Below are 60,948 nucleotides of genomic sequence, written 5' to 3'. Positions count from 1 at the left end.
ACCTACAAATGTGAAACAAACTTTACAGAATTCTGATAAAGAGGTAGAGTTGGTTCTGAACAGAAAACTGTCACCAGAGGACCACTAAAAACAGTGAGGAATGTATGCTAAACTTTCCAGCTTTAGATTCACTTTTAAAATACACTCTACATGGATTGTGAAATTCTAAATAAATTGTCCATGACGTTTGCGAGACAAAAATTGGAATAAGCCGTGGTTGTATGATGCCCATATCTCTAGAAACACATCAATGAACTGGAAAAGGTGTAAAGAAATACAACTTAATGGCTTCCGAAACTTAAAGACAAGAGCTACGAAGAGAGGTTAGAGGTGCTAGATACTGTATACTAAAGCTAGAAGGCCCCCCCCAAAAAAGGTGATATAATCATTACTGTACATGCAAAATAGTAACAGGAATCTTTAAAATTGACCAAAGAATTTTTGAAAATCCACTTCAAGAACAAGAGGACACAGATTCAAACCAAGAAAACAAAGCTGCCAAAATGCATTAGAAAGTTCATTTTTGCAAACGTGGTAGATGGTTGGAAGAAGTGAGGTGGTGGTCAGAATTGTCAGTCCACTACAGTACAGTAGTTTCTACTTGTTCAATGACAGTACTGGGATGATGGGACACCACGAGCATAGCTCTCATCCTGCAACTACACTACACTACAGTAGTTTATGTGTCCTATGGCAGTACTGGGATGATGGGACACCACGAGCATAGCTCTCATCCTGTAACTACACTACACTACACTACAGTAGTTTCTAAGTGTCCTATGGCAGTACTGGGATGATGGGACACCACGAGCATAGCTCTCATCCTGTAACTACACTACAGTAGTTTATAAGTGTCCTATGGCAGTACTGGGATGATGGGACACCACGAGCATAGCTCTCATCCTGTAACTACACTACACTACAGTAGTTTCTAAGTGTCCTATGGCAGTACTGGGATGATGGGACACCACGAGCCTAGCTCTCATCCTGTAACTACACTACACTACAGTAGTTTCTAAGTGTCCTATGGCAGTACTGGGATGATGGGACACCATGAGCATAGCTCTCATCCTGTAACTACACTACACTACAGTAGTTTCTAAGTGTCCTATGGCAGTACTGGGATGATGGGACACCACGAGCCTAGCTCTCATCCTGTAACTACACTACACTACAGTAGTTTCCAAGTGTCCTATGGCAGTACTGGGATGATGGGACACCATGAGCATAGCTCTCATCCTGTAACTACACTTGTATAATTACCTGCATTTTGTGTATTGACGCAAGAAGTTTTCTTGCGTCAATAAGACGCACTTTCTCTCTGCACTTTCTTCTTTCTCTCTGCATCATTTACCTTGACTTGAATGTACAGTACTGTATTTAAAAAAAACAAAAAAAAACATACAGTACCCAGTATCTGGATATAATTAATGCCAATATGTATAAATAAAAAAAAATATTAAGGAAATAAGGGCTGTTAGGCATAAATTATCCACAAATTTTGTCTTAATATTTTTAATCATCCGGAAGTTGTTTGAGAATCCACTCTTTTAACATGACCAATTCTTCTTTGCTTATATTATGGTACAAATTGGAGAATGAATGAAATTCTCCTTTTACTCCTCGCTTCCGTAGTTCTTCGAAGGTGCGTTCACCCCAAGTGTAAGGCACAACATCATCCTTTTCTCCATGACACATGAACAACGGGGGATGATCACTATCTAACGAAGAATCCAGGACCTATGTAAAGAGAAAATGAATTTCAGAAAACACATTAATATATAGGTGACAAAGCATTTCCCAATTAAATGCACAATTCAGCCTAACAATTTTCCACAATCACTTATCTCCAAATTTAACTGCTACAAAGAAGATTTAAGCAAAAGAGCTTAAAATGACACACACATATAAAGCCGTGATGAAACAAAGATTGTGTGCATGGTAGGGAAGGGAACTATCAGGGAGAAAGTGCCCAGCCATTATGACTACTGTATACAGCACTGGGAAGGGGTCAGGATAAGGATTTGGGATGGGACGGGGGAAAGGAATGGTGCCCAACCACTTGGATGGTCGGGGATGGAACGTCGACCTGCATGAGACCGTCATTCTACCATTCAGCCCAAGTGGTTGGGTTGTGTGCATGGTAGCGTCAAGGAAGAAGGCACTGCCAATAAATAAGTGATTACCGGTAGATAATTGTGTCTAACCAAGGTCCATAAAAATAATAAAAGCAAGCAGCTATATGAAAATTAGCTGTGAAATGGAGTATTGTCCTCTCTGAATATTTCTCAATCAACAGAATCTGTTGATTGAATGTTGAGGATGTGAAAATTTACGGTATGAAGTCATTGAATGATTAGTTTATATTAGTCATTTAAATTTTATTCTCATTGTCAGATGTTCAAGTCATACAGACATTCAGACCATTATCAAGTTGCACACAAGACTTGATAATGGTCCACGATGGACCAAAATGTTGTTTTTCTCATCTTCTGATGTGTGACTTGATCATCACCTTGAGATGGTTATCTTGAGATGATTTTGGGGCTTAGCGTCCCCGCAGCCCGGTCCTCGACCAGGCCTCCTTTTTTCATCATATCTTCATCCACATTATTGTGACTCATTGGCTGAATCAGACATTCACATTATGTTGTGTTTAGGACGTTCTCTTAAGTTTACAGTGAATTAACGGTCTCCGTGGTGTAGTGGTAAGACACTCGCCTGGCGTTCCGCGAGCGCTATGTCATGGGTTCGTATCCTGGCCGGGGAGGATTTACTGGGCGCAAATCCTTAACTGTAGCCTCTGTTTAACGCAACAGTAAAATGTGTACTTGGATGAAAAAACGATTCTTCGCGGCAGGGGATCGTATTCCAGGGACCTGCCCGAAACGCTACGCGTACTAGTGGCTGTACAAGTATGTAACAACTCTTGTATATATCTCAAAAAAAAAAAAAAAAAAATTATTTACCTCCGTAAACTAACCAAACTACTGTATGTACTAGACAGACATGTATAAAATTTTTGTATTTGTCAGTCTGCTGTATTGTGGAATGTCAACAATTGTGACAAGTCATCTGGTTTAAAGTTTCATTATATACCGTCTGTAAAGCAGCAGAACTGGCAGTCACTTCATGTTGTCATGCAAGTTATGATCCATGTATTCGTCTGAGCACAGGCAATTAACACTGTATACAGTACATAATAATAGGAATTGACCAAATTGATGAAGAGTTCCTGAAACCAGCAACTTCAAGAACAAGAAAACATAGGCAGGCGATGAGTCACAATAACGTGGCTAAAGTATATTGACCAGACCACACACTAGAAGGTGAAGGGACGACGACATTTCGGTCCGTCCTGGACCATTCTCAAGTCGATTGTGACTTAAGTCACAATAAGTCAAGTCACAATCGACTTGAGAATGGTCCAGGACGGACCGAAACGTTGTCGTCCCTTCACCTTCTAGTGTGGTCTGGTCATCATCAAGAAAACAGATTCAAGCCTAGGAAACAAAGGTGCCAAAAATAATATTAGATAGTTATCTTTTGCAAACAGAGTGGTAGATGGTTGGAACAAGCTAAGTGAGAAGGCAATAGAGGCCAAAACTGTCAGTAGTTTCAAAGCGTTATATGACAAAGAGGACTGAGAAGACGGGACACCACAAGCGTAGCTCTCATCCTGTAACTACACTTGGGTAATTACACAAATTTATACATTGCATTATCACAAGAGATGCAATGAACCTGTTGTAGAATGATTTTATCATACAATAAAAAACAGCAAAAAATCAAGTAGTCTGCAGCAATTTGAAGAGACATAACATCTATAAAACTAGCGTTGAATCTAATGAAACATTTCCTCCTGGTCGAGTCTTGGCGGTTCCCTGAAGCTATCTTACCGAGATGGCTTCCCCACTACTGGGTCAAGTCATAGTATTCTTATCTGGCCCTACCAGAGACCAGAGGCAGAACCTGCACACCCCTTTCCCCTCACAGAGGCACAGAGTAGGCAACTGTTACCATCACTCTTCCTGGGAAAGCATTCAGAAAGTCAGCGAAGCTTCCCAGACAACTGCAAGCTCACAGAAAACGATGCATCGAAATGACTCCAAGCAATTCAGTCAGAAAAGGTGGTTCACTCAAAACTACTTTGAACTTGTTAATACCAAAAGCCACCAGTTAGCACAGAGCCATTGTTCGTGGTGTGGGTAAAGTGGTCTCCTGTGTCCCTTTGCACACTGGCATTGTCAGGAAAGCCAAGATAGTGATTGGTTGTCGACCACTTTAGTTACGTTTTGTCCACAAGGGACTAAGATCAATTACCGAGATGTCCCAGGTCTCTCTAATGAGATAACAGCCTTGCTGACATCAATCTAGAGTAAATCAAGCATCCATTGTATTAATGGTTAAGCTGTATAAAAAAAACTACTGTTAAGCTTTATGCTGCATTTCGTTAAACCACTTCTAAATACTACCACTGCTCACACTCGAGCCTTCAGCCCTGGTGTCTTCATCACCAAACAGCATATTAGTCACAACAAATGTGATGGACCCAAGGAGTCCATTAAAAATGTTTCACTTGCATTGAGAAGATTCCCACAATCAATGTGAATCAGGACCCGGGTGAACTAAGCCAGAGGAGACCAACCTCAGGACTCTTACTCGACTGTGCACCCAGGCCCTGCATACTTGCTCTCATATTTTGCTGGATTCCAATAATTTTGTGAAGAATCTGCCATATGTACAATGGTGACATTGCATGCAATTACATTCAGGTAAAAACAATATTACCACAGGTGTAAAATGGGTGATTTAGTGTATATTGTTGCTGAAAGACATAGTGCAGATTTACTCTATCCAATGATTCATGAGTCACCGATATCTCCCACCAATTGAGAGCTGCCAACGTGTTAAGAGCTGCCAAATGAGTACAGAACAAGTGCTGTACTGTGTATATATATATATATTCATATATAGAATAATTACTCTATATAACACAAGATGTTCTAGTGCACGTGGACCACATGAGCTGTCTGGGGCAGTCAGCCCAATAGAGAAACAGGATAAGTAGGCATCCATCAGTCATTGGAGACTTTGGAGTTGCGCTCTGGTTGTCGGTCTGGAGTGACCTCTCCAGGGCACAAAGCCAGGAAGGAAACAGGATAAAAGGCATAATATACTATATGTATGGTACATATGGATGGATATACGGAGATAACCATCATAAGGTCATTATGGGCACCTGACAGCTGGGTGGACAGCGCTTCGGATTCGTAGTCCTGAGGTTCCGGGTTCGATTCCCGATGGAGGCGAAGACAAATAGGCAAAAATGTTTCTTTCACCCTGATGCCCCTGTTACCTAGCAATAAATAGGTACCTGGGAGTTAGACAGCTGCTACGGGCTGCTTCCTGGGGGTGTGTAACAAAAAGGAGGCCTGGTCAAGGACAGGGCCGCGGGGACGCTAAGCCCCGAAATCATCTTAAGATAACCTCAAGATAAAGTCATTTTATGCAGCAACGCGTTACCACATTTTATGAATATTTTTCTTAAAACATGTTTTACTGTATTTCAGGGTTTTCAATATTTTTCACCGATGGCAATGATTCAGGTCCCCTTAAAGCTACACAAGGTTACACCACACTATGTTCTAGCTAGGTAAGCAACAATTTACTGAACTACAGTATAGTATGGTCTTGAAATATTTAATTTGTAATTGTATACTGTACTTCATCTCAATAGCACAGGCCATAGTTATCATATATAAGATTTAAGTTTGGAAATATGTCCTAACCTCATACACCTTGGAATACTGGTTCAAAAATGACGACAACACAAACACGCCTCCAATATCTCTGCGGAACCGATATCCCATCTGCATTGCCAAACTTGACCCCATAGAAAATCCTCCTGCATGTGAAAGATTTATGAAATTATAGAAATTACATTACAGAATACCTGCAAGGAACAACAGAACATGCCATTACTGGTAATCTTACTTAAGGTTTCTTCTCAATGAACTAAAACTGATGTTGCAATATATTCCAATGCTATTTTTGTAGCTCTACGTTTTAAATAAAATGCCTTCTGCTCGGAAACATTGTATAAAATTATTTAATTATTTCCAGTGATGGTAATATATGTACTCTACTGTATACCTTTCTTAAAGTACATATACTGTACAGTAATTCAACCATAGTTGCCCAACCAGTTGAAACTAAATCATGTAGAAACAGAGTATATCACAACCAGAAGTTGATACTACGGACCAAAACACTTACGTCTTGAGATAATGAAAAGAAATATACAATAATTGTATATTTTACCAAGAACTTAAACCGTTTTAACTTGTATATCAAATCACTAAAAAATACTCACCCAAAATAATTCTCTTGACATCAATTCCTTCTTTAACTTCTTTGTCAATGAGTTTGTTAATTTCCTCAGCAATTGGTTCAATAGTTGTTAGGTCTTCTGGAGCAGCAAGTGATATACTGTGTCTGCCAATTAAATAAAAATAATTTTTTAGATTTAAACTTTGATTATGATTGTATTTATTCCATACCTTCAAACCAAAGTAAAAAGCAAAACAAAATTAGTGTCAAGTGAAACAAATCCCACACCTCTACTTATGACACTACGTCAACATCCCGTGATCATCGCCGTCCATCATTCCATAATGACTTAACTCATAGGAGAAGGGAAGACATCGGAAGTGACCAACCCATTACAAATGTAAGCTACTGTACCTGTAAAAATGAAAGGATATCACAAAACACTCAAATTTGCTCTGAGCAATTTTTGGAAATCACCCAAATGCCACACTCCAACCAGGTAAAGACTGGCCAAACCTCATCACACTCTAGCACATGTAATAAACCATACAGGAGGAAGAATGGAAAGACAGGGAAGGAACGGGGAGCAACAGATATGCCTCAAAGATAGTGATGCTTCATTACATTAGGAAATACTGTATATTGGGGGCGGCTCCAATAGCTTCCTGGAGGGCTTCCTCCCTTTGGTGCCTTGACGAGGAAAACTACAATTTTCTATAGAAAAATGATGCATTTCTCACAAGGAAATGAAAACGTGGAAAAATACAGAATATACAAGGGGGGTCTTGCATATATCGGCTGATGCCATGATGCCTGGATCTGGACAAGGTGACAACCTTCTGGACAGGAAGCCAGCAACTTGTCGAAGGTCCCCCCACCCATTTACTTTGATCTTTGCTAAGTACAGTACTGTATATTTTAAAATAACACAGTTTTGGCAGTTACAGCTTCGGCGGGTAGGCAATTCCATGGGTTAACAATCTTATGGGTGAAAAAGCATCTCCTGTTCTCTCTCTCTCTCTCTCTCTCTCTTTTTTTTTTTTTTGTTTGTTTGTTTTGAGATATATATAAGAGTTGTTACATTCTTGCACAGCCACTAGTACGCGTAGCGTTTTGGGCAGGTCCCTGGAATACAATCCCCGCCATGAAGAATCGTTTTTACAACCAAGTACCCATTTTACTGTTCAGTTAAACAGAGGCTACAGTTAAGGATTTGCGCTCAGTAAATCCTTCCCGGCCAGGATATGAACCCATGACAAAGCGCTCACGGAACGTCAGGCGAGTGTCTTACCACTACACCATGGAGACTGGTTCTTAGTCCTACCTTGTGGCTTGCCGAGCTTGAAACCATTGCTCCTTATTTGTGTTACATCTGACCTGAAGAAAATATCCAGATCAACATCCTGTAACTTGTTCAGTATTTAAAAGTTTCAATGAGATCCGCCCTGTCATGCCTGGTTTGCAGTGATGTTAGCCATGTGGCCTCAAGCGTTCCTAATATGGGAGATTACTCGACTCTAGAATGACTTTTGTTGCCCGGTATTGAACTTTCTCCAAAGCAGCTATGTCCTTCTGAAGATGAGGTTTCCATGCCTGCATATAGTAATCCAAATGGAGGCGCACCAGAGATTAATATATCTGAACCATCACCTTCCGTTATAGTCAAAAGTACGCTTGATTATCCAAAGAGTTTGGTTAGCTTTTCTGACTGCTGCATCCACCTGTTGAACAACTTTTAATGAGTGGTGGATTTTGACTCCTAGGTCCCTTTTTTTCATCAATCTGCTGTAATGTAATGCTATTAATTTGGTAGTCGTGGCATGGGTTGTTACGTCCCACATGCATGGTCTTGCATTTGGCGATATTAAAAAGCATTTGCCAGTCTTCTGACCATTTGTGGAGTTCACGTAGGTCTCTTTGTAAGGCTTCAATATCATTATCACTTCCCACTTTACCATAAATCTTTGTGTTGTCTACAAATTTGATGATGTGGGTTGAAAATATTCTCATCTGTATCATGGATGGATGGATGGATGGATGTATATGTATATGTATGTATATATATATATATATATATATATATATATATATATATATATATATATATATATATATATATATATATATATATATATATATATATACATATATATACAGTATATATATATATATATATATATATATATATATATATATATATATATATATATATATATATATATATATATTAGTATATTTTGGTAGCAGTCTTTCCTGTAGACATATATTATTAAATATGACCGAAAAAGTAAGATTAATAATTCTAACACGAATTTTCTCAATCTTTCGTACATTACGCTTCACTGTTGGAGGTAAATCAAAAATCACTTCTCCAAAATTCATTTTTATTTCTAGTCTGACGCGACACGGGCGCGTTTCGTAAAACTTATTACATTTTCAAAGACTTCACAAATACACAACTGATTAGAACTTACGTATCTCTGAGTTTATATCTACATTTGAGTGAGGTGGGAAGGGTGATGTGGCATTAGAACAAGATGGGATATTAATAGGGTATTAAAAGTATCAACACAAGACAGAACAGAAACAATGGGTATTGAATAGAAGTGTTTGTAGAAAGCCTATTGGTCCATATTTCTTGATGCTTCTATATTGGAGTGGAGTCTTGAGGTGGGTAGAATATAGTTGTGCAATAATTGGCTGTTGATTGCTGGTGTTGACTTCTTGATGTGTAGTGCCTCGCAAACGTCAAGCCGCCTGCTATTGCTGTATCTATCGATGATTTCTGTGTTGTTTACTAGGATTTCTCTGGCGATGGTTTGGTTATGGGAAGAGATTATATGTTCCTTAATGGAGCCCTGTTGCTTATGCATCGTTAAACGCCTAGAAAGAGATGTTGTTGTCTTGCCTATATACTGGGTTTTTTGGAGCTTACAGTCCCCAAGTGGGCATTTGAAGGCATAGACGACGTTAGTCTCTTTTAAAGCGTTCTGTTTTGTGTCTGGAGAGTTTCTCATGAGTAGGCTGGCCGTTTTTCTGGTTTTATAGTAAATCGTCAGTTGTATCCTCTGATTTTTGTCTGTAGGGATAACGTTTCTATTAACAATATCTTTCAGGACCCTTTCCTCCGTTTTATGAGCTGTGGAAAAGAAGTTCCTGTAAAATAGTCTAATAGGGGGTATAGGTGTTGTGTTAGTTGTCTCTTCAGAGGTTGCATGACTTTTCACTTTCCTTCTTATGATGTCTTCGATGAAACCATTGGAGAAGCCGTTATTGACTAGGACCTGCCTTACCCTACAGAGTTCTTCGTCGACTTGCTTCCATTCTGAGCTGTGGCTGAGAGCACGGTCGACGTATGCGTTAACAACACTCCTCTTGTACCTGTCAGGGCAGTCGCTGTTGGCATTTAGGCACATTCCTATGTTTGTTTCCTTAGTGTAGACTGCAGTGTGGAAACCTCCGCCCTTTTCCATGATTGTTACATCTAGACAAATCAGAGGATACAACTGACGATTTACTATAAAACCAGAAAAACGGCCAGCCTACTCATGAGAAACTCTCCAGACACAAAACAGAACGCTTTAAAAGAGACTAACGTCGTCTATGCCTTCAAATGCCCACTTGGGGACTGTAAGCTCCAAAAAACCCAGTATATAGGCAAGACAACAACATCTCTTTCTAGGCGTTTAACGATGCATAAGCAACAGGGCTCCATTAAGGAACATATAATCTCTTCCCATAACCAAACCATCGCCAGAGAAATCCTAGTAAACAACACAGAAATCATCGATAGATACAGCGATAGCAGGCGGCTTGACGTTTGCGAGGCACTACACATCAAGAAGTCAACACCAGCAATCAACAGCCAATTATTGCACAACTATATTCTACCCACCTCAAGACTCCACTCCAATATAGAAGCATCAAGAAATATGGACCAATAGGCTTTCTACAAACACTTCTATTCAATACCCATTGTTTCTGTTCTGTCTTGTGTTGATACTTTTAATACCCTATTAATATCCCATCTTGTTCTAATGCCACATCACCCTTCCCACCTCACTCAAATGTAGATATAAACTCAGAGATACGTAAGTTCTAATCAGTTGTGTATTTGTGAAGTCTTTGAAAATGTAATAAGTTTTACGAAACGCGCCCGTGTCGCGTCAGACTAGAAATAAAAATGAATTTTGGAGAAGTGATTTTTGATTTACCTCCAACAGTGAAGCGTAATGTACGAAAGATTGAGAAAATTCGTGTTAGAATTATTAATCTTACTTTTTCGGTCATATTTAATAATATATATATATATATATATATATATATATATATATATATATATATATATATATATATATATATATATATATATATATATATTATATATTGATCACTAAGAACTCTTTGACCCGGCCAGGATTCGAACCCATGCCGTCCAGGATCACCCCTAAACGTTCACAGTACCGTGACCACCACACCAATGATCGTCTTGGATTGTCAATGATAGACGATCATTGTTGCGGTGGTCACGGTACTGTGTACGTTTAGGGGTGATCCTGGACGGCATGGGTTCGAATCCTGGCCGGGTCAAAGAGTTCTTTGTGATATATGGCTTGTGCGTTCATGCAGCTTTCTCACATATATATTGATGTATATGACAAAAAAGGTTGGCCCCAAAATGAACCCTTGTGGCACCCCACTTATCATATTTCTCCATTCAGATTCATTTCTGTTTAGCACGACACTTTGTTTTCTTTCCTTCAACCATTGTTTTATCCATCTTAATATTTTACCATTTATTCCATGGGCCTGTAATTCATGTGGTACCTTATCAAATGCTTTAGCAAAATCCTATGTACTGTACTGACTATTGTAAAGAGTTTTTAAAGAGTAACTATAACAAACCACACTATTAACTGTTCTGTCTTACTCTAAGTGCTCCATACACATGGACTATACAGTACAGTACTGTAATTTTACTACAAATGCAGAAAACAAAATTCAATTGTATCTAACAATTTTCATTAGTCTCACTATATATAGAAACTTCTCAAAATAACAAACAAACCAAAATGAACTACCTATTAAACCAAACGTGCCGTAGGCAACCAGCCGATGGGGTATAGGGTATCAGCGGAGCAGTTGGGTACAAGATGCGGATATGCGGAAAAATGAAGTTTTTGCCATATATCATCTTTATTCCTTCTTTTGCCATAGGACCAGTGCCACCTGTACAAAGAAGAATATGAGGCGAGTGATTTATAGTTAGTTACACATTAACAGAGCAAGTCAGCATTTACAGATACTGTATGATCAAAGACAAAATGTTCAATATAAGTATTGATAAAATGCCGCTTTCTGTGTAGGTTTTTCAGTAGCTGCTCAGAGCCTTTAGAACATACAAATTTCCCAAGATTATGCACCATAAAAAGAAAAAAATAAGAATTGGTTTCCAAGACAAGGAAAGCAAGTGGAACAAATGTTCTAAAACTATGGAAATTGCACAGAAAGTTGGAAGTGAAAAAAAACCCACTGCTCTGGAGGTAGATATGAAAGTAGGAAAACAAGACAAACCATAGCTCACAATGGCTCAACAACCCTTGTCCCAATTTGCCTGACCAAAGCCCGATGGTAGACCAGGATATCCAGGGTCTCGACCCTCACTCTCACACCACCCGTATTGTCCTAAACCCCACAAGGATGGAGGGACCACCAGGGTGGGAATGCTATTGTGGAATCGCAGGAGGAGAGGCATTTCATTACACTCTATAGTCTTTCTGTACTAGCCATCTCAGTAGCTACCCAGTACATGCTTATAATGGTGCCACAGAGAACAGCATTGCTAAAAGGGAATACAAAATCATAAGGTCAGACAGGTAAAAAATGGCTTACCCATGGGAAAGGGGCAGAAAGCAAAGACTTAGGGAAGAGAAGTGGCACCATGTTGATTTCCCAGACATGGGCAATTGTCCATGGAGCCCAGACATAACCATGTCACCTGCCCAGGCTGGGGAAACCTAATTGCAGCCACAAGACATAGGGAATCACGTACACCGAGATGGACATCAAAGGAATCCGTCTGGGAGGTGGATGACTGTCCCAAACTAAAAATGACAGGGAAGGTTGTAGCTGAAAAAAACAGCCAAAACCATAGAAATGAAATCCTGGGTTCCGGCAAGGTGTGTGAAGTGCATTAATGCAACTGCCACTGACACCTTGTGTTGATTTTGGGGATCAACATTCCCACGGCCTGATCTCTGACCAGGCCTCCTGGTTGATGGTCTGGTCAACAAGGCTGTTGGACGCAGCTGCCCACAGGCTCACATATTAATCACAGCCTGGTTGAACAGGTATCCTTTGGGTGTGTTTATCGAGTTCTCTCTCTCTTGAACACTGAGGGGTTGGCCAGTTATGTCCCTTATGTGTAGTGGAAGCGTGTTGAACAGTCTCGGGCCTCTGATGTTGATAGTTCTCTCTTGAACACTGTGAGGGGTCGGCCAGTTATGTCCCTTATGTGTAGTGGAAGCGTGTTGAACAGTCTCGGGCCTCTGATGTTGATAGTTCTCTCTTGAACACTGTGAGGGGTCTGCCAGTTATGTCCCTTATGTGTAGTGGAAGCGTGTTGAACAGTCTCGGGCCTCTGATGTTGATAGTTCTCTCTTGAACACTGTGAGGGGTCGGCCAGTTATGTCCCTTATGTGTAGTGGAAGCGTGTTGAACAGTCTCGGGCCTCTGATGTTGATAGTGTTCTCTCTCAGAGTACCTGTTGCACCTCTGCTCTTCAATGGGGGTATTCTGCACATCCTGCCATGTCTTCTGGTCTCATGTGGTGTTATTTCTGTGTGCAGGTTTGGGACCAGCCCCTCTAATATTTTCCACGTGTAAATTATCTCTCCTGCCTGCACTCTTGAGAATACAGATTTAAGAATTTTAATTGGTCCTAATAATCTAGATGTTTTATCGAGTGGATTCTAGCAGTAAAGCAACAGGAAAGAAAAAAGCTGGAAGGAAAAGCAAATGTGCAGGAATGTGCCATAAGAAAACTGGACAAGACAACAATGCCAAAACCCCATCCAATGAGGATGTATAGTGCCATCAACACTTTGTGGACACTGTGAGTAATGACTTAGGGGTAGGAACAGTAAGCCATATACTGTGTGTATGTTCTATGTAAAGAGTAATTACACCATACCGGCCCACGCAGGTATCAAGCAGCCCCTTTTCTCGATTCACCACAACATACAAAATAAGCAGTACTAAAATTTACAAACTCGCCTTACCTAACAACACAGAAAACATGGATATCTGAGAGCTGCTACGTTTCCTTAGTACAACTTAACAAGACAACCTCAAGATAGGCCAGAAATGGTTGAACACATTGCCTATCACCTAATGCATCTGTTCACCTAACAGTCAATAGGCACCCAGGAGTTAGTCAGCTTGTTGTGGAGCTACATCCTGGGGGGGGGGGTCAGTAGTTTGACCCTTGGAACAGGGGGGGGGAACCACAATATAAGCCTAACATATATAGATATACACTCTGGCTGCCTGTCACCTCGACACACTCAATCACTAATAATAACATTCATCAGGTAGCTTAAGGAGCTGCAGGAATCTACAAGAACATAAGAACACCAATATTATGTCACAACATAATGTACCGTCTTGTATATAAATAAAAGAACATAAACACAAAATAAGGCAGCATTAAGATGATAGTGAGACTACAGTGAAGATAATTGTGACTGATGGTGAGAGGAGAGACGTCTCAAGAATGTATATTAAGACAAGGAAATACATCTTAAAGGGCTGGAGGAGAGACATCTCAAGAATGTATATTAAGACAAGGAAATACATCTTAAAGGGCTGGAGGAGAGACATCTCAAGTATGTATATTAAGACAAGGAAATACATCTTAAAGGGCTGGAGGAGAGACATCTCAAGTATGTATATTAAGACAAGGAAATACATCTTAAAGGGCTGGAGGAGAGACGTCTCAAGTATGTATATTAACACTTTCGCGCTTTCGGCGCTCAAAAAAAAACAATACCCCAGATGCTTTCGGCACTTCGCGCGCCTACGCGGTAAGACCGAAAAAGTGTACACTCTTTTGACTGTCCTGACAATAATTGAAGGCGCACGTATTTAAATTTGGTATCACTGTGTTCGCAATGGAATTGTCTATAAGAGCATACCTATAAAATGCCGCCCAAGCATAAGGAGTATCAACACCAAATAAAAAACTATGCAGATCACTCGCCGAGAGCGCCAAACAGCAACAAAATGTTTCCACTCTCTTAATGGTTGCGAAGCCTACAGTTGTCCTACATCGCTAATTTTGGTATCATTGGAATCACAATAAAATTCTCTACACGGACATATGCATATGAATGTTTAATATAGGTAATTGCCCACCCGCAAGAGTGTGTGAAGTGGAGAGTAGTTAGCCGCGAGCGCACTGGCGAAAACACAGGGGGGAAATCATGCTTGGAAAGTGTATACGTTTCCTGACCCTACTTTTCTATGTACGTATTTCTTTTTTATACCAATGTGTTCGCAATAAAATTTTCTATAAGATGAACTGTATAACATTTGTACAAAGCATGTGTAAGAGAAGCGCCAAATATAGAACCACGTCGCTCAGTATGCGTTCGTGGCAGAAACGAACGCATTGTTTTCGTTCGTTTGATGTTTGTCATGTTTATACTTGTTGAAACATTTTATAATTTGTATGACAGTGATCACAGTAAAATTCCCTACACAGACATATACATAACACATACAAATATTTCCCACGTGTTGGATATATCAACGGCTAAAGGGAACTCACTGCCACACGCTCGCCACACCCCCAAACATACTTTGTGTATTTTTTTTTTTACTCATAGAAGTTTATGTGATATAATATTCATTCTGGTACCAAAAAATTCGCAAATAAATTCTCTACAAAACAAAAGTATCCCCATCCATTTCAGTTAAAAAATGGAATTTATAGAAATATTTTTTCGATGGACGAGAAAAGTAGGCTGTTATGCGGAATCGTAAGAAAAACCGGCGACGAGTTATCTCTAATCTAAAGCGCGAAAGTCTTAAGACAAGGAAATACATCTTAAAGGGTTGGAGGAGAGACGTCTCAAGTATGTATATTAAGACAAGGAAATACATCTTAAAGGGCTGGAGGAGAGACGTCTCAAGAATGTATATTAAGACAAGGATATACATCTTAAAGGGCTGGAGGAGAGACGTCTCAAGTATGTATATTAAGACAAGGATATACATCTCAGAGGGCTGGAGCAGGCGAGACGCCTCACCTGAGCCGTGCAGGAATATAAGAGAGGCAGTGTGGCTGGGTCTGCTCCCACTCACTACACTCATCTGCAACATTGTACAAAAAAAAAAAAAAATTGTACTCATTCTGGTGAGTAATCTCACTCAGTGTACTCCACGACCTTCCTTTAACTCTACGTGTGTCAGTATTCCTATTTTGGTCTCAAAATGCTACTTGTAGGAAGGTTTAATTTGATTTAAAGCTGCAGTTCACTAAAGTATTGTGCTTCCTGTTCTTCACGATGACTTGGAAGACGTTGATGGAATATTTCTTCCTGTTTAATGTGGTCCAGCGAGAGAGGTTTCCCTGAAGAGGAGCAACACCTCACCCTTCCACGACTTGTGCACTACTGAGGCCACCCGGCTCGGGGACCTGGTAATGTAAACACTGCTAGGGCTGCCAACCCTGCCCGGGGACCTGGTAATGTACACACTGCCAGGGCTGCCAACCCTGCCCGGGGACCTGGTAATGTACACACTGCCAGGGCTGCCAACCCTGCCCGGGGACCTGGTAATGTACACACTGCCAGGGCTGCCAACCCTGCCCGGGGACCTGGTAATGTACACACTGCCAGGGCTGCCAACCCTGCCCGGGGACCTGGTAATGTACACACTGCCAGGGCTGCCAACCCGGCCCGGGGACCTGGTAATGTACACACTGCCAGGGCTGCCAACCCTGCCCGGGGACCTGGTAATGTACACACTGCCAGGGCTGCCAACCCTGCCCGGGGACCTGGTAATGTACACACTGCCAGGGCTGCCAACCCTGCCCGGGGACCTGGCAATGTACACACTGCCAGGGCTGCCAACCCTGCCCGGGGACCTGGTAATGTACACACTGCCAGGGCTGCCAACCCTGCCCGGGGACCTGGTTATGTACACACTGCCAGGGGTGCCAACCCTGCCCAGGGACCTGGTTATGTCCACACTGCCAGGGCTACCAACCCTGCCCGGGGACCTGGTTATGTACACACTGCCAGGGGTGCCAACCCTGCCCGGGTACCTGGTAATGTACACACTGCCAGGGCTGCCAACCCTGCCCGGGGACCTGGTAATGTACACACTGCCAGGGCTGCCAACCCTGCCCGGGGACCTGGTTATGTACACACTGCCAGGGCTGCCAACCCGGCCCGGGGACCTGGTAATGTACACACTGCCAGGGCTGCCAACCCGGCCTGGGGACCTGGTTATGTACACACTGCCAGCGGTGCCAACCCTGCCCGGGGACCTTTTAATGTACACACTGCCAGGGGTGCCAACCCTGCCCGGGGACCTGGTAATGTACACACTGCCAGGGGTGCCAACCTGCCCGGGGACCTGGTAATGTACACACTGCCAGGGCTGCCAACCCTGCCTGGGGACCTGGTAATGTACACACTGCCAGGGCTGCCAACCCTGCCTGGGGACCTGGTAATGTACACACTGCCAGGGCTGCCAACCCTGCCTGGGGACCTGGTAATGTACACACTGCCAGGGGTGCCAACCCTGCCTGGGGACCTGGTAATGTACACACTGCCAGGGCTGTCAAGTGCTGTGTGGATTATATCAAGCAGGTTAATAATGACATCATTGGTACTCTTTTTGTGAACAAAAGCCAAACTGGAAGGGACTTAATATGTTGAATTTTACAAGGTAGGAGTCGAGCTGTTTGTAAATAATTTGTTCAAATATTTTTCATATCTGTAGGTTTAATATTGGTCTGTAATTGTTTGTCAGCTGTCTCGCCTCCTTTATGAACTGGAGTTACTTTTGCTTTTTTTAAGGATATCGCTAAAAGTATTACACACTAGAGATTCGTTGAATAGCAGAGCTATGGGTGGTGCCAGAGCCTGAGTGGCACCTTTATATACCATAGTTGGTATTTCACTAATATTTCCAGCTTTGGTTTTAAGTGAGTGAATTCTGTTGGGCTGATATCATTTTATCCAGCTGGATTTTGAATTACAGCAATGTTTTAGCATTTGCGGCTTCAATGGGTAAGCAGTTCCATGAGTTTATAACCTGTGAGTAAAAAAAGCATCTCCTGTTTTCTGTCCTACATTGTGGCTTGTTGAACTCGAAGCTGTTGCATCTTGTATGAGTTACATCTGACCTTTTAAAGAAATTGTCTGGGTCATTATTTTACAAATTGTTCATTATTTCCTTAATTTTTATGTTCTTAATGAAGTGTGGTATGGGACAGTGGATGACGTCTTGTATAAGGTGCTTATGTAATTAAGTTAAAGCTTGAAAGGGTAAAGGTGGCATTTGATTACAAATGTTCCATTTGAGGACATAAAAATGTGAAAAACAAAAGTGAGGGGGGAAATATAGAATGAGATCAATATGATACCCATTTTACATCACAAGTCTAATAGATGATTTAAATTATTAATTTAAGTATGGATAGGTCCCGAGAATGTGATGGGTATAAATAGACTCAGGCATAAATGCCAATGGTTGCAGAAAATTCAACCTGTCCTCGTACAAAGAACGTCGCATTTTGATCGTATGCATTACATAAGGCCAACAATTGTTGTACTAGAAAATGGAAACGGCTCGCGAAACTGACGTATTGTTCCGTTTTCTGTTTTTGGTCCTCTGGTAGGTTAGGGGAGGACACTATGAGGACCTGACAGGAAAAACTGTCCTCTGCTTAGGGGAGGACACTTTAAATTGACTGTTTTCTTGACATTGGGAAACCTTAGGAGGATGGGTTTGATTTTAAGATTTATGCAATAAATAAAAGTTATGTATTACTAATAAATTTTGAGATGACAGGGATATGCATAAGTTCCCCCTCTTCAATTATTTCTGAAAATGTATTAACAAATTAACTTTGTGTTGTATCATCAGTATTTTCAGCTTCCCTACTCTGTTCAGTGTTGTGTGAGTTAGCCCCTAAGTATTAAACCTGTTGAACTTCCTACAACTTGCCACACATACATCATCATTGAAATTGAAATTGAAATAAGTTTATTGAGGTAAAATATACACAAAGGGATGAGGTAGCTCAAGCTATTCTCACCCCGTTCAGTACATCATGTTAATACATACATAGACAGACATCACAAGCAATAAACATATTACCCAACATTCTGAGAGATAAACATATACATTTCCTCCTTCACAAGTAGTATGGTATCAGACGTACACACAAATACTTTTATGACCTAGGTACAGTATACTGTATAGACGATTTGCAAGAGACATGCAGATAATTCAACAAAAGATTACAGTCTTGGTGCAAAATTCTTGTATCTCTCAAGAATATCATCAACCTTTCCGTTGTGACACATCCAGGCTATTTGTTCAGGAACAGTCCTTATCTCAGTGTTTCTATATACATTAATCAACGGACAATCAAGAACATAATGGGAAAGGGTGTGAGACCTTAACATACCACATAGTTTACACTTCGTGTCATTATCATGAACACCTATCCCATATTCCCAGTAATATTTGTACCCAAGCCTGAGCCACATGTACACAGAGTCACTCCAAGCATTTCTCCTTTTACCATAAGTGAAATGGGTGTTTTGACTCACAAACATGTAGTGTTGCATGGTTTGACTTCTCTCATACATTATACCTCTCCTCTCCACTCCTGCCTGTGCCTGAATATTTCTGATTTTGCTTCTTATTTGTCTTATTGTGAATTCACATTCAAACATCATCATTAGCACTGCCAAATATATTTCTTGTTAAAGACTATGAGCCTTCTCCTGTATAGGCATATTGGTAACAGGCATCCTATTATCCTGGTCGTCAATCCACAATAATAGGGTTGTGTGGTGCAGTGGTAAGTACAGCAGAAGGTCCAGCGTTGATTCTCCTGATTGGAAAAGCATTTGAACAATGTTTCCTTTTACCTGATGCCTCTATTCATCTAGCAGTAATTAGGTTCTGAGAAGGGAACTGTTGTATGTTGCATCTTGGGAAAGGTCAATGGTTGATCTTGAGACGCCTAACAGGCTTCCTCTCCCCAACTATAGCAAACCATGAACCATACCTTGCGATGATTTCAGGGCTCAACATCCCAAAGGCCCGATCTTCAACCAGGCCTCCTAATTGCTGGACTCATCAACTAGGCTGTTGGACACGGCTGCTTGCAGCCTGATGTATGAATCACATCCTGGTTGATAAGTACAGTTTTTCCATTTATGTCATAATTGTTATTCTAGGTTTGCACTGGAGATGAATCTAGCATGTTGTAAAATTCGTATATTTTTTTATAATATTGTATTCCCAAGTGATGAATGATTTGCTCTATAGATATGGTTTCTCTGTGCTGCTGTTTCTCCTTTATCTGAATGCTTCGTTATGTCCACTCTCATTTCTAATTGTATAGATGTGATACATTTTGACACCAATGTATCACTACCAACACATTTCTTCTTATAAGCCACGATTATAGTCTTTTTCTCATAAAAATTCTATATAGAATTTACACTACTTGCAGTCGGATTGGGACGGAGCTGACTGAACAATTCTATGACAAACCACACAGAGTAACCTTATCATGTTCATAGGGGGTTCACAAGTAAGGGTGTTCGTTATCAATGACCTCAGGGCACTTGACTCTTGAAAAAACTTTCTATTATATTTTTTCAACTTAAAACTATGTACTGGAAGTATCCCGCGGTATAGGGTGCGGGCATAAAATATTTGCCACAGTTATGTTTGTTTTAAGAACATCAATTTCATTCCCACTACATCACAAATTAAGTGTTAAAATGATGATAGAATTTGCCATCATTGCAGTTACATGAACCAATTAAGCAATAAGGGCCTTCCTGGCACCATCAGAATGGAAAGTTAAGCCGATAAACAAATTTCTTTCTGTATAGCATGGAAACCAAATTAAAAATATAAATATACAGTATACTGATTTTCAAAACTACACATTTTCATATGTATGTACTTGAGTGTCAAATTATGCACGTATTAGGATGTAGAAGAAAAACTATAAATGCATTACACTATTTATACAAAGAATGCATATGCAGTACACAAAAGAATGTGTAGATGATACATGTACTTATGGCACTAGAACCCAACATAATATAAGAAGTAAGAACACTAAGAACACCACCCAGTAAGAACATTTACTTCTAGGATCAGCAATCATATCAGACTAGTGTTTAAATTTTGTTGACCAGATCACACACTAGAAGGTGAAGGGACGACGACGTTTCGGTCCGTCCTGGACCATTCTCAAGTCGACTTGAGAATGGTCGACGACGGACCGAAACGTCGTCGTCCCTTCATTTTCTAGAGTGTGGTCTGGTCAACATATTTCAGCCACATTATTGTGACTCATTATCTGCGTTAAAATTTTTCGTGTATTGTGCAATTTTGAAGTGTTGAGAAAATTTGAAGAAAAATGACATGGATAAGAGTGGTAACTGTAACAAAGCTAATAAAGTATAACAGATAACATGATAGTGATACAGACTTACTGAAGCTTTATTACAAATATATATAAAGAGGTACTGTATACAACATATATTACTTGGTGACCTAATATACAATGCTTATACAATGAGGAAACCATAAAGTCACTTGGTATAATTACCAATATCATTTTAAAAGATAAGCATTTTACATTTTTATTATATACAGCATACAGCACTGTTACTATCACATTCCTTTAATTACAGTATCCATTACACTTTAATTTCACTTGGGGAAACAGTAAGCTTGGTCCATTTTTTAACATCATACATCACAGAATGGAGGTACAGTATACCAATACATAGAAGGTAAACTATGTTGGATTATGTAATTTAAATCTGAAGATAATAGTTATCCAGACTGTTTGAGTGTGATTTAAGTGCTGCCATATAGCATGTTTTTGAAATCCATAAATATTGTGTCTGTATTGATACAGCACACCACACTGCTTCTCTCTCCTCCCTCCACCACAATGGGTCTAGTAGCTGAGTGGACAGCACACAGGACTCATAATCCTGTGGCCCGGGTTTGATTCCCGGCGCCGGCAGAGACAAATGGGCAGAGTTTCTTTCACCTTTTACTGTTACCTAGCAGTAAATAGGTACAGTACCTGGGAGTTAGACAGCTGCTACGGGCTGCTTCCTAGGGATGTCTAACAAAAAGTAGGCCAGGTCGAGGACCAGGCCGCGGGGATGCTAAGCCTCAAAATCATGTCAAGATAACCTCTCATAACAATCATTTGTTACATTGATTTATAATCTTCATCTTATTAGAATTTATCCCAACCTTCATTCTGCAACACTAATACTGTGCACAATTCAGTCATTAATTTAGTCGTTTTTTGCTATGTGTCATCACCAGTGAATGTTCAGTGGCCATGACATTCCTTCTACTTTGCCTTTTCTCCTATCATATCCTCTCTCTCACACTGCTAAATTACATACTCTACATAATACAACATTTACGAGATGCTGTATTCTTGTGTTAATATCACACCGACTACCAAGCATTCATTTAATCTCCAATTAAACCCCAGGGTCGAACCTCAATATAGGCCTAAAATGTATATATATATATATATATATATATATATATACACACTGACTGCCTATCCCCTGACACAATGAACTATATTCCAAAAATACGTCCAAAGAATTCAATTAATAAAGAAAGAATCGACACGTTCACAAGCGTGACTGAGGTGTGATTCCCAGTGACCAAAGTTGCGATGCGGCAGCACACTCAGCATCCAGGTACCGCAACACCATCTTGTCTGTTGGAAAATAAGACAAATGACCAACATCTTTAAGATTCCACTATAGATGAAGCGTCATTCTACAGTAGCTGAAAAAAATATAAGGTAAAATTTACAGCTAAATGGATACCACACCTAATATATTACCTGCGGAAGATATTAGAGCCTACCATACTACCCCAGGAAGATACTAAAGCCTACAATAATACCCCAGGAAGATACTAAATCCTACCATACTACCCCCAGAAAGATATCAGAGCCTACAATACTACCCCAGGGAAGATATCAGAGCCTACCATACTACCCCAGGAAAGATATCAGTCTACCATACTATGCCAGAAAGATATCAGAACCTACCATATTATGCCAGGAAGATATCAGTCTACCATACTACCCCCAGGAAGATACCAGAGCCCACCATACTACCCAGGGAAGATATCAGAGCCTACCCTACTACCCCAGGAAGATATCAGAGCCTACCATACTACCCCAGGAAGATATCAGGGCCTACAATACTACCCCAGGAAGATATCAGAGCCTACCCTACTACCCTAGGAAGATATCAGAGCCTACCATACTACCCCAGGAAGATATCAGGGCCTACCAGTCTGCTCTAGGAAGATATCAGAGCCTACCATACTACCCCAGGAAGATATCAGAGCCTACCATACTACCCTAGGAAGATATCAGAGCCCATCATACTACCCCAGGGAAGATATCAGAGCCCATCATACTACCCCAGGGAAGATATCAGAGCCCATCATACTACCCCAGGAAGACATCAGAGTCCACCATACTACCCCAGGAAGATATCAGAGCCTACCATACTATCTTAGGGAAGATATCAGAGCCTACCATACTACCCCAGGAAGATATTAGTCTACCATACTACCCCAGGGAAGACATCAGAGCCTACCATACTACCCCAGGAAGATATCAGGGCAGAAGATATATGAGGCTAGGGCAGGAGAGGGGTAGAGGCAAAGGAGATGTGTATGGAGTAGGAGAGGGATAGGGAGAAGAAGAAGAGGGTACTGGGGCAGGAGATGGGTATTCAGGGCACAAGACAGATAGCGAGACGGGAGAGGGGCAGGGGGGTAGAAGGCATACAATGGGAGGCACAAGACAGATAGCGAGACGGGAGAGGGGCAGGGGGGTAGAAGGCATACAATGGGAAGCAGGTAGAGGAGAGGCAGTAAAAATGGGAGGCAAGAGAGTGAGCGAGAATGTTTACACTAAACACTTACCCCCAGATGATATAAATGCCTCGATGATTTTAATGATGGCTGGGACAGGAATTGCCAGGTTAATGTGCGGAAAAGTGGCTTTGTTGGCGGTATCTTTTGTGTTGCAAACAACAATGCCAATCACTTGCAACCCTGAAAATATAATTAACACCAGTAAAGCTAACCAATGATCCAACTAAGGCAACATGGCTTTTCGTAATACTACACTATGAACAAATTATTCTCAAAGAAAATTAGTTATACAGTATATGTATATACCGTACTATTAACACTTTGGCGTACCCCGCGCGCCACCCATCAACTGTGCGATATGGGACCCAGGGTGTCACGGGAGCGCACGTAAATTCTGAAAAGTGTATATTCTCTTCAACTTTGTCACCTTAATTCTCGTCCTACGAGATTAAATTTGGTATCATTGTGTTCGCAATAGAATTCTCTACAGCACTAAATGCATATAAACTCCAAAAGCCTGGCTAATTACCCACAGCAAACAGAGAAAGTGCGAACGAGTTACCCAGGAGCGTGCAAACGCGATAAAATGTTTTCACTATTTTCACTCTGGTCACCTCAATTTTCGTCCTAGGTCTTTCATTTTGGTCTCAATGGGTTCGCAATAGAATTCTCTAGAGGAACATTAGCATATAAAATAAAAAACCTGGTCACGCTCCAACCGCCGATGAGTTGAAGACGGGCCACGCGTTAGCCGCAAGTGAGCGCTCAGACGCCTTCCAGCTACACTCCCAATTCCCGCCCTTTTCAAGCCTTTCTTTCGCAATTTTCTTCCTGGAAGGGCCTTGTTCATGATCACTATCCATCGTGGAGTAAGCGTAGATAGTTTCTAAAGCCGCAGTAAGAAATATAGCCACGGAAAATAGCCGAAATGTTCACACGTTTGAGATGCGAGAGGAGGCGACATTGGTCACAACAGTGGAGCGAAAACAATGGGCCCACGGCGTGTGCCAAGCCGCCTGAGGGCCACAAGGCTCAACAAAGAAAATGGGAAGACATCGGCGCGCATTTTAAAACCAGTCCCCCAAAAATCGGATAAAAACCTGATTTTTGGCGATTATTTAAAGTCGATGATGCAATGCTGTGTCATCCCCGGCATTACCGACAGTAAACGGATGACGCAATGCTGCGTCATGCCCGGGCGAAAGTGTTAACTGAAAAATAATTTACAGTTCATTCATTAGACCAGCATTTCTCAATCTTCGTACCTTTGAAATAATTCTGAATTGTACTTTAGACACACACACACACACACACATGGATTTGATTGCCAATGGCAAGGAGACAATTTCTGCCTTTGATCTTGATCCTGCTTTAATAGGAAAAATTAAACACAAAAATGACTCAAAAAACCAGCGCTGAATGTAATGAAACGCCATTTTCTGGGTAGAGTCCCGGAGGCTCCTTGGAGCTTTTGAACTGATATTAGCTAATATTAGAACAGTACGGGGCTTCAGTCATATGGAGTTGTTACGGCTACCAGGGACCACTAACCGGAACATGGTTCCCTCGAGAGGCGAGGGGAGCAATGGTCTACGAAACTCACATGTCTGAAAGTATTCATGTCTGCCATTGACCGGGGTTGAGTATCCAGAAAGGTAGGCACTTCAAAACAGACCCCTCCTGGTAGAAATATTGCAACCCTGAAACTGAACAAAGGCTAGACACTCCCCCAAAGAAAAACAAGCAAACAAGCAACACGTCATCACACTGCTCGTTTGTGACAACCCTTCCTCCTCCGGGAGGAAAGGAAGGGGCGAGGGGTGGGGTCGTGGAAAAGAAGTGAAGAACGAAGGCCAAATGCCCACGAGCGCGAAGATCCTCTGCAGCCAAAGCAGCCGAAAGGGAAGGGACCTGGACGTGCACCTAGAGCACACCAACGTTGCGAAGGAGCACAGGGGCATACAAGCACGCATTAAGATGCTCAAATACATGATACAGTTGTATTAAGAACACCTGCAACACTGTAGTGAGCTCTCTCCACTCAAGTGTATGGGAATGACAGAACGTATGCCACGCCCCCAACAAAAAGAAAGGGCAGTCTGCAAGCCTGGAAGATGCTGGTACCTTGTAATGTATCCAATACAGCGAAGAACACCCGAAGTCAATGGAGGCCAGGTCAAGCACAGAGGCAAAATCTGGGTTGAGCAAGAGGTATGCAGCAAGGGCCACCTAAACCTCTGCAGGAGAAATTCAAGAGGTAGAAAGCCTCTGGAAGGACGCCACTGGGGAACCCAAAGGAACCTGGAAACGAACCCAGTATGAGCCGACCCCATATCAAATTCGTACCATGAAAGGGGGTACAAAAACCCGAACCTTGCAACAGAAGACCCTGCCCCAAAGGCACCAAAGCTTAGGCAGGATCGAAAGGAGCCCAAGCGCCCCAGGCTGCCTTCCACCCAACCCCGGAATCCTTCAAACCAGGATCTGGGGCAGACCAGTCCTCAATGCCCTCCACCCTTGAAGAAAAGGCAGAGTCCAAGGGAAATGCATCCAAGAAATGGACCTGCTGGAAAGGACCTAGAAGCCTCGGTGGGAGGAACCAGCTCAAATGCTTCCGTCCCTGCCTCGAATGGGGGGAGACCCCCGGAGCCGCCCGAGTTTCATCCCCAGCTAAACCTTGCCCCCACCCTGAAACCCTCAGACGTTTGGGAGCCGGAAGCAGGGGGAGGGGGGGGGGGGAGAACGGTGAACCACACCAACAAGGGGAGGACGAAGGGGAGCGGACTGAACCAAGGTTGAACCGACCAACTTCCCAAAGTCCGGGCCCCGAAAACCAAAACTGGGTAGCCCCGGGGCATTCGAGCGGGCGACTAACTGAGCTCGCTACAGCAACCTAAACCTAGCATGCAATGTGCAAGCTACTTGACCCTAACCTCAGCCAAGGCAGAAGGGGTAAATTGGAGCCTGAGCGGAAAACAAATATGTCATCAAGCACAAGACTAAATTGGAGAAGGTTCTGAGGTATGCCCTTAGACTAGTACTCAAGCTGAGGGGTATGAACTACGAGGAGAGACTACGGGAACTTAGCCTCACGTTAATGGAAGACAGAAGAGTTAGGGAAGACATGATCATATACAACATTCTCAGAGGAATTGATAGGGTAGATAAAGACAGCTTACTAACTGGGAACACACACTAAGGGACACAGGTGAAAATTGAGTATCCAAATGAGCCATAGAGACACTAGAAAGAACTTTTTTAGTGTTAGGGTAGCTAACTAATGAAATGTGGTGGAGGCAGAATTCATACACAGTTTAAATTTAGTTTTTTGTATATACTGTATACATATACTGTAGTATAAGAGTTCTTATATTCTTGTACAGCCACTAGCATGCAAAGCATTTCGGGCAAGTCCTTATTTCTAATTTTCCCCAGAACACGACCCACCAAATCGTTTAACAATCAAGTACCCATTCACTGCTGGGGGAACAGAGGCTACAGTTAAGGATTGGCGTCAAGAAAAATCCTCCCCCGGCCAGGATACAAACCCAGGCAAAAGCGCTCGCGAAATGCCAGGCGAGTGTCTTACCACTTCGCCACAGGGACTGCACAATGGTGAAGCCCCCATACCTGACAAATGTAAGCATGATAGAGCCAAACAGGCTCAGGACTCTGTACACCGGTTGACTGACAGTTGAGAGGCAGGACCAAAGAGCCGAAGCTCAACCCCAGCAAGCAAAACTAGGTAAGTACATGCATAGATATAAATTATGATTACAAAATTTTTGTGTAACTTGGCAGTCCAAGAATTGTAATCCTGTCTATAACAATAGCTACATGGTGATGTACTTTCCCTTATACTGTACTCTAAGTAAACACTATAAATTCATAAGTGTTACCAAGACTATGAAACTAATGTACACATTTTAATTTAATTTAGTATAGTTTTGCATACAGTATATACAAAGGTGCATAGCATCTCAGCATAAGATCAATCATACAGTATATACAAAGGTGCATAGCATCTCAGCATTAGATCAATCTAATCAATTATTATCAATAAAACAATGTTAAAAGTAATACTGAGTGTGGTGGGTTAACTCACCATGCTGAGGATGAACTGACACAACAGGTCCACCGCTTGTGCCGGCATAGACCGCACACGTCGTCTGCATTATCACCGGCACCATACTCTTCGGATCACTCGTCACAAACATACTGCCATCGGTATTTCTTTCAGACTCGGTAAGTTTATGATCTACACATCTAGATGTTAAACTTGAGTCTACACTTTGCTTCATAAGAACATCTCTCTGCTTCAAAACATCAGTAGTGCTACTACCCACAATACTACCATGTTTCTCAATGGTATTTATACACAACTGACTGTCTTCTCTAGAGACCGGGTGTGAGGGCCAGTGAAGTGTATGGGCTGCAAAACTGATCACTTTTGATACAACACCTTGAGACAAGGTTGGCGTAGGCAGACAATTGGGAGAGAAAACTCCATAACCAGCTACAATAACCGGCAAACCTGCAAATAAGTTTTAATAAGTGGATAATATTTTCTGCGATGATAAAATATTATTGTATATACTGTACTGTATTTACCACTGAAGATTTAAAATATTTAATATTGTAGGAAGAAGGGAAGGGAACTATCAGGAGAAGCACCAAGTCATTAGGACTTTATTGCACTGGGAAGGGGTCAGGATAAGGATTTGGGGTGGGATGGGGGGAAGGAATGGTGCCCAACCACTTGGACGGTCGGGGATTGAATGCCGACCTGCATGAAGCGAGACCATCGCTCTACCGTCCACCCCAAGTGGTTGGGCAAAAGAAAAATGAATGGTTATTCTTGTAAATGTAAAATATAAGTGTTTGGAGGAGCAACAGGCAAAAGAGAGGGGCGGTGACTTTGGAATTGAATGGATGAGGAATTGAGTGCGTGTTTAACAAAAAATGGCATAGGAGGAGGAGGAGGAGGAGGAGGAGGAGAGAAGAATTTGAAGTAAATTTCATAAATGGAAAGATATATGGGGTCTGGTGTGACACATCTATAAGTCAAGGGTAAATAGGAGAATGGGGAAAATTTAAAAAAACGGTGAGAGGAATGGATGAGGTGTCAGTTGTGCAGTCGGGAAAGGATGAGGTGTCAGTTGTGCACTCGGGAATGGATGAGGTGTCAGTTGTGCACTCGGGAATGGATGAAAGTTATAAATGTAAAAATATGAATCGGATGACTTTCTATCACCCCATCCTCCTAAAATGAAAATACTGATAATAATAATAATTCATTGTGTCAGGGGACAGGAAGCCAGAATGTATTCATACTGTGACGATAATCTCCTTCAAGAGATTGAGCCTGCTCTTCCCTCCCAAGTTCGTCGCTATATACATCCCTATACAACTAATATGGAAGAAATATCCAACAAATACAAAACCAAGGTTTGCCAGAGCGCAAAGTATGCAGCCAGGAACACCTGCTCCACCTCGAACCACCAAACTACCTGTCTGTCGCCTGCTCATCGCTGATTGGCTGCGTGTCCAGTTGCACCTGCCCTCCACCTGCCACACTACCTGATGTCTGGGGCCACACGACCTACCGATCTCAGAATATCCAGTGCTTTCAACAAGTTAACACGTCTCGTTGGTAGACTAAGCTCTGGCTTACGTGTACTAAGAGAGGTGGCAGCTTAAAGCCAATATTCCTGCATCCATATTTACATTGTTTGTTATACACTTGTTATTACTCACTTGTCTTAACGTAACTTTTCATTTTGCCATTTGATTATTCTTATTATTTTGATTGATTGATTTTATGTTCCAATTTGTATGTCCATTTTATTCATGTTTTGCTTTTCTAACGTAATTAAAATCTCATTGTTAAATTTACTCGTGTTTTGTGTGTCTTCTCATTACCTTACCACAGACGAAGTTCCAGATTTTCTATTTTTTGTTTCTATATGTGACGAGGCCATACCCCTAGCTTTTGAACAGCCGAACACCAATGCGTTACCGTCACATATTAAATGGGGGCCTGTCCTAGGAGCTTCACTCAGGTACTGGTGCCAAGTAGTAATTAATGGTAAGCGTATTTAACTTTGTTAACGTAGCTTTTACTATTTTTCATATTCAATTTCATTTTTTATATGGTGCGGTGTGTATTGTGCATTACGAGAGTAGCATATGGTGAAGGTGAGACAACTTTGGATTACGTGGTGACTGTAGGCCTCAGTCATACTCTTAATTGGTCATCTCTCCCCTCCGTGTTATTACTCGTGTTTACCATCTTTTGTCCCTTGGATATTTCTCATTTTTGACAGATCATCATATTGGTACCCTGGTACTGTGGTCTGCCCCGGGTCAAGTGCACCTAATCTTCTGCAATCTGACAGTAGGAGGACAAAGAGGGCCATAGTTCCTCTAGCTCGAACTTCAGTTGCTGAATTGGGACCTCAGCAGCAGTTCTCGTCACCAGTTGACACCTCGCACCCCTACACGTCAGTCAGAGATGATGATACATACAACGGTAGGGAATTAGCTTACTTTTTCAGAGCACAAAAGTTCGCTAATTCTGTAAGTATCATATTAATTTCAGTAGGAAAAACTTGCTTATGTCCTATAGAGACTCGGCAAGGTATGCCTACATCCTTGGACTACCAATTTTACTTTTGAGGCAATTAACTGTTTCATTTGTTTTCGAAACTCTGTTTCATTTGTTAGTAGGATTTTCTTGCCCTTATCCTCTTACATGAGTACCGGGTACAAGATTTCCTGCGCCTTTGATTTAAATTAATCATTTAACATCTTTTACTTAACTTTAATTGTTAAAGATCCCACAGGATAGGTACCAGTTGCCACGTTGTCCTGTTTCTGACATTCACTATAACGGTATATTCGTTGTACATTTATTTGCTAATTTCACCATGTTTCGTCTCCAAGATTTCCGTGCAGATCCAGCAGGTGCAATAGGGACTTTAAGTCATGCCAAGAGAGCTGAATTACAAACTCTTCCACATGAGTATCAACTAACAGTTCCCTACCAAGCCAACAAGAGTGAAATACACAACCTGTTACTGGATCATTTCTTAGAGCAAGGTAAGATAGACTCTGAAACTCATGAAACTTACTATATTGCAGATAAAACTGATTTGGCCACGATGAAACTCAAACTAGAGCTGGCCAAGATTGAACGTGAACAGCAAAGGGAAGCCCTCGAGCAGCAAAGGGAAGCAGCTGCCATACGAAAGGAAGAACACGAACGAGAAATCGCCCTCAAGGAACGTGAACTCGCCCTCAAGGAACGTGAAAGTGCCTTGAAGAAAGAAGAACAGGAACGTGAACTCGCCCTCCAGGAACGTGAGGTTGCAATGCTCCAGGAGCGGGAACGAGTACAGCTGGAAACAAAACGATGCGAGTTGGAGATGCAACGTGAACATGACCAGCAACAAGCGACTCTGGCTCTAGAGTGTCGTCAACGAGAATACACGTTGGAAACTTCACACCTCGCTCAACGCCAGCAAGCTACTGCCAATCTTCCCGTCAGTTTTAATATATCACATGCAAGTAAGTTAATGCCATCCTTTGTAGAAGCAGAAGTTGATGTGTTTTTCACCACCTTTGAAACCCTTGCTAATCAACTCGGTTGGCCTGTCGACCAATGGGCCACACTTCTCAGAGTCCATCTTACAGGTAGAGCTGCAGTCACACTCAGTACTTTAGCGTCTGAGAATGACTACCAGACTCTGAAACAAGCAGTGTTGGACGCCTACCTCCTCTCCACAGAAAGTTATCGAAGGAAATTCCGTGACCACCTGAAGGCAAGTACCACTACCTTCCTCGAGTTTGCTAACACAAAACGGAGATATTTTATGAAATGGCTGGAAGCAGCACATGTCTCTACTTTTACAGAACTCGTCAACCTGATGCTAGTTGAAGAATTCTTGAGGTGTGTGCCGCCTCCTGTCCGTCTATACTTAGCAGATAAAGAAGAAACCGACTACCTGAAGTGTGCTAAGTCGGCTGACACTTACAGCCTCATCCACCGGCTGACACCCGAACCATCCTCCAGTAAGAAGTCGTGGTACAGTTACGAGAAAGTGAGCACCGATCAAGCTGGCTCGCAATTGTACTGCAAGTAGACTCTATGGACATACCATAGACAAGTGTCCATGTCCAAGTGTCCAAATACCATACCACCGGCGCACCTTCTGACAAATGCAGTTTGTTAGGCTTTAGACGGATTCTTTGTGTCTACCATTCTATGTTGCTTAAAATATGTTGAAAATAGAAGTCGGCATTTTTTTCTTAAATCCTTTACTATTTTTAATGAAATGGTTACCGGGCATAATTAAAATTCCAACCCATCCTCCTGTTTAGATTATAAGATTTGTAACTATGTGGACCATCATAAATACAGACATAATGACCAATTAGATGGTAGAAATTGGTACTGCTGTATGGAGCCGGTCGGCCGAGCGGACAGCACGCGGGACTTGTGATCCTGTGGTCCTGGGTTCGATCCCAGGCGCCGGCGAGAAACATTGGGCAGAGTTTCTTTCACCCTATGCCCCTGTTACCTAGCAGTAAATAGGTACCTGGGTGTTAGTCAGCTGTCATGGGCTGCTTCCTGGGGGTGGAGGCCTGGTCGAAGACCGGGCCGCGGGGACACTAAAGCCCCGAAATCATCTCAAGATAATCTCAAGATAAAGTGTGGTAAGTCTCAATACAAATTAACCACTGACACACAGAAACCCAAACCAACTCCTCCTAAGTCCGGTAAGCCTGTGATGAATGTTGGTGTTAATGTTAATGATCTTTCTCTTTTCAGTAACCACCTGTATACTGGAACTGTCTCTGCCAACGGTTCAAATCCGGAGGGACGTTTCAAATTGAAGATCTTGAGGGACACAGCGGCTCTTCAATCGATCATCTTGAAGTCGGCTGTGCCCAACCTCGCCTACACCGGAGAAACTGTCTTCATCACTGACCTCACTGCTACCACTCCATACCCTCTCGCCAGAGTCCACCTGGATTGTCCCTACGTGAACGGAGAAGTCCAAGTCGCCGTCAGGGAAAAGCCTTTTCCCATGCCTGGAGTGCAACTTCTCCTAGGCAACGACTTGGCAGAAGACCTGCAACCGACCAACCTGATCGTCATGGACAAACCCCAGGTGTGTACCTCTGTGCCAATTAACCCTATACTAGCGTATGTTCCAGCAGAGGTTCAAGAGAATGATGAAGTTTCTCCTCCGGTTCTCGTGACCACCCGTGCACAAGCCGCACGTCCACAGCCAGCTGACTCTACTGCTACCGCTGTCCCTCAAGACCCTCAGAAACTACCCCCGAATCTGACCAAGTTGGAGTTCCGTAAGTTGCAGAGGGAAGATCTTACTTTAATACCATTGTTTTTCCAGGCTGAGACTCAACCCGACAGTATTCCTGGGTTCTTCCTAGAGAACGACTTGCTCTACCGCAGATATAGACCCAGTAAACTGAAGGAGGAGGACGATTGGGCCAACATCGAACAACTTGTGATTCCCACCAGCCTGCGGCCCACTATTCTACACCTGGCCCACGGAGCACTCTCCCACTACGGCTTCAACAAGACTTACCATGGAATTCGTCAAGACTACTACTAGCCAGGTATGGTAAATAGCGTCAAACAGTACGTAAAACAGTGTCATACATGTCAGATGGCAGGCAAACCGAACATCTCCATTCCCAGAGCGCCACTGATTCCCATACAGGTGCCTGTGGAACCTTTCCACACACTTATAATAGACTGTGTTGGTCCTTTACCTCGGACCAGTTCAGGTAACGCCTATATCTTAACCATCCTGTGTCCTACCACCAGATTTCCCATAGCAGTTCCAGTGAAGAACATCACGGCTGCTACGGTTGTAAAACATCTATTGAAGATCTTCACTCAATACGGATTTCCCAGGGAGATTCAGAGCGACTGTGGTACCAACTTCACTAGTGATCTCTTCAAAAGGACACTGGAGGAGTTCAACATCAAACAGGTATTGTCCAGCCCCTATCATCCTGCTTCACAGGGTTCTCTTGAGCGTAGTCATCAGACTATCAAAGCACTCTTGAAAAAGTTTTGTAGTGAAACCTCTAAGGATTGGGATAAGCAAATCGACCTTATAATGTGTATTTACAGAAGTCTTCCCAATGAGTCCCTAGGAGTATCTCCTTATGAGATGCTCTACGGCCGTAAGTGCCGTACTCCCCTTAAGGCTTTCAAAGACTCTCTCCGAGATGCCACCTTCAGTGAGCATCAGAATGTGCCCCAGTTTCTTCAAAACCTTCAACACATTCTAGAGAGAGTCCACCGTTTTGCCCATGATAATCTATTGAAAGCCCAGGAGAGGATGAAGACTCATTACGACCAGACCAGCAAAGTAAGAAAATTTAAGCCGGGAGACTTCGTACTTGCATACTTTCCTATCCCAGGTTCTCCTTTACAAAACAGGTTTTCAGGACCCTACTGCGTCAAGGAGTGCAGAAACAACAACAACTACGTTATCAAGACTCCAGATAAGCGGCGGAAGACCCAGCTGTGCCACGTCAACCTCCTGAAGCAATATAATGGTACTCCTCCCACTGTCATGATCAAGTATTCTACCTTCACAGAACCCTACATCCACAGTGAGACCTTCCCAGCTTCTCCTCCCGAAAGCACCGACAAGGAGTCCACGCTTTCTCATTCAAAAATCCATATTGATAATTCCAACCATTTTCAGGACCCTAATAGTGCTCCTTTGCCATATTCTAATACCACTCTCACCTCGTCAGATAAGCCCTTCATCCTCCATGTCGACGCCAGTGGTACCGACGTTGGCGGTGTCGTGATGCAGCAACGAGGCGAGGAGAACACACCTGTCAGCGACTACTGCTACAAGGAACTACGAAACAATTGGCAAGGAGCTACTCTTCATCATCCTGAAGCTCCAGCACTTTACTCCACACCTGAAAAGTGCTCGGTCTACCATCAACACGGACCACACCACCCTACACCTCCTGCAGCACGCCCACTTCTCATCACAATGTCTTCTACTATGGGCTTGATAACTGCAGAAATTCAACCTGGAGACACGCTATACCAAGGTTCCGACAACATCTTAGCCGATGCTCCCTCCAAAGTTTATGAAGTAGAAGCGACTCCATCTATTACTCCACCACATAACGACGTACTTCTTCCAGAACCGCAGGCTTCGGGGGAGAGTTGTGACGATAATCTCCTTCAAGAGATTGAGCCTGCTCTTCCCTCCCAAGTTCGTCGCTATATACATCCCTATACAACTAATATGGAAGAAATATCCAACAAATACAACACCAAGGTTTGCCAGAGCGCAAACGTATGCAGCCAGGAACACCTGCTCCACCTCGAACCACCAAACTACCTGTCTGTCGCCTGCTCATCGCTGATTGGCTGCGTGTCCAGTTGCACCTGCCCTCCACCCGCCACACTACCTGATGTCTGGGGCCACACGACCTACCGATCTCAGAATATCCAGTGCTTTCAACAAGTTAACACGTCTCGTTGGTAGACTAAGCTCTGGCTTACGTGTACTAAGAGAGGTGGCAGCTTAAAGCCAATATTCCTGCATCCATATTTACATTGTTTGTTATACACTTGTTATTACTCACTTGTCTTAACGTAACTTTTCATTTTGCCATTTGATTATTCTTATTATTTTGATTGATTGATTTTATGTTCCAATTTGTATGTCCATTTTATTCATGTTTTGCTTTTCTAACGTAATTAAAATCTCATTGTTAAATTTACTCGTGTTTTGTGTGTCTTCTCATTTACTTACCACAGACGAAGTTCCAGATTTTCTATTTTTTGTTTCTATATGTGACGAGGCCATAGCCCTAGCTTTTGAACAGCCGATCACCAACGCGTTACCGTCACAATACACATTTTGGCTTTTATCGAGCCCCCCCCCCCCAAGCCGAAGTACTGACCCCCCGCCCAGAATACAACCCCACAACAAGCTGACTAACTCCTGAGTACCTACTTACCACTAGGTGAACAGAGCCATTAGGTGAAAGGAAATGTGCCCAACCATTTCTTTCCTGCCCAGGATTCGAACCCGGAATTCTCGGTTGTGTGTCGAGAACTAACCCGACTGTGCTACCGAGACCCTTAGTCTAGGATATAATGACTCTCAAACTATATCTGCCTAAATTACCACATTTCTTCCAGAAAATATTTAAAAGAACATATTGTGCAGGAAACACAGCATATGTGAGTGTTAGAGACAAGATACTGAAGGAAATTAACAGTGTTACGCATTTATCCTTTACTAATGATTGTTGGACTGCCAGTGCAGCAAAGACATCACTGGATTTACTAATTGTTTCCTATTCTTAAATCAATCTATAAAATTATTAATACATTTACAAGGAAATGAAGGGACGACGACGTTTCGGTCTTGAGAACAATCGACTTGAGAATGGTCCAGGATGGACCAAAACGTCGTCGTCCCTTCATTATCTAGTGTGTGGATTGGTCAACATACCTCAGCCACGTTATTGTGACTCATCGCTTGCATTTACCAGGCTCATAATGTAAATCATTAATTTGTTCAGAGTAAAATACACAAATTTTCAGAAAAATAAGTATCCAACTATATATTTTAAAAGAATTGGAATGGGAATCGATAATCGTATCGGAATCAAGATATTTCAGTACAATCTGCATGTAAAACAAATGTGAAGGTGAAAGACAGTCACATTTCATTGTTTTTAATGTTTTATTAAAACATTACAGTATATATGTTTTAATAAAACAGCCTATTATCCAAAAGTGGAAATTCCAGTTGAAAACTAGCAAAATAGTATTAGAACAAAAAGTGGGTTGTCTTTTAAAGCAAGCTGTTACCTTTGGGTGGCAAGTCAGAAGCCAATGGGAGAGCAGAAGGCAGAGGGCTGGTAGTGACGACGACGGCCACATCCCACACACTGCAATCCTGGTTCCCTTGGCCACTTTGTTTATTTAATGTGCTTGGCCGAGTCTGATGAACTACTTGTCCTTGTAAACTTCTGCCATCTGACAAAACTACTCTGACATCCTAAAAATAAAAGGGGACAAGATAAGGTCAGTGATTGGAGTTGTAGTGAGGGGGGGGATAGCTATGAAATTTGCTATTTGTGTGTTAAGTGATTATCAAAAGAAAGCACCTATGACGGAAGGCTATGTAGCATATTTGTGTGTTAATATTATTACCTAAATTGTAATTACCTGAACCTAATTCTTAATTATAGTTGCAGAAAGAGAGCTACCGGGAACATTTGTGGCATCCCATCTTAAAGTTCTATGCCATTCTATTTTAAATTTTTATAATTTCTGCACATACTGTCTGGGAGTCGAAGGAAAACAGCTTAGAAACAGGGATGAAAGCCTAGGAACACATCCAGGAACAATGCCCCATAGCCTGGGAGGTCTGGCACACATGGGCACACAACTTGGGGTCCCCCACCGCAAGGGCATAAATAGCCCTGGGGCTGAGGCCCCTAACCAGAGGAGCCTAGGCACAAAACCCATGGACAGAGCATACAATCGGGTCCCAGGCCAGGTTGCAATAGAGGAACTATTAAAATTATTAACAGGTGATGGGACAAACAGTCAAGGCAAGGTTTCTCTTCATCTGGTTGTTGGGTTATGGAACTTCTTGCTCTCCTCTGGAGGCAGAGGTTTTTGTTCCTTTGGTCCTGGGGGCTTTATGTTCGTTTGCAGTTGGCTCCTCCTTTTCTGGTGAGGTACAAGTCATTTGGCTTCTAGAGGTGTTCTTTAGACCTTGATGCTTAGTGGTTCGGACAGGGTGCATTGTGTGATCTGTCACGTGGCGGTTCTCTGCCGCTTCCTTCGTGCTACCAATTTTGTTTCAGTGGAAGCCTTGTGGGTTGATCCTCTTTTTCTTGGTTCTTTGTTCCAAGGAACGTTTTTCTGGGGGTTCTCTCTTGACAGGGGTCTCTGTTTCATCTTGACTCCTGCAGTGTTTCCTCCTTCCTGGTTGGTTCCTATGTTTTCTTCTTTTTCCATGGGTAGTTAGCATCAGGAAGCCATGAAGGGCTCTCCCCCCCCCACACCAGAAAACCATAGTTGAATCTAATCAAATGCCAATTTCTGTCTGGGTTAGCTCTGGTAGCTCCTTGATCCTCTCTCCCTCTTCCAGGTCATCAGATAGTTGCCTACCCGTGGTCTAGAACTGGGGTTGAGATGCCAACTGACAGTCAGGTACCTCCCCCTTACCCCCAAACGAGTAGTGGAGGTTACCTTGAGATGATTTTGGGGCTTAGTATCCCCCGCGGCCCTTGAGGTAGGGCGAACATGCTTGCACTAGTTGAGAAAATCTGATCATATGATTACAAAAGGGATTTTTTTTTTTAGGTGGGTTTTTGGGGAGCCGGACTCTTTTGTAGTCAGCAATGATTTGTTTTGACTCGCTGACTTTCTGGTTGCCTTCACCAGTGAGGTGGCAAAAATAAATGTCACCACTTTCCCTGTGCCTCTTTGAGGGAGGGGGCCAGGTTTTGGCACTAGTCCCAAGTAGGCCTATAGAACTCCACGGCTGATGTGACCGAGTAGATGGTATCATCTCAGCATAGAATAGTTCAACGCTGGTTTTATAAAGACTTACTCCCTTGGTGGCTGGATGGGTAACGTGAGCACACGTGAGGATGACGCCGGGGGAAGTATTCACCACAATGCCACTGCCATACCCTCCACCACAGCACACAGCTACAACACTTCTATCCAAATAGTTAGCATATTCTGTGAAAGTAATAATAAACGTATTAGAGTGAGTTCCCAATAGACACTGGAGAGAGCATATACAGGTGTTTACATGCAACAATATGAACAAATCCACAAGGGCCGTGACGAGGATTTGAACCTACGTCCGAGAGCATCCCAGAGGCTGCCTTAATTGACTGAGCTACGACATGGTCAAAAGAATGTGTGTAAGGAAGTAAGGGCAAAGAGGTAGAACGGCTTATTGACATAGCTCGAGTGCATGGGGGGAATTGTGTAAAACCCTGTTTTGTGTCTAGGAGAGGCTGCAGGATCCAAGTAAGTTCAGTAGAACTTCTGGTTGCAATTCTTTTGACCATGTCGTAGCTCAGTCGATTAAGGCAGTGTCTGGAATGCTCTTGGACGTAGGTTCAAATCCTCGTCACGGCCCTTTTGAATTTGTTTATTTGATGCATCATGCTATTGTGATTTCTGTGTGTAATGCAACAATATATTCACACTAGCTGCAATATAATAATATGCTCAAGGAGAGGGAAAATATTCAGACAAGACAGACTTGTACTGATGTCCCTTTTGATGTATAAATGTCAAAGGAATAAGAAACATCACCCTTAATTTTGTCTATTAGCCTTAGTGTAACAATCAGCAGCCTGATGCTAGTGTAACTCCATAGAACAATTTCTTGGGAAGATAACAGGTACCAGAAGTATGAAGACTTCAAAATCTTGCTTTTATTTTATAACTGTACCACTTGGTTAGTCCCTTATGGTAGGTCTTAATGTTCCCACGGACATGGTTGGTGCACAGACAGGCCACCACAACACTGCACTAGTGCAACAAGGTTCTTTTCAAATGTCCCTATCAGGTGTTGACCACACCACACTAGAAAGTGAAGGGACGACGACGTTTCGGTCTGTCCTGGACCATTCTCAAGTCGATTGTCAATCTCTATTAATTAAGTCATATTGGTGCAAGGAAGACAATTGAGAAAACTGAATCTGACCTTTAATCCGCTACCGAGAATGCTTTTTCATTTGCTCTGAACACCCTTCTCAGGACTGCTTGGCATCAATGTGGCTGCTAAGGAGTGCTCAGATAATTGCTAGTTCACTCACATGGCCACTACCCCCGACTGTCACCAGATGGCAGTACCTACTTGTCAATAGGGTACCTTGAATATGCCCACCCCACCTCACACATTCAAAGTACCCTATTGACAAGTGGATGCTGCCACCTAGATACGGGCTCACCATAGCCCGTGCTGCTTGGAACTTTTGTTCCGAGTAGCTGAATCTAAAACAACAACATGCCACCTGGGGGCACGTAGTACAGTTGTGTTACACATTGAACACTTGTTTTGCACATGGTTCAGTTTTCCGACATATTGTACAGCTGTGGGGTACAAGGTACAGTTGCAGAAAATAATTCACAATAACAGGGCTGAAAACCAATAACCCAACCCACACGTATGAAATGGAAGCGATGATGTTCCAGTCTGCCCTAACCTTTAGTCAGTCAACACCAAGGACGAAATGTCAGGAAACCATTTTAAGGCACAAGAGAATGTGAGGAAAGATGAGGTGAGGTAAGATGAGGTGAAGTTAGAGGAAGTGAGGTGAGGTTCATGTGAAAAGATATTATTTATTTATTTATTTATTTATTTATTTATTTATTTATTTTTATATATACAAGAGTTGTTACATTCTTGTACAGCTACTAGTACGCGTAGCGTTTCGAGCAAGTCCTTAATCCTATGTTCCCTGGAATACGACCCTCACGAAGAATTGTTTAACAACCTGGTACCCATTTTACTGTTGGGTTAAACAGAAGCTACAATTAAGGATTTGCACCCAGTAAATCCTCCCTGGCAAGGATACGAACCCTGGAGTGAAACATGAAGCCCAAGTTAAAGGTTTGGACTTCGTACTTCACTAACTGATGAAAGAAAAACTACAGCAGAGAAGGGAAGGGAAATAAATGTGAAAATAAATGCAGTTAAAGGAAAAATATAACAAAGAACCAAACTAGAGATACAAAGAGATAGGAATAGTAGAGATACGATGAGAACACAGAGGAGTGCATAGTACAGCCACTGTTGCCATGGTACAGTACAGGCAAAGTGGCTTGGTGCACAGTACCAGAGATGCAACTATTTGGTGCATGGTACACAGATGCAAATGTTCAGTGCATGGTACACAGAAGCAAATGTTCAGTGCATGGTACACAGATGCAAATGTTCAGTGCATGGTACACAGATGCAAATGTTCAGTGTATGGTACACAGATGCAAATGTTCAGTGCATGGTACACAGATGCAAATGTTCAGTGCATGGTACACAGATGCAAATGTTCAGTGCATGGTACACAGATGCAAATGTTCAGTGCATGGTACACAGATGCAAATGTTCAGTGCATGGTACACAGAAGCAAATGTTCAGTGCATGGTACACAGATGCAAATGTTCAGTGCATGGTACACAGATGCAAATGTTCAGTGCATGGTACACAGATGCAAATGTTCAGTGCATGGTACACAGATGCAAATGTTCAGTGCATGGTACATAGATGCAAATGTTCAGTGCATGGTACACAGATGCAAATGTTCAGTGTATGGTACACAGATGCAAATGTTCAGTGCATGGTACACAGATGCAAATGTTCAGTGCATGGTACACAGATGCAAATGTTCAGTGCATGGTACACAGAAGCAAATGTTCAGTGCATGGTACACAGATGCAAATGTTCAGTGCATGGTACACAGATGCAAATGTTCAGTGCATGGTACACAGAAGCAAATGTTCAGTGCATGGTACACAGATGCAAATGTTCAGTGCATGGTACACAGATGCAAATGTTCAGTGTATGGTACACAGATGCAAATGTTCAGTGCATGGTACACAGATGCAAATGTTCAGTGCATGGTACACAGATGCAAATGTTCAGTGTATGGTACACAGATGCAAATGTTCAGTGCATGGTACACAGATGCAAATGTTCAGTGCATGGTACACAGATGCAAATGTTCAGTGCATGGTACACAGATGTAAATGTATACCAGAGGTGTACAGTCAAGGATTAGCACCCAGTCAATCCTCCCCGGCCAAGATACGAGCCCAGGCCAAATCACTCGCGAAGCTCAGGGTGTCTTACCACTGTGCCATGGGGGCACTGCATCCTGTAACTACACTTATGCAATTATATTGCACTCAACCTCATTTTGCACACCACATACATGTCCAATCCATTTAACCTCGACAATACAATAAAAGTAAGGTAAATGTATGAAACATTTGATACAATTAGAGCCTAGGACTTTCCTCACCAGGCATGCTCACACACAGTAGTTTCATCACCAGGCATGCCTACATACAGTAGTTTCATCACCAGGCATGCCCACATACAGTAGTTCTATCACCAGGCATGTCCACATACAGTAGTTTCATCACCAGGCATGCCCTACACACAGTAGTTTCATCACCTGGCATGCCCACATACAGTAGTTCTATCACCAGGCATGTCCACATACAGTAGTTTCAAATGTTGACAACATGAATTATTCTAATGGAGTTCTATGTATTTATCGCTCAAACAGTGTAGGTTTTAACAACATAAATTCCGAGTTCAGTTGTAATACACCCATACATTTATTTTGATACAAAACATTGCAAAATTTTAAAACAATATTATATAACAAATACTGTTAATTTAACAATAAATACTGCATTTATTTAACAAATTCCAATATTTCATTTTACATTCTTTACATATAACTCACCTGGTTTCAGGAATTCCTTCCTTGGAATACAATGGCTGTACTTCCACTTGTCTTGGTGACTGATTACAATATCTTCGTGAAGTTTTCTCTCCCGAGGCAATGTGCTCTTAACCAAGTGCTCCAGATTCTTAATCCCCATAGCCTTGTCTCGACTGTCAAACTGTCTAACCTCTTCATCTTGAGTGTCCTCTCTAGAGTTTAGGAAGAACAGTAGAGTCTGCAGGATTTGGTTTATTGATGCCAGAAGTGAGTCCAAGCCACTCGCCTCCTCGCCAACAGAAGGGTGAGATGACCATTCCACAAAGATGTTTCCTGGATAGGGGTAAAACACTCAAAATATAATTAACGAACCGTCTAGCATGTAACCTAATTAATGAACCAGTTAATATATCACATAATTAATCATCTAACAATTAATGAACCAACTAACATATCACATAATTAATGAGGTATATAATATAAAAGAGGTCTAGATGTGTTTCAATTGTATAGGTGATTAAGCCTTAAGATGTCAGCAATGTAGTGAGGCTCGAATAACGGGACAGACAAGGACAAACCCCTAAACGATTTACTGGAGAGGCCACTTGGTGGCTCCCTGTAACTAGTTGCTCTGGTTAGCTCCCCCACCTATTGAGTCACACCATGCTGTAGCGAGTCAATAAAAGCCGAGAGTGCAATACGGACACCTGTATTGCATGCAAATCGGTTTGTGGCACACCTCAAAGGTGTGCAAAGTCTTACAACCCACTCTTTGCTGTTATTCCATCTGGGAATGTCATCCAGAGATAGAATCAAAGACTAGAGGGAAAGACCAATTGGTATTGGTACTACAGTAATGCTTTTAAAGATAGAAATCCAAAGAAATCCAAAGATGTTATGAATAAACGGGAAAGTAGGGATGAAAATATAAGCGAGATTAAAACACTGAAAGCTTCAGAGCATGAGAATTTAGATGATCAGTTTGGCAATGATTTATGCAGCACTGGAGCTGGCTGTTGGTGGTGCACCATCAGTCTGAAGTTCAGATAATGGCATTAACCAATGAGTACTCAACAGATCACTTCACGATGACGGCATAAGTTTAACAGGTGGTATAACATAGCAACATAAGAGCATTTTGCTGTCTCTGTGTTATCAAGACTGCCTATATTACAAATAAAATAGGTGATCATTTTTTTTTTACATTATTTGTAGGCATACAAAATCATTTAGGGTTAGCCTCACCCAACTTTTTCCCCATATCCTCCATGTGTCACCCACCAGGTGAAATAATAATAACAAGAATTCATTGTGTCAGCAGACAGGAAGCTAGAGTGTATTCATACATGTAGTAGGTCCTCAGTGAGTAGGTACTCAGGAGTTATTCAGCTTGCAGATGATGAGGCACAATAACGTGGCTGAAAAATGTCGACCAAACCACACACTAGAAAGTGAAGGGACGACGACGTTTCGGTCCATCCTGGACCATTCTCAAGTCGATTGAGAATGGTCCGGGACGGACCGAAACGTTATTCAGCTTGTTGTGGTTGCATCCCGGGCAGGGGTCAGGATGAGGGGGACGAGACCTCGATAAAAGCCAAACGTTTATGAATACACTTTGGCTTCCTGTCCCCTTGACACATTGAATTATTATTATACTGTATTTACCTTTTATCGACCCTTCCCCCCCCCCATCCACCAAGGCTGAATTCTGACCCCGCCCAGGATGCAACCCCACGACAAGCTGACTAACTCCTGAGCACCTACTCACTGCTAGGTGAACAGCAGCATTAGGTGAAAGGAAATGTGCCCGACCATTTCGAACCCGGAATTCTTGCTTGTGCATCGAGAACGAACCAGACTGTACTACCAGGACCCAAATATGAAATGTGGGGTATGGCAGCATTACAGGCCAGCCAAGGTCAGGCCCAGTACTTACCTATCACTGACTACAGGGAAGTGAGTCCCAGCTCTTTATGCCCCCGCCTCCTCGCTTTTTATACCTGCTGTGCTAATTACCTCTCTCAACATTAATGTTTTTATCATATTTCTTATTAAAGTTGTGGATGGAATTGGCTAAAACTGGCCTCTTCCTTCAGTGCATTCCACATACCGACCACCTGCACAGGGAACAAGAACTTCTTACATCTTTGACTCGACTGCATGTAAAGCTTCCACTGATGTCCCTTTGTCCCTAACACTTTTTAATTTAAATAGGCTTTGTTTATTCACTTTATCTATTCCCCTCAAGATCTTGCATGAAGATGTTATATCCCCTCTGTTTCTTGACTCCTCTGACGTTGTTACACTAGAGTTCTCTCAACCGGTCCTTATAGCTGAGGCTTCTCAATTGTGGTACTAATCTAGCTGCAAACCTCTGAACTTTCTCAAGTTTCTGTTTATGCCTCACAAGTTGTGGGTTCCATGTTGGAGTTGCATACTCAGGTAATGGTCTCACATAGGCAGTGTGTATGGAGTTGAAAACCTTCTTGTTTAGTCTTATATGATGTTTGCTAACTTCTTATATGTTGCTGATGTTATCCTGTTCACATGAGCTTCTGGTGTTAGTGTTGAGATTATGTCTACTGCCAGGTCTTTTTCTCTTGTTGTTTCTTGTAATTGCCATCCACCTTATGGTATAGTTAAATACATGTCTCCTATCTCCCATATCCATTTACATTTACATTTTCATTTGGAGGCCAATTATCTGCCCACTCCTTAAGTTTATCAAGGTCTTCTTGCAACACTACAGTCCTCTTCAGTTCTATCTCTCATTATTAACGTTGCATCATTTGCAAACATTGACATGTACGAGCTCACTCCCTGCCAAGTCATTTACATAAATTAAAAAGAGCAATGGTCCTAGGACAGAGCCCTATGGAACATAACTTTCCAATCCTCTCCAGCCTGACATATCCTCCCTGACTATGACCCTTTGTTTCCTGTCTATAAAGTACTCCCATACCTAGTACAGTGCCTTTCCTGGGGAAGTCCCTTGGGCTCACTGATGCTATCTACTAGGTCGCATCAGCAGTGTTGTCCTGTAGACATACCAGGGACCAAAGTCAGAACCTGGCACCCCCCCCTCACAGAGCCGGAGGAAGCAATGACTTTTTTATGCCACCTCACCAGGTCAGGCAACCATTAAGTCAGTAAATAAAAACAATCTACTGCTGGATGAAAAAAAAAAAAAGACCAAAGCCTCAAAACCCAACTAAAGAACCCCCCCAAGTTTGTAAACAAATGATCAAATTCTTTCTAGCATGAGCTCGATCGCCAAACTTCTCCCCCCCTGCTGGGGTCTGCTTCAGCTTTACTTCTCAGCTTTGTTCATCACCAGCAGTCTAGGTTATATGCCTGACTGGATGACCTGGAGCTGTCGTGACTGGTGCTCAGGGTCCTGGAATAGTGGGTGTTGGAGATTATCACTGACTTTCTGGTTGCCTTTGCCAGTGAGGTGCCATAAAAAATGTTACTGCTCCCTGTTCCTCTGCGAAGGGGGCCAGGTTCTGGCACTAGTCCCCATTAGGTCTATAGAACTCCCTGGCTTGTGTTACCTAGTAGATGGTACCATCTCAAAGAATAGCTTCAGGGAGCTACTGGGCTTACCAAGGAATTAGGATTTCATTACAATGCAATGCTTTTTTTTCACAGGTAAGTACAAGGACAGATGACTTCTGACTCCTGTTAGCAGGCTGAGAGCTTTTCCTTCCCATAGTTCATGGGAAGGTTTATATCTTACCAATTAGTTATCCCTGGAACATGACCTGCCAATCAGTTAACAACTAGGTACTGCTGAGTGAACAGAGGCAAACTTCTCTCTCCATCTTGTGTACTGTACAGTATTTGTTTTTTTGTGAGGAATTGTATGAAAAGCATTTTGGTAGTGTAGAAAGATGCAATCTACCCATCCTTCCTTCCTTCCTTTTTCTAGAATCTTGCATGAATTGTATGTTAATAACACTGGTTTATACTGTAATTTAATGCTTTATGTTTGTTCCCTTCTTGAGGTTATCTCCAGATGATTTTGGGACTTAGCGTCCCCGCGGTCCAGTCCTCGACCAGTCCTCCTTTTTGTTACACACCCCCAGGAAGCAGCTCATAGCAGCTGTCTAACTCCCAGGTACCTATTTACTGCTAGGTGAAAAGGAGGATCAGGGTGAAAAACTCTGCCTATTTATTTCCACATCCACCAGGGATCGAACTCGGAACCTCAGGACTATGAATCCCGAGTACTGTCCACTCAGCTGTCGGGCCCCTTTCTCAAATATTGGAACTACATTTGTTTTTTTCCAGATTTCTGGTAGGTCTCCCATCTCAAGTGAAATATTGAACACTATAGTTAATGGGCAACACAAGATCCCTGCAGCTTCCTTCAGTAACCAGGGTGATATCTGGTCTGGTCTTACTGCTTTTGTTACATCTAGTTCCTCCAGGTGTCCTTTTACCTCTTCTACCTTAGCTTCTATTCTGTCTAGTGTTGTTCCTGGTAGTCTGTTGTCACCTCTACTTGGTCACCAATCTGGTTCTGATTTATAGACCTTCTGGAACCTCTTGTTAAGCTCTTCATAAGCTTCTTTGTCACTCTCCAAGATTATTCTTCCCTGTCCCCCGCAGTGTAATCCCATGGTCACGTACCATTGTTTTCCTCCATATATAGCTGTGCACCAGCTTAGGTTGGCTCTTTGCTTTTGCCACAATGTCATTCTCAAACTGCTGCTCTTCTGCCATTCTGATTCTTGTGTAGTCATTCTGGACCTCTTTATTACCTCCCTATTTGCGTCTGTACCCATCTCCTTGTACATTTTCCAAGCCTTTTCTGTCTCCTACTTTTCCTCTTTATACACAGGTGCATCCAACAGCCTGATTAACCAGACGACCCACTGCGAGGCCTGGTAGGAGACCAGACTGCGGGGCTGATGATCCCCAGAACCTCCACAAGGAAAACACAAGGTAAGGTAGGTAGAGCATGGAAGAAAGGTGGAGAGGGTGAAAGAAGTGGGAAGGTTGGAGAAAGTGGAAGAGGGTAGTTGAAAGGTGGAGAGAGTTGGAGAGGGTAGAAGAAAGGTTTTTAACCTTCATTAAAAATTTTGCATCAGTGGAAATATATAGCCCAACCAGCACACATGAAAAGAAAGTAAGTGAGGCCATTACGGTCCATCACATTATCAAGTTATGACATGCGGCTGGCTTATTTCTTATACAATACAATTTTATTTAGGTAAGGTACATACATACAATAAATTTTTACAAGGATTGGTTGACTTATAGGTAGAGCTAGTACATACAATGCCTAAAGCCACTATTACGCAAAGCGTTTTGGGCATGATAAACTTAAATGACAAGCTTAATACTAATTGAGCATAATGAGTAGAATGAAAACAAGAAATGAAAACATAGATGAAAAAGCAGCACAAACTGCCACATTATTGTGACTTAATTCTATGCATGTGAGGAATTACACCTGTGTATGTAGAAAGGAAGAAAGGTGGAGAGACGGGTGAAAGAAAGGTGGAGAGGGTGGAAGAAAGGTGAAAGAAAGGTGGAGAGGATGGAAGAAAGGTTGGGAGGGTGAAAGAAATGTGGAAGAAAGGTGGGAGAGGGGGGTGAAAGAAAGGTGGGAGAGGGGGGTGAAAGAAAGGTGGGAGAGGGGGGTGAAAGAAAGGTGGGAGAGGGGGGTGAAAGAAAGGTGGGAGAGGGGGGTGAAAGCAAGGTGGGAGAGGGGGGTGAAAGAAAGGTGGGAGAGGGGGGTGAAAGCAAGGTGGGAGAGGGGGGTGAAAGAAAGGTGGGAGAGGGTGGAAGAATGGTGGAGTGCATGAGATAGAGTGGAAGCAAGGTGGAGAGAGTGGAAGGATGGGGGAGGGGGAGAAATATGGAGAGGGGTGGAAGAGGGGAGGGGGAAGAGATGAAAGATGTGGGAGAGAAGAGGAGAAGGGGGGACGGGGGAGAAGAGATGAGCGATGGGGAGTTTGGGAGGAAGAAAGCTGGCCATAGCTGAAGTACCTCATCAATTTATTGTATTTATTTATTTATATTGTAAACAAGAAGGTACATTGTGAGAGTACATAGCATTGGTGTTCTTAGTCTTGCTTGCAAAGCCACTAACATGCATAGTTATGCATAATTTATATAAATTGATAAAATATTTGTGCCTGAATATGCATGAAAATCTATTGTATCACTAGTCATAAGAAAAATACAGACACCTTGGTAATAAATAGCCAAAAGATGGCAAATTTGTGTAGTAATTCGGATTTCATGTGTATTCAGATTGGATCGGGAATATCCTGTACAGGTAATCCAAATTTTGGAGGTACCCTGTGTATTTACATTTCAAATTACTATTAATTATACAGTGGCACCTCGACATACGATTGCCCCTACTTACGATAATTTCGAGTTACGATGTAAATTTTATCGAAAAATGCGACTCGACATCCGATGGTGTCGTCAACTTCCGATATATGTTGGTACACGTTCGGGTCGACCGAGCGCGTGGTTCCCGGTCACGCGGCCAACCTGCCTCAGTTTACTACAGCTTAGTGACGATCGCGCCTATAAGAAATTCCGCTTTTGTGGTGATTTTTTTGCATTTTGAACATTAATTATTATATATCACGCCATGAGTCCCAGGAAAGTAAGTGGTAAGGCTCAACATATGAAAACCCATGTAAGGATGACCATAGAGCAGAAACAAGTGTACAGAATGTCTCTTCCTCAACAATTAAGAAAATGTGTGCAGCATGGGAAGAATTGCAAACCTTTGCTGAAACGACTCACCTAAATCAAGCTGCTGTAGGTCGTTGCCTTAACCTATTCAATGACACTGTGATGCATCATTACAGACAAATGTTAAAACAAAGGGAAAAACAAAGTCTCTTGACAAATTTGTAGTGAGACAAACAAGCACTGAACCACAACCAGGTCCTAGTGGTATTCAGGCAAAATGTAGGAGAGAGAGAACCCCAGAGAAAACATCACTGCCTGATGTGATAATGGAAGGGGACTCCCCTTCCAAACAGTAACAACTCTCCTCCTCCCCCCTCATCACCATCTTCCATACACCATCAAGAGCCCTCCATAAAGGTAAGAGAAACTTTGGTACTATATTGTAGTTAGAAAAAACATTGTATTCAGTATAAAATGTATTTGTATGCTAATATTTTGGAGGGTGGGGAATGGATTAATTCAATTCCCTTTATTTTTTAAGGGAAAAATCGCTTCAACTTGCGATATTTCGACTTACGATCCATCTCTGGGAACGGATTAGCATCGTAAGTCGAGGCCCCATTGTATATGCAAATTTTTGGTACTTATGGAACCTATCTCGTGTTCTAAATTTTGGCCGATTGACTTAATGACAACAAATTTGGAACGTGTGTCTGCCATAAGTTTGGGACTCTGTAACAATTTTGTTCAGTGGCTTATCACACTTTGGCAATAAATTGTGATGCCTTTTGCAAGACATCACAATTATAATTCTATGTATGAATAATAAAATTAGATAAGCTATTACTGAAGTTGCAACTAATTTCTTTCATCTTCTTTTTTGGTGCATTCAACCTTCATTAAAAATTTTGCATCACTGGAAATATATAGCCCAACACACAAAAAGAAAAGTACGTAAGGATGTTACGGTCCGTCACATTATCAAGTTAAGACATGTGGCTGGCTTATTTGTTAATGTTGCATTATTGTGATTTATTCTCTGCATGTGAGAAATTAGACCTGTGTATGTAGAAACATATCAAAATACAGCACTGCACTTACATTCCGTCTATTACTGCAAAAACTGGAGCTCCCTCTGAACCCATGATGCACCTGGCATCGGTCAACATAATATCTCGAGCAGTGTTGCCGACATTACTGATGATACCACTACTAAGAGAGTTGAGGAACACACCAGGCACCAGAGAGCCAAAAGGAGAGCTCTCTACATACACAGTCATACCTGCAAGCATAAACGCAGTCAAGTCTAACAATAAATGTGGTATAAAATATTTAACTGGCATCGATAACATTTTAAATAAATAATCGGCGATGAGCCACATTGCAACGCCTCTGTGAATCTTACATTTCAAAATACTAATAATTTTAAAGTACACATACCTTTACTACTAAAATTTGAGAGAGAGAGCATTCTTTTAGCAAGATTAATAACCTCTTCATTGGAAGCCTTCATGACCAGGTCATTTCTCTTATCATCATCTGGCAACAACTGCAGGACCACAAAAGTGGAGAAGATAAGTCTCTCAAGAGCACTAACATATTCCTTCTTCTCATTCTCTATCAGCTTCCATCCTTGAGAAGCTGGCATTATCCTTGCAAGACTTTCTTTTATGCCTGGCTGAACAAATATCATATCAACGCTGGCTGGGAGAGAGAAGTGGTCGGAGTATGACATCTTTAGTGAAGCGGAGACTTGAAAACTTGCACCATCATAAAGGGGCGTCTTATTTTCTTCTCCAATTGGAAATGGAGAACTTGCATTTTCTCTTTTAAGTTCATTATCACCGCTCTTAGATTTCAATAGCTTCTTAAAAGACCACCCGTTATCTTGAGCAGAATCAAATGCCGAATTAAAATGTTCTCCAGGTAAGAAAACTTGGAAATGGGATCTAGTAGCTTGAAGGACTGAGCTCAATAAATCTCCTCTTTTTCTAGTGTATACACAGCCTTTTGATACAAGTTCCTGAACAAGTGGCTTGGCTTTTTTATTCATCAAAACATCAATTACACTTGTGCCATGAGTAAGGATTATACCATTTCCCATGTAAATCCCAGAGCAGCTAAGGCTTTCTTTAGAATTGTCCTCCTGGCTAGAGTATTCTACTATGACACCAAACCCTCCCATTATGCAATATAGTATTCTAATTTCCACTATCGTCAAGTTGAATTAAAGCAATTTGTCCTTTAATGTACACACAACACACACATGGTAAATACAGTTATGAAAACAGAGTACCACTCTCAGTAGTCAGATTTCAAATTTTATTAACATTCAAATTTACAAGTCTTAATTGTTCACTGCTAAGAAATCATATATATACACAGTTCTTTTACAATATTACGGTAAACGCATTTGTTAAAACATTGCTAATGCAGTATATATGATCTTGAAATCATTTCTGTTCTTCTAAAGCTTTTAGAAGCTCCTTTTCTCTCCTCTCATGAAGTTTCTTTATGCATTCTTCAATTTCCTGGAAGGAAGAAAAAATAAGATGATGCATATGAAATACTTCAAGAAATGTGTAAATATTTAATTCAAAATAATCTACCAGAAATTTCAACTAAATATTTCCAGTTTGCAAACTGGAGGTGGTAAAGATGGGTAATGGTAAGCTTTCTACCGCTCACTGGGTAATGGTAAGCTTTCCATCCCCGCTCACTGGGTACTGGTAACCTTTCCACCCCCGCTCACTGGGTACTGGTAACCTTTCCACCCCCACTCACTGGGTACTGGTAACCTTTCCACCCCCGCTCACTGGGTACTGGTAACCTTTCCACCCCCGCTCACTGGGTACTGGTAACCTTTCCACCCCCGCTCACTGGGTACTGGTAACCTTTCCACCCCCGCTCACTGGGTACTGGTAACCTTTCCACCCCCGCTCACTGGGTGATGGTAACCTTTCCACCCCCACTCACTGGGTAATGGTAACCTTTCCACCCCCACTCACTGGGTACTGGTAACCTTTCCACCCCCGCTCACTGGGTACTGGTAACCTTTCCACCCCCGCTCACTGGGTACTGGTAACCTTTCCACCCCCGCTCACTGGGTACTGGTAACCTTTCCACCCCCGCTCACTGGGTGATGGTAACCTTTCCACCCCCACTCACTGGGTGATGGTAACCTTTCCACCCCCGCTCACTGGGTACTGGTAACCTTTCCACCCCCACTCACTGGGTACTGGTAACCTTTCCACCCCCGCTCACTGGGTGATGGTAACCTTTCCACCCCCGCTCACTGGGTGATGGTAACCTTTCCACCCCCACTCACTGGGTAATGGTAACCTTTCCACCCCCGCTCACTGGGTGATGGTAACCTTTCCACCCCCACTCACTGGGTAATGGTAACCTTTCCACCCCCACTCACTGGGTGATGGTAACCATTCCAACACCGCTCACTGGACGGTGGTGGTGGTGCGTATGATAAACAAATCAAATGATGAAACTAGCTCACTGCAAATGTTAGTTGCTTAGCTAAGAGACCAAACATGTGGTGTTTCTTGAACCCATTGTTGATATATGCACTGAACTGTGTAACTAGCTTACCAAGACTATAACTTAGGTAAATGAATGTTGGAGTTCAGTCTCTGAGTCCATTATTTGCCTCTGTATCCTATTTCCACTACCACCCACACGACGGGAATAGGGTGCATAATAAACTAAATTATACTACAACTTGTATTACAGCAGCCCTCAGTTACTCCCTGTGGGGGGGGGGGACATCAATAAGCCTAATGGCTTCCTGTACCCAACTATGGGAAACCATAAAGTAAAGCATCTATTTACAACAACAACAATACAATACAATTTTATTTAGGTAAGGTACATACATACAATAAATTTTTACAAGGATTGGTTGACTTATAGGTAGAGCTAGTACATACAATGCCTAAAGCCACTATTACGCAAAGCGTTTCGGGCATGATAAACTTAAATGACAAGCTTAATACTAATTGAGCATAATGAGTAGAATGAAAACAAGAAATGAAAACATAGATGAAAAAGCAGCACAAATACAATTATGTCGACAAACAGCGCTCTTTAAAGAAAAACAGACATTGGTTGACAATAGAAGGGTAAGGTAGGTTACAGGGAATTTATTAGGTATAGCTTCGTTTTTAACTTAAACTGGTTGAGAGAGGTACAGTCTTTAACATGGTTCTAACATTTGACATTTGACGTCCTGCCTGGTTTGAAACTGGTTAGAAATAAGTTACCCAACAAACGTGGGATACGTTGGTAGGTAAAGAGCGCTGGAGATGGATCCAATGCTATCGTGGAATTAAACCATTAAAAGCCAAAAGATGAACACACCAAAAGAAGTACCAAAGTAGAAGAGCCCTCAGTGCCAACAAAATTCATATTATGCAGTTTCGAGGCTGGTTGCGAGCTAGCAATCACAGGAAACAATAAAGGATTCTCAACCAAACCTGGCCTAGGATACACTAGGCAAATTAAATTTAGGTAGTGTAGGAGCCTCTCGAGGCACAAAGGGCATGCAGCACCTTCTATAGTTCAAACGAAGATGGGAAGCAAGCCAATTCTGGGCAAATTCCAGACAGGCTTAGGCTTAGTCCCAAGATAAAAGTCTTAAAGGACACTGCTATGGTAGTGGCCTAAAGCAAACTAGAAAATCCCAATGGTAGAAAATCCTGTAACAAAGCTGAAGAGAAGAGCAGCAGCTAAAGAATGAAACTGGTCCATGCCATGAAGTGAGCAGTAAAACAGAGCACACCTTATGTTGAAACAGTTTTAGGGAACAACCAATGGCCTCTGCAGAGCTGGTAGCAGTGGGCATGTACCTTACCTTGAGGTTACCTTGAGGTGCTTCCGGGGCTTAGTGTCCCCGCGGCCCAGTCGTCGACCAGGCCTCCTGGTTGCTGGACTGATCAACCAGGCTGTTAGACGCGGCTGCTCGCAGCCTGACATATGAGTCACAGCCTGGTTGATCAGGTATCCTTTGGAGGTGCTTATCCAGTTCTCTCTTGAACACTGTGAGGGGTTTGTCAGTTATGCCCCTTATGTGTAGCGGAAGCGTGTTGAACAGTCTCGGGCCTCTGATGTTGATAGAGTTCTCTCTCAAGAGTACCTGTTGCACCTCTGCTTTTCAACGGGGGTATTCTGCACATCCTGCCATGTCTTCTGGTCTCATGTGGTGTTATTTCTGTGTGCAGGTTTGGGACCAGCCCCTCTAATATTTTCCACGTGTAAATTATTATGTACCTCTCCCGCCTGCGCTCAAGGGAGTACAGTTTTAGGCTCTTTAGTTGGTCCCAATAGTTTAGATGTTTTACTGAGTGGATTTTAGCAGTAAAGGATCTCTGCATGCTCTCCAGGTCAGCAATTTCTCCAGCTTTGAAAGGTGCTGTCATTGTGCAGCAGTTCTCCACTCTAGAGAGCACAAGCGTTTTGAAAAGTATCATCATCGGTATAGCATCTCTAGTGTGAAGAGTTCTTGTTATCCAACCTGTCATTTTTCTTGCAGTTGTGACGGCTACTTTATTGTGTTCTTTAAAGGTAAGGTCTTCCGACATGAGTACACCCAGATCCTTTACATTGCCTTTTCGTTCTATGTTATGATTTGCCTGAGTTTTGTACGTGGTTTCCGTTTTTATATTTTCATTTTTTCCATAGCACATGAGCTGGAACTTATCTTCGTTAAACCTTCGTTATGTATATCAGGCTACAAGCATGGGTACCTATGCAGAGCTGGTAGCAGTGGGCATGTATGCCAGGCCACAAACGAGGGTACCTATGTAGAGCTGGTAGCAGTGGGCATGTATGCCAGGCCACAAACGAGGGTACCTATGCAGAGCTGGTAGCAGTGGGCATGTATGCCAGGCCACAAATGAGGGTACCTATGCAGAGCTGGTAGCAGTGGGCATGTATGCCAGGCCACAAATGAGGGTACCTATGCAGAGCTGGTAGCAGTGGGCATGTATGCCAGGCCACAAATGAGGGTACCTATGCAGAGCTGGTAGCAGTGGGCATGTATGCCAGGCCACAAATGAGGGTACCTATGCAGAGCTGGTAGCAGTGGGCATGTATGCCAGGCCACAAATGAGGGTACCTATGCAGAGCTGGTAGCAGTGGGCATGTATGCCAGGCCACAAATGAGGGTACCTATGCAGAGCTGGTAGCAGTGGGCATGTATGCCAGGCCACAAATGAGGGTACCTATGCAGAGCTGGTAGCAGTGGGCATGTATGCCAGGCCACAAATGAGGGTACCTATGCAGAGCTGGTAGCAGTGGGCATGTATGCCAGGCCACAAATGAGGGTACCTATGCAGAGCTGGTAGCAGTGGGCATGTATGCCAGGCCACAAATGAGGGTACCTATGCAGAGCTGGTAGCAGTGGGCATGTATGCCAGGCCACAAATGAGGGTACCTGCTTTTATGATTCTGTTATGGTGATGCTGCTGCTGCTGCTATCTCATGAGTCAGTATATGCAGTAGTTACTTAAATGTCTGTCACAGTGCTGCCTTTTCTCTCTCAAACGTGGAGATGATTGCTACAATTAAGCTTTTCTGTGGAACTGTATAGCGAGCGCTCTCCTTGGTGGTGGATTGAACTTTACGTCTCCTCTCTTGTAACTCCAGACTCTCCTCTTTGCTCTAACCACATCAAAAGGAGAGTCTGGAGCGTGTACAGTGTACTGGGTGGACCCTGACATTGAAAATGAATGAAAGGAACTTTTCAGTGGTGGGATTTAAAAGATGTAATAACCAGCTTGCCTATTTCTTCCCACCTCCATCAATTACAATTCTTGATTTACTATTTATCAGCATGGTATGCCACACCAATGACTGTACTCTTCAAAGCGACGGTGGTATGTGAAACAGAATATTCCTAAGTCTTTACATCCCCCTTTCAAGGCAGGTGAGATATCATAGCTAGAAAATATTGTATACAAAAATCCTTTACTGTTCGCATAGAATCAATGAGCACTTAATCTACCGGAACCACACGAAAGCCTTCAAACTGTATTATTCCTGGCAACGGAGACGAGAGATATCTTGAGGCAAGTTCCAAATTAGCTCCATATGATTACAACATACAGTACTGCGACACACGGTAACCACTCTAACATAAAGCCAATTAGCTCCATATGATTACAACATACAGTACTGCGACACACGGTAACCACTGTAACATATGATTACAACATACAGTACTGCGACACACGGTAACCACTGTAACATATGATTACAACATACAGTACTGCGACACACGGTAACCACTGTAACATATGATTACAACATACAGTACTGCGACACACGGTAACCACTGTAACATATGATTACAACATACAGTACTGCGACACACGGTAACCACTGTAACATATGATTACAACATACAGTACTGCGACACACGGTAACCACTCTAACATAAAGCCAATTAGCTCCATATGATTACAACATACAGTACTGCGACACACGGTAACCACTGTAACATAAAGCCAATTAGCTCCATATGATTACAACATACAGTACTGCGACACACGGTAACCACTCTAACATAAAGCCAATTAGCTCCATATGATTACAACATACAGTACTGTGACACACGGTAACCACTGTAACATAAAGCCAATTAGCTCCATATGATTACAACATACAGTACTGCGACACACGGTAACCACTGTAACATAAAGCCAATTAGCTCCATATGATTACAACATACAGTACTGCGACACACGGTAACCACTGTAACATAAAGCCAATTAGCTCCATATGATTACAACATACAGTACTGCGACACACGGTAACCACTCTAACATAAAGCCAATTAAAATTCTATCACTATGATTTCTTTTTTTATTCGTTTAATATAACATAATGAGATAAAGCAACAGATACAGAGAAATACACACATACCTATACAAATACATCCACACTGCATGCACTTCCACACAAATTCCCACATATACACTTATATACAATACCTACACATTTATTATTTGTAGTTTATATTTTATGTAATTTATTTAGAAACCATGTATGGTAATTTGTTGGTATAGTCTCAATTTTGTGCTATAGCTTAAACCCTTTATATTAGCATTCCCAAGTGTCTCATGAATGTATTTCCTGAGAATAACAAGGGCGTGCTGAACAGTCACAAACAATAACAAATGCAGTGTTCCCACAGGACTATTGTGTTATGAGGAAAGAGAGAGAAGGAAGAGGTGGTGGTGGTGTAGCTCTGCTGGTAAGAAAAGGCTGGGATTTTGAGGACTTGGTTGTTCAGGGATGTGAAGGTTTCAGTGACTACAGAATAGGAACAATAACAACTGGAGGGCAAAAAATTATAGTCGTAGTCATATATAATCCACCACCAAATGACAGAAGACCCAGACAGGAATATGATAGAAACAATATGGCCACCATTAACATAATGGAGAGAGCAGCTTCTGTTGCTAGCAGGAATGGATCTGGACTACTAATCATGGGAGACTTCAACCATGGGAAGATAGATTGGGAGAACAGAGACCCGCATGGAGGACCAGAAACATGGAGAGCTAAGTTGCTGGACGTGGCAACAAGAAACTTTCTAAGCCAGCACATCAAGGATCCAACAAGAATGAGAGGAGAGGATGAACCAGCAATGCTTGATCTTATATTTACCCTAAATGAATGGGATATAAGGGAAGTTAAGATGGAAGCGCCCTTGGGAATGAGTGATCACAGTGTATTGAACTTTGAGTACCTGGTAGAGCTAGGACTTATCTCGCCCAAAAAAAGAACTAGGAAACAAAAGGCTGGCATACCGAAAGGGAAATTATGAGGAAATGAGAAGCTTCCTAAGGGAAATACCTTGGGACACAGACCTCAGAGCTAAGTCTGTACAAGATATGATGGACTATGTCACCCAAAAGTGTCAGGAGGCAGTAAGCAGATACATCCCGGCCCAAAAGGAAAAATCCGAGAAGCAAAAGAAGAATCCATGGTATAATAGGGCATGTATGGAAGCAAAGGTACTGAACAAAAGGGCGTGGAGGAACTTCCGGAATATCAGAACACCAGAAAGCAGAGAGAGATACCAGAGAACCAGGAATGAGTATGTCAGGGTGAAAAGAGAAGCAGAGAAAAGTTATGAAAATGTGATAGCAAACAAAGCCAAGACCGAACCAAAGCTACTCCACAGTCATATCAGAAGGAAAACAACAGTGAAAGAACAGGTAGTGAAACTTAGAACAGGCGAGGACAGGTATACAGAGAATGACAAAGAGGTGTGTGATGAACTCAACAAGAGGTTCCAAGAGGTCTTCACAACAGAACAAGGTGAGGTCACTGTGCTAGGAGAAAGGGAAGTAAACCAGGCGGCCTTGGAAGAGTTTGAAATTACGAGAGAGGAGGTCAAGAGACACCTGCTGGACCTGGATGTTAGAAAGGCTGTTGGTCCAGACGGGATCTCGCCATGGGTACTGAAAGAGTGTGCAGAGGCACTTTGCTTGCCACTCTCCATAGCGTATAGTAGGTCACTGGAGATGGGAGACCTACCAGAAATATGGAAGACGGCGAATGTGGTCCCAATATACAAAAAGGGCAACAGGCAAAAGGCACTGAACTACAGGCCAGTGTCCTTAACTTGTATACCATGCAAGGTGATGGAGAAGATCGTAGAAAAAACCTAGTAACACATCTGTAGAGAAGGGACTTCGTGACAAATCGACAACATGGGTTCAGGGTAAATCTTGCCTGACTGGCTTAATAGAATTCTATGACCAGGTAACACAGATTAAGCAAGAAAGAGAGGGCTGGGCGGACTGCATTTTCTTGGATTGTCGGAAAGCCTTTGACACAGTACCGCATAAGAGGCTGGTACATAAGCTGGAGAGACAGGCAGGTGTAGCTGGTAAGGTGCTCCAGTGGATAAGGGAGTACCTAAGCAATAGGAAGCAGAGAGTTACGGTGAGGGGTGAGACCTCCGATTGGCGTGAAGTCACCAGTGGAGTCCCACAGGGCTCTGTACTCGGTCCTATCTTGTTTCTGATATATGTAAATGATCTCCCGGAGGGTATAGATTCATTTCTCTCAATGTTTGCGGACGATGCCAAAATTATGAGAAGGATTAAGACAGAAGAGGACTGTTTGAAGCTTCAAGAAGACCTAGACAACCTGCAGGAATGGTCGAACAAGTGGTTGTTAGAGTTTAACCCAACCAAATGTAATATAATGAAGATAGGTGCAGGGAGCAGGAGGCCAAATTCAAGGTATTATCTGGGAGAGGAAATTCTTCAGGAGTCAGAGAAGGAAAAAGACTTGGGAGTTGATATCACGCCAGACCTGTCTCCTGCAGCGCATATCAAGAGGATAACATCAGCGGCATATGCCAGGCTGGCCAACATACGAACGGCATTCAGAAATTTGTGTAAAGAATCATTCAGAACTTTGTATACCACATATGTCAGGCCAATCCTGGAGTATGCAGCCCCAGCATGGAGTCCGTATCTAGTCAAGGATAAGACTAAACTGGAAAAGGTTCAAAGGTTTGCCACCACACTAGTACCCGAGCTGAGAGGTATGAGCTACGAGGAGAGACTATGGGAATTAAACCTCACTTCGTTGGAAGACAGAAGAGTTAGGGGGGACATGATCACCACATTCAAGATTCTCAAGGGAATTGATAGGGTAGATAAAGACAGGCTATTTAACACAAGGGGCACACGCACAAGGGGACACAGGTGGAAACTGAGCACCCAAATGAGCCACAGAGATATTAGAAAGAACTTTTTTAGTGTCAGAGTGGTTGACAAATGGAATGCATTAGGAAGTGATGTGGTGGAGGCTGACTCCATACACAGTTTCAAGTGTAGATATGATAGAGCCCAATAGGCTCAGGAATCTGTACACCTGTTGATTGACGGTTGAGAGGCGGGACCAAAGAGCCAGAGCTCAACCCCCGCAAGCACAACTAGGCGAGTACAACTAGGGGAGTACAGTCACAAACATATTGTACCTCAACATCCATTGCTCACATTTGTCTGCTAACTGATCAGGCTATTATGGGTTCAGATCTCAAGTGGGTATCTGGTTCTGACTTTACTTTTGGGCTCCCACAGCAAGGATCCACCTCAAGCTAATTATGATGTGCTGAAGTGCCACCAGAATGGGTGCTTACCCGCTCCCTAGCAATTATTAGGAGCATAAAATAGCAGTAAAAGAAAGAGGAAACATACAATCCATTAAGATAAAGGGATGGTGATTCCAGTACCAAGAATGTCATTACTGCCTTGCAGGCAACTACCTTATTATCTCCTGCTACAATGGAGTTCTATGGACTAGATGATCATATCTTTGTCTCAAGTGATGAATAATATTTAATAAAACTGCATAAGGCATGTAAACAATATAATTTATTTATTTATTTATTTATTCACAGGTTTATTTACTCATTCAAATACATGTTCATGTAGTGTTTATGTTCATGGAGGCCTGGTCGACGACCGGGCCGCGGGGACGCTAGGCCCCGGAAGCACCTCAAGGTATGCTAATAATTCAATCGGGGAATCAAGATGCAATCATTCAGGTTCTACAAATCCATGTACCATCAGATCATTTTTGTGGCTCAGTAGCAATATATCTTAATGCTTCTTCTTGCCAGTGGTGCTTCCTCAAGCACTTGCCAAACACCTGTTAATGTTATTGCAGACCAGATGTAAACAATCACAATTACTGTTGAAAATCATCAAGCACCAATGATGAGATGCTTCAAAACCAAAACACATTCCAACGGAGAATATTTGATGAATTAGAAGACGATAAATTGGCTTTAAAGAAGGCATCAAGAAATGCACAAGGTGGGAAGCTTTGATGGAAAACATTGATAAAAGAAACAGATACTTGGAGGAAGAGACAATTCAAGGTTTTTGTTAATAATCTGCTTAAACTAGGTTCACTGTTGCTATGAAAATTCTAAAAGTAGATTTTCTTAAATGATTGTGGCACATGCAACAGCCAGCAAATGTAAAAAATACCTTATGGTGCATTTTATCTAATGGAGGATACAATTCCCGACGCATGTTTACAATCCAATCCTCAAAATACTTCGGCTGATTGAAGAGGTAAAACAGTGCCACTGGGAAGGACATATATATGGCCATCTTCCCCACTTCTAACCTCCACCCACCCATCTTGATAGTCTGA

The 60,948-nt window shown here is 42.4% G+C and overlaps 2 protein-coding genes across 3 annotated transcripts; both read right to left on the bottom strand.

Moving 5' to 3' along the window:
• Window positions 1–1,499: 1,499 nt before the first annotated feature.
• Window positions 1,500–16,037, bottom strand: LOC123754092 (lysophospholipase-like protein 1). Of its 2 annotated transcripts, none has more exons than XM_045736254.2 (5): window positions 15,766–16,037; window positions 11,415–11,562; window positions 6,377–6,498; window positions 5,793–5,908; window positions 1,500–1,740 (listed from the first exon to the last, which is right to left on the bottom strand). In XM_045736254.2, exons 2-5 carry the CDS (start codon window positions 11,546–11,548, stop codon window positions 1,516–1,518), a joined length of 597 nt encoding a protein of 198 aa, XP_045592210.1. In that variant the 5' UTR covers window positions 11,549–11,562; window positions 15,766–16,037; the 3' UTR covers window positions 1,500–1,515. The 2 variants fall into 2 exon arrangements, with proteins under 2 accessions (XP_045592210.1, XP_045592209.1); XM_045736253.2 differs by having other exon boundaries at window positions 15,645–16,036.
• A 4,575-nt stretch (window positions 16,038–20,612) lies between these two features.
• On the bottom strand, window positions 20,613–51,195 carry LOC123754090 (uncharacterized). Its single transcript, XM_045736250.2, is given in 9 exon segments — window positions 20,613–22,369; window positions 23,599–23,730; window positions 27,656–28,084; window positions 36,452–36,641; window positions 38,211–38,344; window positions 42,097–42,341; window positions 42,343–42,408; window positions 49,846–50,026; window positions 50,185–51,195. Coding segments are annotated over 9 exon segments (2,211 nt in total). The 5' UTR covers window positions 50,930–51,195; the 3' UTR covers window positions 20,613–22,280.
• Between the last annotated feature and the right edge of the window lie 9,753 nt (window positions 51,196–60,948).

Source organism: Procambarus clarkii, chromosome 6, assembly GCF_040958095.1.
Source record: "Procambarus clarkii isolate CNS0578487 chromosome 6, FALCON_Pclarkii_2.0, whole genome shotgun sequence".
Classification (NCBI taxonomy): domain Eukaryota; kingdom Metazoa; phylum Arthropoda; class Malacostraca; order Decapoda; family Cambaridae; genus Procambarus; species Procambarus clarkii.
The sequence above is the reverse complement of the archived record's forward strand: the minus strand, read 5'-3'. Positions and strand labels throughout refer to the sequence as shown.

Bases quoted from the DNA above. Each gene is read 5' to 3' on its own strand.
- LOC123754092 (XM_045736253.2), bottom strand. From the start codon at position 15,747: ATGAGTACAATTTTTTTTTTTTTTTGTACAATGTTGCAGATGAGTGTA. The intron at 6,499-11,414 runs GTAGTTCATTTT...TTTAATTGGCAG, and splicing joins CGGCACGTTTGGTTTAATAG to ACACAGTATATCACTTGCTG. The intron at 1,741-5,792 runs GTTAGGACATAT...CTCTTTACATAG, and splicing joins AGTATTCCAAGGTGTATGAG to GTCCTGGATTCTTCGTTAGA.